General features: G+C 44.0%; 5 protein-coding genes across 14 annotated transcripts in view; all 5 read right to left on the bottom strand.

The window, feature by feature from the left end:
• LOC109892259 (intraflagellar transport protein 56) overlaps positions 1-4,367 on the bottom strand; it is a 10,963-nt gene extending 6,596 nt beyond the window's left edge. The window contains exons 1-5 of one of the 4 annotated variants that reach the window (XM_031827702.1): positions 4,104-4,367; positions 712-846; positions 483-575; positions 255-369; positions 89-138 (exon numbers count right to left, since the gene is read on the bottom strand). In XM_031827702.1, the coding sequence (XP_031683562.1) occupies positions 89-138; positions 255-369; positions 483-575; positions 712-846; positions 4,104-4,106 (396 nt within the window). In that variant the 5' untranslated portion in view covers positions 4,107-4,367. The remainder of the gene's footprint in view (positions 1-88; positions 139-254; positions 370-482; positions 576-711; positions 847-4,103) is intronic. The other 3 variants (XM_031827703.1, XM_031827704.1, XM_031827705.1) reach the window with 3 other exon arrangements.
• Positions 4,368-9,568: 5,201 nt separating this feature from the next.
• On the bottom strand, positions 9,569-14,841 carry LOC109893429 (40S ribosomal protein SA-like). The gene is made up of 8 exons (XM_020486651.2): positions 14,725-14,841; positions 14,197-14,347; positions 13,665-13,783; positions 11,077-11,322; positions 10,670-10,798; positions 10,370-10,529; positions 10,127-10,165; positions 9,569-9,979 (listed from the first exon to the last, which is right to left on the bottom strand). The coding sequence occupies exons 2-8, from the start codon at positions 14,327-14,329 to the stop codon at positions 9,885-9,887; spliced, it is 921 nt and encodes a 306-aa protein (XP_020342240.1). The 5' UTR covers positions 14,330-14,347; positions 14,725-14,841; the 3' UTR covers positions 9,569-9,884.
• A 1,828-nt stretch (positions 14,842-16,669) lies between these two features.
• LOC109893443 (mitochondrial glycine transporter B) lies at positions 16,670-23,142 on the bottom strand. 3 transcript variants are annotated; one of them, XM_031827700.1, is made up of 8 exons: positions 23,041-23,142; positions 21,365-21,521; positions 19,484-19,608; positions 19,022-19,106; positions 18,728-18,907; positions 18,421-18,589; positions 18,034-18,200; positions 16,670-17,779 (listed from the first exon to the last, which is right to left on the bottom strand). In XM_031827700.1, the coding sequence occupies exons 2-8, from the start codon at positions 21,500-21,502 to the stop codon at positions 17,657-17,659; spliced, it is 987 nt and encodes a 328-aa protein (XP_031683560.1). In that variant the 5' UTR covers positions 21,503-21,521; positions 23,041-23,142; the 3' UTR covers positions 16,670-17,656. The 3 variants fall into 3 exon arrangements, with proteins under 3 accessions (XP_031683560.1, XP_031683559.1, XP_031683561.1); XM_031827699.1 differs by lacking the exon at positions 23,041-23,142 and adding an exon at positions 21,682-21,827; XM_031827701.1 differs by lacking the exon at positions 23,041-23,142 and adding an exon at positions 21,682-21,826 and having other exon boundaries at positions 19,484-19,756.
• Positions 23,143-23,571: 429 nt separating this feature from the next.
• LOC109887921 (myosin-9) lies at positions 23,572-54,974 on the bottom strand. 3 transcript variants are annotated; one of them, XM_031827696.1, is made up of 41 exons: positions 54,723-54,974; positions 45,066-45,400; positions 43,343-43,499; positions 42,499-42,526; positions 42,256-42,349; positions 41,521-41,541; positions 39,632-39,724; positions 39,469-39,532; positions 38,799-38,897; positions 38,575-38,718; positions 38,391-38,486; positions 36,067-36,338; positions 35,620-35,793; positions 35,191-35,364; positions 34,954-35,068; positions 33,624-33,811; positions 33,336-33,457; positions 33,143-33,212; positions 32,879-33,039; positions 32,648-32,756; positions 32,395-32,526; positions 32,053-32,259; positions 31,828-31,965; positions 31,625-31,748; positions 31,382-31,553; positions 31,043-31,255; positions 30,651-30,795; positions 30,348-30,554; positions 30,136-30,240; positions 29,861-30,013; positions 29,474-29,722; positions 28,370-28,582; positions 28,040-28,252; positions 27,763-27,924; positions 27,510-27,638; positions 27,146-27,234; positions 26,904-27,027; positions 26,584-26,792; positions 26,283-26,391; positions 25,862-26,034; positions 23,572-25,624 (listed from the first exon to the last, which is right to left on the bottom strand). In XM_031827696.1, the coding sequence occupies exons 2-41, from the start codon at positions 45,393-45,395 to the stop codon at positions 25,516-25,518; spliced, it is 5,886 nt and encodes a 1,961-aa protein (XP_031683556.1). In that variant the 5' UTR covers positions 45,396-45,400; positions 54,723-54,974; the 3' UTR covers positions 23,572-25,515. The 3 variants fall into 3 exon arrangements, with proteins under 3 accessions (XP_031683556.1, XP_031683557.1, XP_031683558.1); XM_031827697.1 differs by lacking the exon at positions 54,723-54,974 and adding an exon at positions 54,561-54,581; XM_031827698.1 differs by lacking the exon at positions 41,521-41,541 and having other exon boundaries at positions 54,723-54,954.
• Positions 54,975-65,859: 10,885 nt separating this feature from the next.
• LOC109893449 (thioredoxin, mitochondrial) overlaps positions 65,860-70,226 on the bottom strand; it is a 6,362-nt gene continuing 1,995 nt past the window's right edge. For all 3 annotated transcript variants that reach the window (XM_031827694.1, XM_031827695.1, XM_031827693.1), the window contains exons 3-4: positions 67,002-67,125; positions 65,860-66,757 (exon numbers count right to left, since the gene is read on the bottom strand). In XM_031827694.1, coding sequence (XP_031683554.1) covers positions 66,641-66,757; positions 67,002-67,125 — 241 coding nt within the window. In that variant the 3' untranslated portion in view covers positions 65,860-66,640. The remainder of the gene's footprint in view (positions 66,758-67,001; positions 67,126-70,226) is intronic.

The following is a 70,226-nucleotide window of genomic DNA, read 5'->3' as shown; positions in this document are numbered from 1 at the left end:
AAGGGTATAATAGAACAAATTATGTTATATATGTTGTTTCGTACCATAGCACTGAATGAATAAGTTAGCGATAAGGGCGAAAGCTGACCTTGTGAGCCAAGTGGAACAGTAGTCGATTCTGCAGCTGGCATTTAGGGGCTGAAAGAGGTAGAGGAAGCACGTATGGTCAGGGAGAAAAGGTCTTTAATTTTCCATATCGCCTTTTGTAATAAAGCAACAAAATGTGAGAATGGGGAACAAGGTGGATGAGGTACCCTTGCGTGAAGCCTCCTCTGCTTCTTTGTAAAGCCCCAAGAAGAAGAGAGTACAGGCCAGGTAGACCCACACATCTGGGCGGCAGTCTGGTTTGTCTGTCAGGGCCTTGTATTCCTGAAGAAGGAATAGACACATAGGTATTAGTTCATGTCTCACACAATCAAAAACAGGAAAATACTTTTACACATCCAAACCAATGTTACTGAATTCAATAAAGGTTTTCAAACCTCCATGGCTCTCTTGTAGTCACCAAGGTGGAAAGCACAGTAGGCCAACCACAGGTCTGCATCCTCCCCTCGCTCGCCAACATTACGCTGAAACTGAGCAAATGAGCAAATGAAAATGAGCATCTTATTTTGCAGACAGTAATGTAAGCACTGCATTGTTCAAAGATATAACAGCGCTATAAACCTATATGTCACACTTCAGGAGCCATGCAGCCAGAGTGGCATTTACCTCCAACAATGTAATGGCCCCCAGATAGTCTCTTTGAACTAGGAAGTCCTCGACAAGTGGTGACTTTTTTTCTTTTATCTTCTTATTTACTGGGATCTCCCCACCAACAGCTGCTGGCTTTACTCTGGACAGAATCTGAGAGAATGAAAATTATAATTATAATTATATAGAACTCCACAGCCGGTGATGTCCACAACAGAGCCAGCCATAATTACTAAGGGCCCATCCAACTAGTTACTTGTCTCAAACCTGTGGCTGGGCTGCAACCTGGTCTCAAAGCATTTCGCATTATTCTCTATGTAAATCTGAGACACTCCATTTAGAATGATCTGTTATGTTTCGTATGAAATGTATTAATTTGTGGAGGTCCATCGCCCATTTCGTATGATATGTTATGAATTTGCTAAACATACACTTTGTAACCATACAACCTAAGTAACCACTGTCATGTAACCATACCAAACATACTAATTTCAGTATCCCGGATTTAAGTGTACTGTTACATATGTTACGGTCTAGTCTATGAGACCAGGCTGGCATGCTAGGTAAAGTTAGATTTCTGCAACAAAAAAATATAAAAATAATCATCCAGCACGGCAATGTTTACAAACTTCTTTGTGTGGTAGCTAACCTAACATTAATGCTAAATTGCATAGACTACTAAGCAAAGTTTCAATAGCTAGCTAGCTAACTGGGACATGCTTAACACCCTGGCCGTCCTACAATCTAAACTAGATGCCCTCAATTTCACACAAATGATCAATGAACCTACCAGGTACAACCTCCAAATACACATCTGCTGTCTTCAACCAGGATCTCAGCGATCACTGCCTCATTGCCTGCGTCCGTAATGGGTCTGCGGTCAAACGACCACCCCTCATCATTGTCAAACGCTTCCTAAAACACTTCAGCGAGCAGGCCTTTCTAATCGACCTGGCCCGGGTATTCTGGAAGGCTATTGACCTCATTCTGTCAGTAGAGGATGCCTGATTGTTCTTTAAAAGTGCTTTCCTCACCATCTTAAATAAGCATGACCCATTCAAATTTTTTTTAACCAGGAACAGATAAAGCCCTTAGTTCACCTCAGACCTGACTGCCCTTGACCAGCACAAAAACATCCTGTGGCGTACTGCAATAGCATCGAATAGCCCCCACGATATGCAACTTTCAGAAATTAGGAAACAATATACACAGGCAGTTAGGAAAGCAAAGGCTAGCTTTTTCAAACAGAAATTTGCATCCTGTATCACAAACTCCCAAAAATTCTGTGACACTAAAGTCCATGGAGAATAAGAGCACCTCCTCCTAGCTGCCCACTGCACTGAGGCTAGGAAACACTGTCACCGCCGATAAATCCACGATAATTGAGAATTTCAATAAGCATTTTTCTACGGCTGGCCATGCTTTCCACCTGGCTACCCCTACCCCGTCAATAGCCTTGCACCCCCCACAGCAACTTGCCCAAGCCTCCCCCATTTCTCCTTCACCCAAATCCAGATAGCCGATGTTCTGAAAGAACGGCAAAATCTGGACCCCTACAAATCAGCCGGGCCAGACAATCTGGACCCTCTCTTTCTAAAATTATCTGCCACAATTGCTGCAACCCCTATTACTAGCCTGTTCAACCTCTCTTTCGTATCGTCTGAGATCCCCAAAGATTGGAAAGCTTCCACAGTCATCCCCCTCTTCAAAGGGGGAAACACTCTATACCCAAACTGTTACAGACCTACATCTATCCTACCCTGACTTTCTAAGGTCTTCGAAGGTAAAGTTAACAAACAGATCACCGACCATTTCGAATCCCACCGTACCTTCTCCGCTATGCAATCTGGTTTCCGAGCTGGTCATGGGTGCACCTCAGCCACGCACAAGGTCCTAAACAATATCATAACTGCCATCGATGAGACAATATTGTGCAGCTGTATTCATCGACCTGGCCAAGGCTTTCGACTCTGTCAATCACCACATTCTTATCGGCAGACTCAACAGCCTTGGTTTCTCAAATGACTGCCTCGCCTGTTTCACCAACTACTACTCAGAGTTCAATGTGTCAAATCGGAGGGCCTGTTGTCTGGCCTTGGGCAGTCTGGTGATTCTCTTATCCACCTCTATGCAGACGACACCATTCTGTATACTTCTGGCCCTTCTTTGGACACTGTGTTAACTAAACTCCAGACGAGCTTCAATGCCATATACAACTCTCCTTCCGTGGCCTCCAACTGCTCTTAAATACAAGTACAACTAAATGCATGCTCTTCAACCGATCGCTGCCCGCACCTGCCCGCCCGTCCAGCATCACTACTCTGGACGGTTCTGACTTAGAATATGCGGAAATATCTAGGTGTCTGGTTAGATTGTAAACTCTCCTTCCAGGCTCACATTAAGGTTCTCCAATCCAAAATTAAATCTAGAATCGGCTTTCTATTTCGCAACAAAGCATCCTTCACTCATGCTGCCAAACATATCCTCGTAAAACTGACTATCCTACCGATCCTTGACTTCGGCATTTACAAAATAACCTTCAACACTCTACTCAGCAAATTGGATGCAGTCTATCACAGTGCCATCCGTTTTGTCACCAAAGACCCATATACACTACCCACCACTGCTACCTGTATGCTCTTGTTGGCTGGACCTCGCTACATATTCATCGCCAAACCCACTGGCTCCAGGTCATCTATAAGTCTTCGCTAGGTAAAGTCCCGCCTTATCTCAGCTCACTGGTCACCATAGCAGCACCCACCCGTAGCATGCGCTCCAGCAGGTATATTTCACTGGTCATCCCCAAAGCCAATTCCTCCATTGGCCACCTTTTCTTCCAGTTCTCTGCTGCCAATGACTGGAAGGAATTGCAAAAATCACTGAAGCTGGAGACTCATATCACCCTCTCCAAATTTAAGCACCAGCTGTCAGAGCAGCTCACAGATCACTGCACCTGTACATAGCCCATCTGTAAATAACCCATGCAACTACCTCATCCCCATACTGTTATTTTTTGTTGTTGCTCCTTTGCACCCCAGTATCTCTACTTGCACATTCCTCTTCTGCACATCTATCACTTTAGTGTTTAATTGCTAAATTGTCATTATTTCGCCACAATGGCCTATTTATTGCCTTTACCACCCTTATCTTACCTCATTTGCACACACTGTATATAGACTTTTCTATTGTGTTATTGACTGCATGTTTGTTTATTCCATGTGTAACTTTGTGTTGTTGTTTGAGTCGCACTGCTTTGCTTTATCTTGGCCAGGTCGCAGTTGTAAATGAGATCTTGTTCTCAACTGGCCTACCTGGTTAAATAAAGGTGAAATAAAATAAAATAAAAACAGTACATTAATGTTAGCGAAAGTTATGTTAGCGTAGCTGCATTCAGTAAAGCAAACACTTACCATGGCCAATGGAGTTAGTCGTCACGAAAGCACAGTAACAGCGCTCAGATAATCAGACAAGATAAATGTTTTTCTAATCAAGAAATATTTGCTAACCCAGCTAGCTAGTGTAACAGATAGCTGTTGACAAGCATGGAAGCTCTTGTCGCCAAGCAACGTCTACACCAGTCTTTGCCCCTCCCTAGCATACTGGTTCATCACTGTGTTAAGAGCTGGGGTTGTAGAAAGTGAATTATAGACGCATGGCGAGTATGCCAAAAAACATTAAGGTTTTATACTGCTAACACTATTACACACGCTTGTCTTATAAATGGACATAAAGTCTCACATCCATTCATCATCACAGCAGATGAAAATTGTACCACTTCTCCCAATATGATGTAACAGGGTGATTCTGCAGCAACGGGCACTATGTCCTCAAGGGCAATTTTGGGCGATTTCTTTTAATACATGTTTTTATTCTTATATGTTAAGTTCACATTACAATCACCCCTGATTTTTTAACACATCTCTATCAAGTATTTTAGCTACTTTTCAGATTCATTTTATACCTACATTTCACTGTTCTGCCTTGTCCCTGACCCATACTTTTGAGCTTCTACTATGTTTTTCTATGAGAAAACATTAATAACTACACATTATAAACTGGGTGGGTCAAGCCCTGAATGCTGATTGGCTGACAGCGGTTGAATATCAGACAGGTATGACAAAACAGTCATTTTTACTTAATTATGTTGGTAATCAGTTCATAATAGCAATAAGGCCCCTCATGGGGTTTGTGGTATATGGCCAATGTGTCCAGGCACTCCACAATGCGTTGTGCTTAAGAACAGCCCTTACTTAGCCTAGTATATTGGCCACACACCCCATAGTGGTTAGAGCGTTGGACTAGTAACCGGAAGGTTGCGAGTTCAAACCCCCGAGCTGACAAGGTACAAATCTGTCGTTCTGCCCCTGAACAGGCAGTTAACCCACTGTTCCTAGGCTGTCATTGAAAATAAGAATTTGTTCTTAACTGACTTGCCTGGTTAAATAAAGGTAAAATAAAAAATGACTTATTGCTTAATAATATAATGTTATCTAGTAGAGAAAGAGTCAATTAAATAACATCTATATCAATAAAAAGTAAAAATACTTTCAAGTACTAAAGTAATTTTGGGGGGTATCTGTACTTTCCTATTTATATTTTTGACAACTTTTAATTTTACCTCACTACATTACTAAAGAAAACAATGTAATTTTTACTCCATACATTTTCCCTGACACCCAAAAGTACTCGTTACATTTCGAATGCTTAGCAGGACATGAAAATGGTCCAATTCACACATTTATCAAGAGAACATCCCTGGTTATCCCTACTGCCTCTGATCTGGCAGACACACTTAACACACATGCTTAGTTTTTTAATTATGTCTTAGCGTTGGAGTTGTACTTTTTACTTATACTCGAGTCATTTTACTTTGAGTCATTTTTTAAAACTTTTACTCAAGTATAACAATTGCGTACTTTTCCCACCACCTCACAAAATACACCTGTCCTTTGGTAGTGGTGTCATTTCCACCACTGAGGGCAAAATAAAAAAAGTTTTGTCAAGAGAATGTTAATTTGGTTACCATGGAAACGTAGTGACGATGAAGCATATGGCGGCAGTGGACAGTTGTTCCACGTGTCATGTCCAGAAGTTGAAGAAAAATCTAGTTAAATATTGCTGGTGTAGAGATTTTTTTTTATTATCAGTCATTTCCAAACAAGCTATAATTTATTTAATTTGTGGTAGAATTTAGATTTTAAATGTAATTTGTGTTTAGTGTTAACTATATCCCTGCTGTAATACTAGCCAAAGCATGCTAAGCAGTCTGTTGTTTTTCTCCAAAAACGGTAGAAGTGTCATTTCCATCACAAACTTACAGTGGCTTGCAAAAGTATTCATCCCCTTGGCATTTTCCCAATTTTGTTGACTTACAACCAGGAATTAAAGTTTATTTTTGTGGGGTTTGTATCATTTGATTCACACAATATACCTACCACTTTGAAGATGCAAAATATTTGTGAAACAAACAAGAAATAAGACCAAAAAAAAACTGAAAACTTTAGCACGCATAACTATTCACCCCCCAAAGTCAACACTTTGTAGAGCCACCTTTTGCAGCAATTACAGCTGCAAGTCTCTTGGGGTGTGTCTCAATAAGTTTGGCACATCTAGCCACTGGGATTTTTGCCCATTCTTCAAGGCAAAACTGCTTCGGCTCCTTCAAGTTGGATGGGTTCCGCTGGTGTACAGCTATCTTTAAGTCATATCACAGATTCTCAATTGGATTGAGGTCTGGGCTTTGACTAGGCCATTCCAAGACATTTAAATGTTTCACCTTAAACCACTCGAGCGTTGCTTTAGCAGTATGCTTAGGGTCATTGTTCTGCTGGAAGGTGAACCTCCATCCCAGTGTCAAATCTCTGGAAGCCTGAAACAGGTCTCCCTCAAGAATTTCCATCGTTCCATCAATCGTTCCTTCAATTCTGACCAGTTACCCAGTCTCTGCCAATAAAAAACATCCCCACAGCATGATTCTGCCACCACCATGCTTTACTGTGGGGATGATGTTCTCGGTGTGATGAGGTGTTGGGTTTGTGCCAGACATAGCGTTTCCTTGAATGCCAAAAAGCTCAATTTTAGTATCATCTGACCAGAGTACCTTCTTCCATATGTTTGGGAAGTTTCCCACATGTCTTTTGGCAAACACCAAATGTGTTTACTTATTTTTTTCTTAAGCAATGTCTTTTCTGGCCACTCTTCCGTAAATCCCAGTTCTGTGGAGTGTACAGCTTAAAATGGTCCTTATGGACAGATACGCCACTCTCCGCTGTGGAGCTTTGCAGCTCCTTCCGGGTTATCTTAGGTCTCTTTGTTGCCTCTGATTAATGCCCTCCTTGCCTGGTCTGTGAGTTTTGGTGGGAGCCCCTCTTGGCAGGTTTGTTGTGGTGCCATATTCTATTTTTTAATAACGGATTTAACGGTGCTCCGTAGGATGTTCAAAGTTAGATTTTTTTTATAACCCAAACCTGATCAGTACTTCTCCACAACTTTGTCCCTGACCTGTTTGGAGAGCTCCTCGGTCTTCATGGTGTCATTTGTGTGGTAGTGCCCCTTGCACAGTGGTGTTGCAGACTCTGGGCCTTTCAGAACAGGTGAGATCATGTGACACTCTGTAAAATAGTCCAGCTGTGTGCAATATATGTGTGACTTCTGAAGGTAATTGGTTGCACCAGATCTTATTTAGGGGCTTCATAGGAAAGGTGAATACAGACACCACTTCTCCGTTTGGAATTCATTTTTTAAATTTCACTTCACAAATTTAGACTATTGTGTGTGTGTGTGTGTGTGTGTGTGTGTCCATTACATGAAATACAAATAAATAAAACAATTACAGTTTGTAATGCAACCATATAGGAAAACCGCCAAGGGGAATGGGTACTTTTGCAAGGCACTAACTGGTGGAAATGACAGAACGTTTTGGAATTGACAAAAAAAAATAAAACTTTAATCATATTTCAAATTAATTTAATCTAGGAAATGCTCCAATGTGTGCAAAAGTTGAATACATTTATTTGCGGTTTTATGTGGCATCTAAAAGGAGGTCACAGACATCGAAACAAAATAAAAATAAATGATCCTATACAATACCACGAACATCTGCAAAAAGACAGGGAGAGATGCTGAAAAAAGGGAAATTTGAGCTTACAAAAGCAAGAACAAAGCAGCAAGGAAAGGCCATGGAAATGCAACCAACAGAATAGCAGATGTTAAAGACAAGTTGAAATTGGAGACCTACCTATCAGGGAACACACCAGTCACCAGATGACTTGCAGCCAGAGGGCAAAATACATGCCCCTAACTTACCTGCCCCTGATGCACACCCTGATACCCCTTCCTCATTGTCTGCAACAGGGAGAAGTCGAATACTTGCTGGAAGGAAAAAGGTTGGAAGAGGTTGCTCAAAAACATTGGGATCTTTGCATGACAAATGTCAAACTTGATAAAGCTTCACTGAAAAAAACAAAAAGTATAATCAACTGATGAAAATGGAGACAATATTCCCCAAATACAAAACCGCAAATGAAGGGAACTCTGAATAACTTGAGGATTTTGTATCAAAATGCCATTATTGCAGAGTTTAAGCAAAAGTACCAAAACATGTGCAGTGCCGAGGACAAACAAGTGGCTTCAAAAATGCTTAGAAGCAACATCCTGAAAAAGCTTTTCTGTGGCCATCCTGCAAACAGTCAATTTGGATTGTCAGCAAAAGCAATGAGGGCAAATGAACAGGCCAACAAGTCTTCAATACTCCAGGAAAAAGCAATGTAACAGAATTAGAACAGCCAGAACAGAAAAATCACTAGATTCTATGAACAGTAGAAGCAACAAGGACAGAGGATACAAGGAACAAGCAGAAGCTCTTAAATGGCACAATTCAGAACCATCAGAATTTTAAGAGGGACTATTCAGAGATTAAAATGTCCTAGGAATTCTGCAAAATACTTCCTTTTTGGGTTGTCAAGCCAACAGTCCTTGATAAGGACACATCTCTGCAAAACCCACACCAACCTCTAGTTCATGGTGGAAAAACTACAATAAAGTGATCAGCTGCAGCTTGAGTCTTTGTGCTGTGAGAACCTGAAGAGTGCATGTACAGAGTGCTCCCTTTGCCAACCAAATGAAATATCTGCCTTTAATGCTGGTGAAAAGACAGTGGTTTGAGTGGAAAACAAAGATAGGGGGAAAGAAAAAAAGTCCCTGTACATTTGTCAGTAAAATAAAAGGTGGCACACTACACTACTGGATAACTTCTTCAAAGGATTGACAAAAGTTGGGGAAACAAGTGTACAACATGACACCAATACTCAAGAGATTTTAAACTGCAGAAAGAGGCGATCGTGCATATTGACATTGCAGAGAATTACCTGTGTAAATTCAATGAAATCCAGGCATTTCACTTTGGTGATGCTGCTTTACTTTGCTCACTGAGCTCTATGAGAATGACCCCTCTGCAATCTGGACCCATCTCTCAAAAACACTGGCCTACTTCGTTGAGCATGGCCCATCAGCTCCTTTGTTTAACAGTGTGATGTCATCTCCACCTCACCTATGATGTATTTGAGTAGAATTTGTTTTAGAGCGGAAAATCAATTATAATGTTGGGCAGAAATATCTTATTTCTCATCGTTTTCAGCTGTCACAAAGGCAAGTTTATACATTCAGGCATGTTGAGTTATGAAAACACTAAAAACAACTTAATACACAAGTTCATGTACAAATGTATAACTATTTTAAATTGTATTTAATTTGCAACTAAAATTGATGTTTAATGGTCATGGAAATTACATTTGTCTACAGTGGTCTGAGAAATATATTCCTGAATAGTACAATCACAGCCAGAGATATTATTTCTTGACAAATCAGACAACTGGTAAATGGTGTTTCAGTAAGTTTTAATTTCCGAACGCTTACAGGGCCAAAGTGCCCAAAGTTGCTAAATCACCCAACAGTGTAATTAAAGAGCTTTACCCCTTTTGTCAGCATTAAGAGGGCTCAACATATGGCAAGTCTAATTAAATGTTACTAAGTTCTTTCAATGTGAAGTGTAAGCATAACAGTTGTGCTAATATTCATGTAGTATTGCTGTTAAGGTCACTTTCCTACTACACTGTAGTGTTTAAATTGTCAGGGGTCAGTTTGTACACCAAAAAAGCTATTTAGTGTACTGTCAAACATTAGGCCACCATTGCTTAGGACCAAGTAGCAGTCTCCCCACCCCATTCAGAGACCTGGGCAGTAGGGGCAGCTGACCAATCCTCAGTGGCTGGCTGGGAACTCCAGTCCTCTGCAAGAGAGAAAATGTTAAAGATGTGCAAATACATGACCAACAATCACTAATTTGATATATTTGAGTAGGTTAATCAAGCAAGCCTAATGATGACAATTATGGCGAATCAATTAGAGAGGCTGATGTTAAGCTCACAACACTCACCAGTGAACCCCTCAGCAGCTGGCTTGGCAAGAGCAGCAGCTGAAAGTCAAGCGGAAACTCAATTAGGATTACAATTAAACATGAGACCTTTCAGACAAACACATTTGATAGGTCCTGACGTACCAAGAGTCATTTACATCCAACTCAATTAGACTTTGAAAATGCTGCCAAGTGCATCAATCAAGAACCTAAAACCAAGTCACAGCATAGTAGAACCAGAAACCACATCTTCACTATCCTTACCCGCAGAGAACTGCTGGATGGGGACTGAGGGTACAGCCACTCCCTCAGACCAGTCAGCCACCTCAGGCTGGGTGAACTCAGCTGCTGGAGCAGTCCACTCTCCCTGGAACTCCTCCTTTCCAATAGCTTTCTCAGCCTCAGCCTGCTCCTCCTTCTCAATCTGCCAGGGAAAACAATGAATTGTCAGGCTAACACAAACAGAACATACAAGATCCATTACTGTTGAAAAGGTAAGCTTGCCCTACTAGTAAATTTGGTGTATAATGGTTTACGTAGGTGTCTAAAAGGCCTGCTTCTTACCTCCTCAGGGTCCCTGTAGAAATAGAGATCAGGCATGACCTCCCAGGGGTGCTCCCTGGAGATGGTGCCCCGCATCCTCAGCACCTCCCTGGACAGCATCCACCACATCAGACCTACAGAGTGGTGACCCTGGAGCACAGTTCAGACCATGACCAACTGCACCAGTGAGACTAGAACACCCTAGAACACCTGTCTTTTACAGAAATATGTAGCAAGGCCTATACCAAATTCCCCTCCCTCTTACACACGGATGGAGCAAGGGGAGAAAAGAGGCACTGCGTTTCTGTAGCACACATCCTACACCCAGCACCGCACTGACAGGACTGCGCCGGGCTCTAACGGTGTGCAAGACAAACAACCAGTAAACTCACGTAGGTGTTAAGTGTATGAGGGCAAAGCAGTCTAACCTTGTTGTTGCAGGGGATGGCGATGTCGACATATCTGAGTGGGGAGTCAGTGTTGCACAGGGCAATGGTGGGGATGTTGACGTAAGAGGCTTCAGTCAGGGGCTGGTGGTCAGCACGAGGGTCCGTTACAATTAGGAGGCGGGGCTCCCTGAAGGCAGCCTGGATCTGATTGGTGAAGGTTCCGGGGGTGAAACGACCGTGGAAGGTGGTGGCACCAGTGGCCGAGGCAAACTTCAGCACAGCTCTCTACAAAAATGTATATGAAAGGTTATTAGCGACCAAGCTGCAGACAGCATGTGTAACACCCATCACTGCCCTTGGAATCTAAAGGCAAGTAGCACGAGACAGCATGCAGAATTGAAACAGCTCAGGTAACTATCAAACGAAAATCATTGTGCGGAAGCCCTACCAATGTTACATCGAGAGCATCCTGCTGACTGGTTGAGTCACTGCCTGGTACGGCAACTGCTCGGCCTCCGACCACAAGGCACTACAGAGGGAAGTGCGTACGGCCCAGTAAATCACTGGGGCCAAGCTTCCTGCCATCCAGGACCTCTATACCAGGTGGTGTCAGAGGAAGGCCCCAAAAATTGTCAAAGACCCCACCTACCCCAGTCACTGTTCACTACCACAAGCGGTACCTGAGCACCAACTATAGGAACAAAAGGCTTCAACAGCTTTTAACCCCAAAGCCATAAGACTCATGAACAGGAATAGTCTAGGTAAATGGTTACCTAGACTATTTGCAATCCTCCTGCCGAACCCCTCTTTCACACTGCTGCTACTCCGTTTATCATATATGCATAGTCACTTTAAACCATACCGACATGTACATACTACCTCAACTAACCCGACCAACCGGTGCCCCCACACATTGGCTACCCGGACTATCTGCATTTTTTCCAGCCACCCACCAACCCCGCTTACACTACTGTTTATCATAAACTCATCAAAAAAGAAACATCGCTTTTTCAATGTTTCCCATGCTTGTTCAATGAACCATAAACAATTAATGAACATGCCCCTGTAGAGCGGTCATTAAGACACTAACAGTTTACAGACATTAGGCAATTAAGGTCAGTTATGAAAACTTGGGACACTTAGAGGCCATTCTGACAACAACAAAAAAACGCCAAAAGAAAGATGCCCAGGGTCCCTGCGTGAACATGCCTTAAGCATGCTGCAAGGAGGCATGAGGACTGCAGATGTGGCCAAGGCAATAAATTGCAATGGCCGTACTGAGAGACACCCGAGACCGCACGGACAGCTGATCATCCTCGCAGTGGCAGACCATGTGTAACACCTGCACAGGATCTGTGCATCCCACCTGCGGGGCAGGTACAGGATAGCAACAACTGCCCGAGTTAAACCAAGAACACACAATCCCTCCATCAGTGCTCAGACTGTCCACAATAGGCTGAGAGAGGCTGGACTGAGGGCTTGTAGGCCTGTTGTAAGGCAGGGCCTCACCAGACATCAACGGCAACGACGTCGCCTATGGGCACAAACCCACCGTCGCTGGACCAGACAGGACTGGCAAAGAGTGCGGGATCGATTTGGAGGTGGAGGGTCCGTCATTGTCTGGGGCAGTGTGTCACAGCATCATCGGACTGAGCTTGTCATCATTGCAGACAATCTCAATGCTGTGCGTTACAGGGAAGACATCCTCCTCCCTCATGTGGTACCCTTCCTGCAGGCTCATCCTGACATGACCCTCCAGCATGACAATGCCACCAGCCATCCTGTCTTGCAGGAAATCACGCACAGAACGAGCAGTAATGTCAGTGTTCTGCCATGGCCAGCAAAGAGCCTGGATCTCAACCCCATTGAGCACATCTGGAACCTGTTGGATTGGAAGTTGGGGGCTAAGGTCATTCCCCCCAGAAATGTCCAGGATCTTGCAGAGGCCTTGGTGGAAGAGTGGGGTAGCATCTCACAGCAAGAACTGGAAAATCTGGTGTAGTCCATGAGGAGATGCACTGCGGTACTTAATGCAGCTGGTGGCCACACCAGATACTGACTGTTACTTTAGACCCCCCACCCCTTTGTTCAGGGACACATTATTCCATTTGTTAGTCACATGTCTGTGGAACCTGTTCAGTTTAGGTCTCAGTTGTTGAATCTAATGTTCATACAAACATTGTACGCATGTTAAGTTTATATGCATCTTCACTTTAACCATACCTACTACCTCAATTAGCACGACTAACCAGTGCCTGTATATAGCCTCGCTACTGTTATTATTCACTGTCTTTTTAGTTCCTTACCTTATTTATTGTGCACCTATTTTTTACTTAAATTGCACTGTTGGTTAGGGCCTCTAAGCAAGCATTTCACTGTAAGGCCTAATGAACCGGTTGTATTCGGCTCACATGACAGATAACCTTATTTGATTTGTTGACGTACACCGGGCCCAATCATCTAGCAAACTTCCGACACCTGCACACAGACATCGGTGCAAGGCTTCGTGTGCACGCATGCAGCCACATCTACAGAAACATGTCTAATTGATGGGTAAACACATATGGCAAGTATTCAGTTCCATTAATTATTCACCATGTCCACTACGCTGCTAGTTGGAGCTGTACCTGTCCAGTGTTCCTGGAAGAGATGACGCAGACGTCAGCTGGGTTCTCAATGGCAACAATGGCACGGGCTGCCAGCAGTAGCTTCTCCCAGGTCTTCCTCAGGTTGATGATGTACACACCTGAGGACAAGGGGCAGTCAGTACACCCAGATCTGTGTCCAGTTTACCCTGCCCAAATGTGCTCCATCTAGTGAGAGAAAGAATCAGTGATCAACTCTAGTTCTGTGAGCTGAAGGGGACAGAAGCATTTGTTGTTACAGCCCAGCATTGAAACAGACATCCATTTAAACTATTCATCAAGACCTTGAATATCAATCAAATGTATTTATAAAGCCCTTCAGACATAAGCCGACATCAAAGTGCTATACAGAAATCCCACCCAAAAATCCAAATCAGGCATGCTTGTGCTAGAACAGCAGCCTGCATAGACAGTATCCCTCCACAACCAGGGTGGGTTGACCACTGGCTTATACAACTACAAGTAGTTTTGTTCCAAAGAGTGTTTTTGGTGTTCAGGACCACCAACCACTCACCATCACTCCTTCTCTTGTAGGTGTAGTGCTCCATCTGAAAGTCTGTGTTAGTTCCTCCCAGATGGGTTCCTGCAGCCAAGAACTTAAGCACATCCTCCTCCTTCATTTGAAGGACATCTAGATTTCCGGACATCTTGACCACTTTCCCTGCCTTGAGTGCCGGAAAAAAAGAGGAACCAGGAGTCAAGAGAGAGATATAGATATATATATATAGTATTCAACAATTATTCCAGTCCCAGACATTGTAGTTGATAGGTCCATCTACGCGTTGAGCTTATGCGCCAGTGGCCCATTGCTAGAATTAAATGGCCTGGATAGTGTACTTGGCAGGACACAGTGCGCTAAACAGCATGTCAGGCACGTGTCTACTCGACATGTTAGTGTTAGCTTTCAAGTCATATAAAGCCTTCAAATTCAAACATCTAGATAGACTAATGTGAGACATTCTGGACATGGTCACTGATTACTTCGTCTATTTAAGTCATGTTTGACATCTAAAAAAAGCGTGAAATGTAACCTAAAACTCACCACGAAAAAACTCAAAACATGTACCACGCGCGCCAAAGAGGAAGACTAAAGGAAATTACGCCAAATATATACTCAAATTTCAAAGCACACGATTGGTTGTTTCGCTGACTGGAACTATAACTGTCTAATTGGATATTTCATTCACTAGATGGCGCAAACACTCCAGCGCACTAGCAGCACAGAGTAGCAGCGTATGGGTTGGGTGAAACCGGTAACTGGAGGTCGGACAATGAGCCCATATTAAGACAATGCGATGGAAAGACCATATTAAGACAATGGGGAGACGTTGACTTCCCGGTTAGAGTGGCCTGTGTTGCAACTTTATTTGCTAGAGATACGGAGTTCCAGGTGAAGGTATCACAATATGTACATAGTGATTTTGCAATATGTTTTCAAATTCATTTTTTTGTATAAGAATAGATCAATTTCAAAAATGCCAACTTGCCTCAGGACCTCTTGGGATGGGTGCTGGAAAAGATAATTTCAATGTTTTGACCAATGTCAAGGTCATGGGGTAATTACAGGTGTATGGGGTATGGGTATGACATGTACAGGGTATGACATGTTATTGCGGGAAGTGGGGTTATGTGACTGAGTGAATAACAAATAAGCTTTTAAGACTGATTGAATAGGCCACTTAAAAAGGATAATTAAATTAATGGGGTGTTCTCAAAGTCCTTTCAGTGACTCAATCTTAATTGTATTTGCAGTGCATCTATTTTTTTAATTTGATTTAACCTTTATTTAACCAGGAAAAGCCCACTGAGACCCAGAGTCTCTTTTTCAATGGAAACCTGGCCAAGAAGGCAGCAAAACAATCAATACATTACATAATTAAAACATACAGCAATACAATACAACATGATCCAGCCTTAAAAAAAGCATTTACACTCCTCTGTAACAAGTCTCCCATATTTTAAATTCATTCAGTGGCACTAACATATCTAGATGAAGCATGGATTTTAGATTATTCCATGCATCTGGTGCACAAGAAAAGGCAGTCTTGCCTAATACTGTGAATGTCCTGGGGACTTTAAGTAGCAACCACCTAGGTATTCTCCACAGCAAGTTTACACACATATGTCATCTACGACCTCAATAAACTCCTAATCTGTGTCAAACTCACTTCATATGTCAGTGTACCCTATCTAACTTTGAAAGCAAAGGCCACTGTGACACATGCACACTGCAGTCCTTGATATAAGGTTTCTGATGAGAATAGCTGATTGCTTTGGAACTGGGTGTCATGTCATTAAGCTAAAAAAATAACCACAAAGTTGCACAAGTTTCCAATAGGTTAACAGTGTTTGTTTTACGTAATAAGTTAGACATGTAATGCACAAACAATTAAATATGACTCATACTTAGCTAATAACAAAATATGGCATACTTAGCTAATAACATGGTTTTAATGTACAAAGTGTCTAGATGAAAAAAGAATCAAATAGAGACATTGTCAAGAAGAAAACTGGTTTAGATCAGTATAGCCTAATGCCTTACTTTTGCTTGGCTCTTGCCTTTCACTCTCCTTATCATTAACTATCCCTTTGATGTCACAACCCTGCCCCCTTCACCCAGTCTTATGTCTGACAGCTCTGTGATAAGCATATTATCATCATGCACTGCTATTACTGTTGGTAGGTATAATGGCTGTGTATAAGGTGAAATGAAAATAAAAGCAACCTCCAGTAATGCCGTACTAATGTTGATACTGAGAATGACCCATGTACTAGAAACATTCGCTGCTCTCAAGTACTGTGTGGGCTTTTTATATGACCTCGTTGAATAACGAGGGCAATGTTGGGTTGTAGGTGTACTTATTAACGCTCAGAGACCAACTGTCAGAGACCAACTGGAGACCAACTGGAGAAAAAGAGGTGTAAAGGGATACATGACAGACACAAAGCAAATGCCTTATATAATGAATATTAGCAGACTCATGTTGTATTCTTATATAATTGTATGTTTTTTTTAATACATTTTTTACATGTAAAAAAAAAAAAAAAAACACACCTGCATAATTATTCACCATTACAATAAACAGTAATAAATTATATCAAATATGAAAACATGAACAATTATAATATCCTTCTAAGGCAAATCAAATGTACAGCTCAAATGGACAGCAAGCAAAGCTTATGATGTTACAACATCTCTACCAGAATAATAACTTAGAATAGTGGCATTAGTTTGGCACAAAGGGAGGCAGGCAGACTCACTGCGGCATGAGACACTCCAGGGTTTTAGATTACGGAAGTGGTTAAAGTGCATTTCCAGCTAAGGATCAGTATGTTAAGCAATTAGTGTTCTTTACCTTCAATTTAAAGACAAGCAGATACAAGTTGTGCTAAAGTCTAGAGAAAACAGGTACCTAACATTGTAGAATTCTACAGTGGGATATATATCTAAAGCCTAGAGTAGCTTAAACAGTCAGTGTGGCTGGGAGTACAGTGGCTAGTTAGGGACCAACAATATCTTACGACTTATAGTGCAATATGGAATTTTGAAAGCAGCCCAGTAGAATAATAAATGAAAGTCTTGTTTGGTGTAGCCTCACATACAATGACGACAGACAATATTGTGCAATGCAAAACTATTGCAATCCATTAAAATATACAGACATTTTAATAAAACTACTAGTCCTCATCTTTCTGTCAAAGTATGGATACCAGTCCTTGAGGTATCATATCTTTGCAATGTGTTAATAATGTTATGGCAGAATACTGTATGTCAGTGAAGAAGTCCATTGGCACACTCACAACTAGGCAGTCTTAAGACACAAACACAGCAGTGCCTTCCAGGGCACTCCTCACTGTACTGGTTTGTCCTCGGTGACTTGACTTTCACTTTCTTCCTCGGTCCACATTTCATTCTCTCTCTTCAGGACTTGTCATCCCTTGTTCTTGTCATCCCTCTTTTTTGTCATCCCTCCTCAGGACTTGAGCCCCATGCGGGCCATCATCTGTTCATACACCGTCCATGCCATGGCAGCAATCATGGTCCTCCTCAGAGAACGTGGCACCCCACCCCGGAAGAACCCTTGAAACCCGTGCTCCTGAGAGACGGAGAGAAAGAATGGCACATGTCATCTACTATAAATCAACCCTGATGTTTTATTACATAGTGTGACACTGTTTGCAGGCTAGAGGTCAGCATATAAGGTCAGCATATAAGGTCAGCATATAAACACATACAGACAACAGTTTAGCCTGACCCATATAAGAACAACATCAGTATATTATAACAGTGCTATTGCCCTAAGCATAGTAACAACACTGTATTCAATAAAACACCCAGAGAGATAGTTACATTGTAAATGTATCGCACAGCGTCTGCAGTCCTCCTGTACAGATGTGGGCTGACTTGGACATGGGTTTTGACCACGTCAGCTGGCTGGGTGACCAGGGAAGCCAGGACCCCGGCCAGAATCCCACAGCTGAAGTTAGCCAGGGCCGCGTAGGGAGACGTGCTTATCTCTGGGAGGAAGAAACAGAGAGACACTATAAATTCCACTCCACACCAAACAATTCACATTGAGACAGATACGTCAAAGTTATCAAATGTGGCTTCTAGTGTAACCAATACTATTGCTCCATGTTTATGTCATCGGCGTCCCCATACTGACACTTCAAAGTGATCGCACACTAGTGAAACAAATACTAGTGTTGAGCATTAGTGTGGTGTTCTGATACTGACCCTGTGGCAGAGTGTTCTTGCCCTGGCTGTAGAACATGACATAGAGGCCTGAGAAGGGAGCATCTCTGAGGAGGGTGGCGGTCAGCCCTGAGAACAGAGCTCTGGGTCCCTCTGTTTGACACACACTGCGCAAAGCCCCCGCCACGCTCACGTAGTTATACCTGCCACTCTGAAACAACAACAGACACTACAGTAAACACCCACACATTAAACAGTACTCATGTAGTCACTGTAATCATACAGTATATAGAAAAGTATTTATCTTTTCCTTCCTGCCCCTCCCCTCCATCTCTCTACCTGAACATACCTCAAAGCGAGTCTTAAGGACAGTGACAGGTAGCATGCAGACCCCTGCCACAGTCCTGGCCCCAGCTCCCAGCAGCACAGACTCCATGGCCCCGGGGCCCTGCTCCAGGAAGTAGTGCTGCTTCAGAGAGTAGTAGGTGCTGAAGTAGATCCCTACGCCGGGGATGGTCCTCACAAACGACTGGAGGAGGAAGCAGAGCAGACATACTGTCAGAGTCATATACTCAACCCACAGATTCAACACAATATATGTGTTTCTATTTATATTACTGATCATAAAGAGAGGCCAACTTACTGGTGAGACCCCTTTCCAAAGTCCTATGAGCTTCTCTGTCCGTACAACACTTAAGAACACAGTCACCATCCCCACTCTTGCTGAACTGAAAGAGCGTAAGAGAGAGAGAAAGCCATATTAACACGTCCTATGAAATGACCTAAAAGTTATTTTTATGTGTCTTGCAACTACGCTTCATTTCAAAATAGCTGACGTGACATTGAGTTGGTACTAGCATACAGGCCATGTGGAACCAGCATGAGTTTTATGACTCTTTGGACTCTCAATGTTCAGATCTACAATATTGCTTAGTCAATGAGGCAAGTCAATAGAGTAATGCAATGCTAGTTGGTCTCATAGTCTAGGACAAGACTGTAATCTAGAGCCAGAAATCTTACTACAAACGTAACCTCACCTGATTACTATGTGGAAGTGTGGACTATGCTGTAGAGGTGTTGACTGAGCCAGCTGAAGGCTACTCACCCAGGCTGCATGTTGCTGTGAAGGGTCTGCAGGCGGGTCTTGACCAGGTCCAGAGGCTGGAAGAGCAGGGTGGAGCATGTTCCACTGAGAGAGCCACACATAAAGGCTTTGAGAGCCGGGTGACCCTGAAGGGAGAGACGAGCAGAAAGGGGAGGAAGGGAGAGTGATAACACCGATCACACACCAGTCATGGTAGAGTGCTCTTCAGCGAGAGCCCAAAGCATGATGGGACTTATGATTGTTTAAGATGGAAAGCACCAGGCAGAGTGGGTCCTGGGAAATAGGACAAATGCACATACACCCGCTACAGTAATGCACATCACATAAATACCCACACAAGTAGTAAATACAAACATTCAGACTCCAGAATATGAGTGATTACAACACAAAGCAATGATTGAAAAATTGTGTGTAAATTAACATGGGACCACAAAGAGAACAGGCAAAAGGGCAAGGCCTCTCCATTGAAAAACTAAGATGCACCAACCCATGAACACGCACACTATTCCCCTCCCTGCAAGTGTCACCCTACATCAAGTATGTGTTATAATGCTTTATCATAATTGGCATGCTTAGTTCTTTAAACAATTTGCCAACACAAATATCAACAAAGAACTGGATGGCTGCAGAAAAAGCATCATATACACCATACCCAGTCACTCCAATTTTCACATGCTGTCATTACAGACAAAAAAAATAAGACGCCACACACAGAATATACAAAACAACACACACATCCCTCCTACAGCCCACATCCCTACCTTCCCCGGGCTACTTTTCAGTGGCTGATCCTGTTTTTCCTGCATTTGTCCGTTTTCTTCCCCTCTCTGGCTAAGCTGTTATGAACTGTGGTGGGTTGTCAGGGCAAAAGCCTCCATCCCTCTCTTCACTTCTCTATAAGCTTTCCTCAGTTTCCCTTCACAAAGCAGCTTAATCCACTGGCGTATGTTTCCACTCTCTCACACACAACCTCTCAATGCTGCTTCTCCTACTCTACCCCTCATCTTTCTGCTTCCAGCTAATGCACATATCTGCAAAATGCCATGCGTCATACATTGTAAATGTCAGTGTGTGTGTGTATGAGTGCATGCATGTTTTTGTATGTTCTGGCTTCCATAAAACTTATCACGGTTTACATTCTAGAGAGTATGTTCTTAGGGTATGTGCTGCTCTAGAACTAGTGTAAAAGTGCTTTTATTTCCTTATCACTGGGCATGAATTCTAGTACATTTCAATGTCCTCAGCTCTGGTAAATGAATGGTAGTTCCTGTACTGTGATGTAACATTGACAACCTGTACTCTTTCACTGGGACTTGAAACCCACACTTTCTCAACATGTCCTTGCCCCTCCCTTAATGAGGGTGCTATGGCAACAGCCCACCTACAGTGCTTGCTGACCAATGGCAGTGTTGGCACAGGGGAGGCTTGGCAATGCCTTGCTCACTTGTTTGGCATGTCTATGAAGATTTAAGGTGGCACACCGGAATTTGACCTACTTCAGGGCAGAGGACAATAGTGAACTTGAAAACATTGAATATTATAGAACAGCCTGAGAAAGTGCATAGTATGAAAGTGTACTGAAACTCCCATCAGGTTAGAGGAGGGGTAAGGACAACTGGGTCAATCAACTATGTCACAGAATGGCAATGTGATTAACATAGGGGCTGGATTGAGAAAGTAGTCCTGGGTGACCCTGATCCAAAATCACAGCCTGACATAAAATGCATGTGAAATCTTAACTGAGATATTAAATATTATAACCCAATTAAATATTATAACCACATCAAGAAAACATACTCAGCTATTCACAGTACAGTACATGTACAACCAGACTTTCATTATGGATCAAATACTAAATTATCTATAAAAAATCCCACTCACCAGAGACAGTTCCATGGTTATTTTGAAAGTTGAGAATAAATTCCAATCCAATAATGTTGTCCTTGTATGATCAAAATCCTCTTTTGTCTTTTCCTCTTTTTTAATCACTTTCTCAGTCCTTACTCTGCCCCTGTCCATTCAACTTTTCCAAACGCTCCTGCACAAGAGATTACAAGTGAAGATTTCAAGAATGGGCATTTCAGCTGCACAATCCATTACATAACAGACATAATAACCTTTCAAAACTGATATAGAATGTTACAGGCTGTAACTTAAAGCACGGGTATTTTGCAATGTTGATACAGTGTGTCCCTTACAGCAGATACTGGAGAGCTGCACTGCCTCTGACTGATCCACCGAGGGGTTGGGGCACTCACCACAGCACAGACCCAATGTAGGAATCACCTGACACACACTATGGTTCCCATTTAAGACACACAGTTACTTATTAACTAATCAAAAGATCACCACCCAGCACATTAGCATTACATACACCCTGATCACGCTGCACATGTTTCTCATGAGTGTGTGCACATCTGTGTGATTATGTGTATATGTCTCTGTGTGTGGTGTGAACATGTGTGTAATATGTGGAGGGGGGCCCTGAAGCCTCATGCTCTCAATACTTTTTGAGGAGGCACAGGAGGACAAATTAAGTTTGAAAGTGCTTTTTAGTCCAGGACTGTTTTTAATGTGTCCAGACCCTTAAATCTTGATATTCATTTTTTATGGAATATGTTGTCATTTCAAGACATTACTTTAAATGGGTAGACAGACATCTCAATCGGCATACATCTATGTGACTGATTTTGTGATCGAGTCAAGTGACTCAGCACACATTACATACATTGAAACAGATTAGTACAATGAATGACTATTGTTAATGTAACACAGACATCGCCAAATGACTAGGTGCAAACTCATTCAGCCAAAACTCGAATAGGAGTGATGATGATCCGGGGTTATAGAACTGTTGCAGAATCAGGACAGTACAGGAAAGACGGACAGGAATGAATTTGCACTCCCATGTAAACCTCTAATGTACATGTCGACTAACATTCAAGGTAATTAAAAAAATATTGATATTAATTTTAACAAATATGAGCAACATTTATCACAGGTCTCACACTAGATAATTTTCAATAATGTTAGAGGCCTACAGTGATCTTCTTTGGAACTATATGCATCTCAGGATTCCCACGCAGTTATATAGGCGTTTATGCCTCGTTCTCGTGCTAGTCGGCACTAGGAAACTGACTTGGAAACATGAGCTCCGAGTTCCCAATTTTAAATGACCAGAATCAACTAATTGTAAGCTCTAATACAAAACCCTAACAATCATGAACAGGATAGTTGTCAGAAGCGTTTCCCAGTCCAACAAAACATTTATACCGAAAATCGTACGTCTAATACTATTTCAATTAATTAGAATGAGAACAAAACCCGAAAACAAGTTTGTTACAAAACGTGCATAATGAGAATAGAAACTCACATGTATAAATGTATAGAGCAAAGCATTGAACTGGAGAATGGACAAAAGATGTAATCAACAGAAACAGGTATCTGTAATTATTTGATTAAACAATGATTAACACGTAAGGGCCATTCGCTGAAATAGTGTAGTTTACAATAGGCCGTTGAATTAACACAATATACCAACGACACTCAGTTCTCACCCAAATCTGTCCATCCGTGTGCAATATTCTGTTTAAACCGGTTGAGACTTGCTTCGTTATGCAGTTTGTCCTGGGGAACCATTGCAACTGGGATTTTTTTCAGAGTCAAGACTGTCCTCTTGTGGTCATGTCTGAGATCACGTTACTAAAAAATAGACTACAGGACAATATTAGATCAGATAGTCTAGTGTATTGCCAGTTTAATGCGGCAATCAGCAGTAGACACATTTTAACTCGAAATCCCAGCCCGTTTCAGTAAACAGATGAGGGATGGGGCTGGAGTAATGTACCACTCAAATTCATAGACAAAGCTAGGAATGCTAAGGACTAACCATCCATGATAACATTTTTAACCATGTTTCGAGGCCATTTGTTGACATTTACTTTGAACTAAGCTCATAAGGAATTTGTAAGTGGTTTTCTTTAATTAAGAAGCAATATGTAAAATAAATGCAGCAAGGTACATTTTTGGGGGGGGGTAGTAACTGCTGATTTCCCCTTTATGGACAAAAATTCTCAGGAGTCAATGGCTGCAGTTTAGAAAGCCATCTTTATTGCAATAATACCAACAATACACAACAAGATTTCATTTCAGAGCTGCAGAGAAAATGACGGTACAAAATTGAGATTTATTTTCTCTTTTCTTTTTTGCTTCCAAGTGCGAGAGAAAAGTGATCCTTTGTCTGTTATCCATCATTAATAACAAATTCCTCTCACTTCCCAGCAGTGTGAGCAAAAAAGGCAACCCTGAGCACAGCCTGCAGGGGTCAGTTCACCCAGACCTAAAGCACATTCACTCATCTACGTCACCCCATCCCTTAAATACATGGGATAAACACCTGGCCAGGCATTTCAACAGGGAGTCATCTTCCCAATCTTTCTGTCAGAGTAAAGATCAGGATATCATGTGATGTGTTAAGACTACAGCGCTGCAGAATGTAACAACGTCCCACTCATCCCAACATGCTTTATTCTGTTCAACCACCCCTATACCCTGCAAAGCAGTGCTCTGAGAATACAGCGTTCGTAATAAAGTACCCCACCACCCCTATACCCTGCAAAGCAGTGCTCTGAGAATACAGCGTTTGTCAGTAATAAAGTACCCCACCACCCCTATACCCTGCAAAGCAGTGCTCTGAGAATACAGCGTTTGTCAGTAATAAAGTACCCCACCACCCCTATACCCTGCAAAGCAGTGCTCTGAGAATACAGCGTTTGTCAGTAATAAAGTACCCCACCACCCCTATACCCTGCAAAGCAGTGCTCTGAGAATACAGCGTTCGTAATAAAGTACCCCACCACCCCTATACCCTGCAAAGCAGTGCTCTGAGAATACAGCGTTTGTCAGTAATAAAGTACCCCACCACCCCTATAGCCTGCAAAGCAGTGCTCTGAGAATACAGCGTTTGTCAGTAATAAAGTACCCCACCACCCCTATACCCTGCAAAGCAGTGCTCTGAGAATACAGCGTTTGTCAGTAATAAAGTACCCCACCACCCCGTAACCGTCACCCTGCGCATCAATAAAAACATTGATAGTAAAGAAATGCAAATAAAAAAAATCAATACCTGGATCCAGGAAAAAACAACCTTGAACAGTAGAATTTGACAGAGGCTTTAGTGTGTTGGCATGAATACAGAGCCTGCAGGGGCCTGCAGTTTCTCTGAATTAGTCTTTTCTTGTTTGAGGTGCATCTGCTGTCTATCAATGTCTTCATTTAATGCACAAATGCAGTTGACTATCATTTCTAATCCAGAGTCCTAAATCTCAGTGCAAAAATAAGACAATTTGGCACAAATCAAATTCTCCAATTCTGTGTGTGCTTCATGTGTGTAAAGTTGTATCGTTTTCTTAAGCCCAAAAGCATATTCATGTTTTAAGTACTATACGCAGCTAAATTAATACGATACAATTGAGCACATAAACCTCCATTATAAACTGAGGTGAGAGCGAGCGCCATAGACGTGTAGTACTTTCATACTTAACCATTATAAAAACTATAGCATCAAATACAAATCTATAGATTGCGATATTACTTTGGTCCCCTCGAGTAATCCTTCTTCATTTATATTTATTTCGTTCATTCTTGCTTCAGTTAGAAAAAGATCCCCAAAACAGGATTATTTCTAATGGAATGTTTCCTTACAAAAATATCATTCATTTAATTTTTTTTCCCAGAGAATGAAGCAAGAGAAAATAAATTTGGCCCACAAGTTCATAGGAGTTATGTCAGTATGGCAATAGTCTGAAGTACTGTTGTATTGGCTTATATGGAATACAAGTGTACAGAGATTGTCAAGTCTCTTATTAAAGAGACTGAGGTCTGGCTGCGAAGTATATTTACTGCCTCTAAATCATACAGTATCATGATGTTTGTGTCCCTCTAAGTGTACTTTATGTGGTATGTGTGGGTTTGTGTGTGTTGTGTATGACTGTTGCAGTTCCATCCTATGGACAGCAGGGAACACTGGCTGTTCATTCAGTCTTGGGCTCGGGTGTCTCGCTCTTGGGCTCGCTCTCCTCGTCGCTCTCAATGCCTGCGCGGCTGACGATGCGGCGCATGGTGAAGGGGAGGTCCCCACGCCTGGAACAGAGACGGTAGAGATCAGTGATTAGGGCAGAGAGATCGTGACAGAGGCACAGCACATACCATGGAGGCCCTCTGAGGATACATGATCAGTAATGTAGCAGAGGGAATGAGTTTGATACATACATTGTAAATGCAAGTATGCTGCATAGGGTGCTAGTACAGACGGCTTCATTTACAACAGAGTTCAGTGCGTCAGCATTCAGTCCGGTTGGGTGATGGCGGTGTACGTACCTGAGCTTGCTCTTGAGGGTGCTGACCTCACGGTTCATGGCGTCGGCTGACTCAGTGGCGTCCTCCAGCTCCCTTTGCAGTTTCCTGCGGTTGGCGTTGGCTCTCTGGGCCTCCTCCTCAGACTCCTCAAGCTGCCTCTTCAACTGCTTCATACGAGAGTTCAGCTTGTCCGACTGTGTACACACACACACACAAGCATTAGCATCAAGTACCAAGGTGGATGCTACATAAAGGTGGTGGATAGGGTGAGATCCAAGACAATGTAAAGTACAAAGAGATCTAGTGTGAAAGCTTTATATAAATGTACTCCATTAAATCATTCACATACTTTCAAAATAGAGTCACACAGGGGAAAATAGAGACTAAGTTTACTGGTGTGTAACGCTGTTGGGCTTGTGTTGAAACTTGTTTGAGTCCTGACCTGGTCTTTGTACTGCTCTGTGTTGCGTCTTTCGTCGTCAACCGCGAGGACGACCTCCTTTAGCTTCTTCTCTGTGCGGCGCACCAGCTTGGACGCCTGCTGCCTCTCCCTGTGGAAACATATTTGGGTCACATGGACAGGCTGAAACGTCTACTTAACTTCTCCATGGCTTGTGGGATTTTCACCATCTGATCTCACCCATGCTGCAATTTCGGTAATTTTATGAATCATGGAGAGGACATGAGATGTGGGTTCTGAATGAGGATGCAGGTGGTCTAAGGTCAGGCTCAGACCCACTCACCTGGTCTCGATGTCCACCTGCTCCTCCAGCTGGGCGATCTTGGCCTCCAGGGCAGCAATAGTGGCCTTGTACTTAGACTTCACGGTTCCCTCCAGCTCCTGCAGCTTCAGCTTCAGCTCCTTGTTCTGGCGCTCCAGCTGGGAGCGGGCCCCCTCCAGGCGCTGGGAGGTACTGCGCTCTGCCGTCAGCTCCACAGTCATCTGGTCAGTCTGACAGAGACAGGGGGTTAAACTGCCTGACTCACCTTATCATTAGAAGTACACTATCCCAGTCTGTACACATGGGGCATTAAAGTCATTTGCTGTCCTTGGCTGTCCTACCTGCAGCAGAGCTCTCTTCAGCCTATCGTTGACCAGCTCAGTGTTACACTGCTCCTCCTCCAGCTCCTCCTCTAGCTGTGCAATACGAGCCTCAAGTCTCCTTTTCTCCTCCGCAATCAGAGCACTGAGGGGAAGAGGAAAGGTGGGAAAGAAAGATGGGAGAGAAGAACAAGGGATAGACATTTGGGTCATTAGAAGCAGAGAAACAGTAGGTTATGAAAGCGTTTGAAAATGGTTCTTACTTCTTGGCGGCCTGGTTGTTGATCTCATCCTGCAGCTCGTCTCGCTCTTGCTGGGCCTGCCTCTTCACACGCTCTGCAGAAGCCAGCTCCTGGGGGGATGGAGTGTGGCAGAACCAAAGTGTGTGCGTGGGAGTGGGACAAATCCTAACTTGAGATAAGTTCTCATAACTTTCCACATTAATCATGATTTCAGTGGAGGATTTGTGCAAAGAAGTTTGAGTTAAGTGCAAATACAGTTTCACAGTAAAATGTATAAAGATCTAGTAGTAGGTTTTGTATTGTTTGGGAGGACGAGGTGTTAGTTGAGAATAAAACGAGAGACTAGTGTGAGATGCTTAGGTGAGGGGCAGCAGCGCAGACTGACCTCGGTCATCTGGATCATGTCGGCCTCCATGCTCTTGAGCTTCTTCTCATTCTCTTTGGCCTGGGCCATGATCTCATCTCTGGACATACGAGTGTCCTCCAGCTCCCTCAGCAGCTCCTTCATCTGGGCCTGGTGGAGAGGGAGAGGTTCAAAGCAAACTATTCACCATCTGCATGCATCTTGATTAGAGTAGAATGTGGTCATGGTATAAAAACTTTAGTCAGAAGCTGGTGATAATTTAATTGGTTGTTACCTGGAGCTTCTTAAGCTGTTTGAGGGCCTCATCACGGTTCTTGTTGGCCATGTCGATGGCTGCCTCCAGCTCCTTCAGGTCCAGCTCCAGCTTCTTACGGGCTGCCACGGCAACAGAACGCTGCTTCCTCTCATCCTCCAACTCCAACTCCATCTCCCGCACCTGAGGACCAGAGCGATTCAAGCTTTCAATCACTGGACTACATGTCCCATCATGCAATGGACATAACACAGTAAGAAACCACTACCTACAAAGTTACCTGTAGCTACTAGTGTACCTGTTTGATCAGCTGTCTCTTCTTCTCCTCGCCCATCTCATCTCGTCCTGCCAGGTCTCTCTCGTACTGGGCCTTCATGGCCTGCATGTTGACCTCCAGACGCAGCTTGGCGTCCTCCGTGGCCTGGAGCTCGTCCTCCAGCTCCTCCAGCTGAGTTCTCATCTCCTCCAGCTGCTGCTCCATGCCACGCTTGGACTTCTCCAGCTCATGTACCTGAAGGCAAACAGTGGAGATTGTGATGAGAAATATGACTTTGGGACCAGTATGAAAACAGAGGATTTGAATTGATTTCTACCTAGAACAAGTCAACCACCCCCTAGGCTGTCTTACACTCTTGCCAACGTCGTCCTTGGAGGAGACCAGGTCCTCCATCTCAGCACGGAGCAGCTTGTTGGCACGGTCCATCTCGTCCTTCATGTCAATGAGGGATTCCAGCTCACGGGTCAGAGCCAGGGCCCGGGTCTCCTTTTCCCTGGCCTCAGCCTCAGCCTTGTCCCTCTCCTCAGCATAGCGGCATGAGATGGTCTTCTCCTCAGCCAGCATCTAGAAGTAAAATTGAGGAATGTCAAACTACACTTCCAAGACCAAGATTTTTTCCCTAATAGTTATGGATCTTCAGAATCAACCCTTCCAAGTAGTTTACCCCCCAGTTTGAGTGAATTGTGGACAGTAACCAGGTTTCCTAGCACCTTTAAGCGAGTAAAGTACATGTCTGGTATAAGGAAAATAAAAAACATTTAAAGGGAAAAAAGTGACAGGCCTGATGGAAACAGCAAATCTGTCGACAACTCAAAATACACTAGACAAGAGGTGATCTTTGTGTCTAAAATTAAATTATGCGATAAATGGTGAAATGCCTTTATGCACAAATATTGATATAGTAACCATCATATCAAAGTACCCTTGGAGTAACGCGATGACGTGTGGTCCTCCCACTACGACTCGGGAAAGCAGTTTACTAGGTTAGATGAAGTTGGGATGAATTTCACAGGGTGGTGAAAGTACATAGTAATGAGCTTGATGCTCCTTTCCAATAATATTGAGGGCCTGGCTGCCATTTAACAAATAAAAATCTTAACTCTGTCAATAACCTTTTGAAGGTAGCTTACCCGCACTGCATCGGCGAGCTGTTGGCTAAAGAGCCCGTATCAAGGCTAGAACGGGCACATTCATTGTAGAACACCCCCCCCCCCCCAAAAAAAATTAGGAAAACCCATTTAACATCTTTCTTTTTTCCCCTTGGTACATGGGAATTTACCCACAAGTTATTATGTGCACTACATCGTCGCGTACAGCCTTTGATTCACAACAAGTCAATTTGATGGAAACATCTCTGCTGGTGAAATGCATATATTGTTTTTATGCAGAGTTTTGAATATTTGCATGAAAATCTGTCACAAATTGAATGGAAACCTAGCTAGTGTTACAACTAACCTGGTCGAACTTCTTCTGCTTCTTCTCCAGATTGGTTACGATCTGTCTGAGGTGGTCCTGGTCCACCACCATGTCGTCCAGCTCCTGCTGCAGACGAGTCTTGGTCTTGTCCAGTTTCTCAAAGGCACTGCACTTCTCCTCCATCCGCTGGCCAAGCCCCTCCAGGTCCCTCTGCAGCCTCTTCTTCCCCTCCTCCGCGCTCTCCAGACAGCCCGCCTCCTGCTCAGACTTCTTCTTAATCTCTGCCAGCTATAGGGGGACACCGCTTGTCACTCAAACATTCTGTGGTGCAGTTTATGGTTCTAGTGATGTGTTGAACAAAAACGTTCTAATAGCACATTTGCATCAATCCAATTTTAAGGTGTATGTTGCTGTAAGTGTGTATACCTGAGCCTGCACGGTGAGCAGCTGCTTCTCCACGTTCCTCTTGCCCTCCTCCTCCTCCTCCAGCTGTTCTCTCAGAGTGTTCTGTTCATCCTCCAGCTGACGCAGACGAGTGCCCATGGACAGCTTCTGACGAGTCTCCTCCTGGAGCAGCTCCTGTAGGTAGAAGAGAAAGACCGGCACAGTTATAGCAGCTTAATGACTGAGCTTTTACAACCATGACAAAACTAGTGCAATATTGAATACTTGGATCTGTTGTCGTCTATAGAGTACTATACCTGCACATCCTGCAGCTGAGACTCCACAGAAGAGCAGTCCTTGGACGCTTTGATGGACTTTCCCTCCACCTCACTGAGCAAGCCATTGACAGTCTCCAACTCAGCCTGGGGAGGAACACAAGAACCAAAATGGTCATCAACATTGGCCTTCCAGCTAGTGTACAGGCCATATGCTCCAAATCATACCTGAAAGGAGATTAATAGTACTGTACCTGCATCTTGGCCACTCTCTCTGCCAGCTCAATCCTCTGGCGCTCACTCTCTCCGTGTTTGACCTGTAGCTCTTGGACCTGGCCCTCAGCCTTCTTCCTGCGGTGCTCAGAGTCTCCCTTCCCCTGCATCAGGGTCTGCAGCTCAATGGCCAGCTCGTTACGCTCACTCTCCAGGGCCTGCTTAGTCTTGTCCACCGACACCTTGTTCTGTTAGAGGAGGGCAGAACACCAGGGGTCAGTGCATGTACAGATGCTGTAATACACAGGAATTCTTGAGGGTGTGTGTATGTATAAATAACTCACTCGCTTGGCCTGCTCCAGTTGCTCGTTGAGCTCGTCAAAGGCCTGGCTATGTTTCAGTCTCATCTCCACCACCTGCTGCTCGTGGACCTTGGCTTCATCCTCTAGAACCTTCTTCAGCTGGTTCACCTCAGTCTCACGCTTTGTCCTGACAGACAGAAGTAGAGAAATGAAAGAGGGAATTGGAAATTGTCAGATTGTGCGCTAAGCTAAATACTGGGAAACAAGGAAAATAAAGCAATTTGAGAGTCTATGAGAACTGTCATCAACTCATGAAATCATTTTTCTAGAAGGTCAACATGAAGGCATCTAAATAGCATCTTATTTCACAATAAACCAGTTTCATTGAAACACAGTAGCCGACTATGTAACTGATCTCCTCCGGGTGTCAGTACCTGAGCTCTTGCTGGGCAGCGGTGGAGTCCAGTGTGTCCTCCAGCTCAGTTTTGAGGGCCTCCAGCTCCTCTCCCAGGTCCCTGCGGTTCTTCTCAGCCTTGGTGCGTGCGGCCCTCTCTAGCTCCAGGTCCTCCTGCAGCTCAGAGAGCTGGGCTTCCATCTCCCGGATCTTCTTTTGGGCCAAGTTCTTCTGGGCTGCCTCCTCCTCAATCCTGAGGGGAGGAGAGGGAAAATGGAGGGAGTTATAACATTCATTATGCCACAAATACAATTTACAGAGTGATCACACTAAAGCCACTATGTATGCATGTGATTGCAGAGATCTTGTAGAGATCCACCTGGCCAGGGCTGCCTGCAGCTCCTCCTCTTTCTTGGCCAGCTGGGCGCGGAGCTCAGCGATCTGGGCCTGCAGCTCAGCTATCTGGTCAAGGAGATCAGTAGAGTCTCCCTCCAGCTTACGCCGGTTCTTCTCCAGCTCCTGACGCCCCTTCTCCTCCCTGCGCAGGCGGTCTAATAGAGAAGGAGAACGTGTTGAGGAAATAAGAGCAACTTGGTCAACATGGTGTGTGTGCTCCACCTACCCTCTAGGTCAGTGATCATGGCCTCGTGTTTGTTCTTGAGTTTCTGAAGGCTCTTGGACTTCTCCTCCTCCTCAGTCAGGTTAGAGGTGAACTCAGAGATACGATCCTCCATTAGTTTTTTCTCCTGTGGGACACACAACCAGGAGTTCACAACATAATTGTATCCATCCACACACCTGTCTGCCCATTGGTTGTATACGGACCTTCATGAGTTTGTTGTTCTGGTCTTCAAGAACCATGACGTCCTCCTCAATCTTCTTCAGCTTGGAGTCTGTGGTCACCTTCTCCAGCTGCAGCCTCTGCCTGGCAGCCTCCTCCTCATCCAACTGCTGCTCCAGGTCCTACACAAACACGAGGGGAAAGAGTTAGTACAGTGTGTACCTGCCATGCTGCACACAAAGTGTGTGTTGGTTTGTGTGTGTCCTCACCGTGATGTTCTGCTGCATCTTCTTCTTCTCTGTCTGCAGATGTGTGGCTCTCTCCTCCTCCTCCTCCACTCTGGCCTCCAGGTCATGAAGGATTTCCTCCAGCTCCTGCTTCTTAGCGGCCAGACGGGCTCTCATCTCCTCAGCCTCGGCACACAACTCTGTCTCAGCCTGCAGCTGCTCCTGCAGGGCCTGCTTCTCGGCACTCAACTGGGGGAGACAGAAACAATATGGTGTTACGGGTTCATGAATGCATTTTCAAGGTAGCTTGAGCAATTGTTTCATTATAAAATCAACATGTCACTTCAGGGCTGTTTCAGTGATGGAGGGTGATGGAGATCTTACCTGGTGCTGTTTGACCTCCATCTCCTGCAGCTGTATCTCAGCATACTCCTGCCTCTCCTTCACCTTGCTCAACTCATCATCCTTGGCCTGCATCTCCTCCTCCTGCCTGCTCACCTGCAGCAGGGGCTTCACCTGGGGAGGGGGACAGTTCAGAGGAGAAGAGAAAGGCAGTTATACGCCAGTATTCCCCGGGGGTTTGGCTGAGTCGAGTAGCATTGTATAGGAACAACATTAGCATAAGTATAACGTGTACCTTGGTGAAGAGTCTCCACCACTGCCAGTTCCTGAGTTTGAGGTAGGCAGAACAGTTCCTCTGGATCACCTTCATGGCGGTCAGCTGCTGCTGTCTCCTGACAAAGGCCCTGCAGAGCAAACAGAGAGAGAGCGAGAAACACTTTGGTATCGTCCAAATACAGTTATAAGACATCAGAACATTTCCACTGCAGCCATATGATAGACAGTTAAAGTCAGGGGGTCTCCTTACTTGCGGGCCACGTAGCCTCTGCACCAGGCCTGGAAGCTGATGATGACGTCAGTGATCTTCATGTCTCTCTCCTCCTCCAGGTGGGCCAGCACTCCAGCCCTGAAGAACACCTTACTCTGACCAATCCTGAACAGGTTGGGATCTAGCTCCAGGCTTTTGATCTGACAGGAGGGTGAGGTACACTCAGCTAAACTGACAACATTCGTCTCTTCATTCTAAATGAGTGACAATGTTCTAGAACAAGATATAATGCCCTTCTCTTACCATGAGCACACAGGCCTGTTTGCCATCCATGAAGCCCTTGGGGATGGAGTTGGGAGTGAGGATCTCATACCTTATAGAGAGAGAAAAGGTATATGCATGGGATCAGTTGGACTCAACAACAATATGAGGTTAAGTTGGGGAACTGGTGAAAATAGACATTTGTATACAGCCACAATGGGAGTGTTCACGGTACCTCTGTCTGAACTCCTGGAAGACGATACGGTTGGGGAAGCCCTGTCTGCAGATACGGATCCCCTCCAGAACACCATTACACCTCAGCTGGTCCAGAACCAGGTGGGGGTCTAGCTTACCAGCCTGTAGGGGAGGGAAGAAAGGGAACATGTTTAGATGTGTAAATAAAAAAAGCTGCCAACACCACTAACATAAGCTGCGGGTGTCTATGTTGCGTACTGTGTTCGATGGCATCTTGAGAGAAACTATTGTTTGAATGTTCTCACTGGTGGAGTTGATCTACTGGTACCTTCTTCTCGTGGTTGGGGATGATGCAGCGGACGAAGTTGGGATTGGTGTTCCTCAGAGTGGCCATGAGCTTGGACAGCTGCTCCTTGTAAAGCTGGCCCACCGTGCGGAACATGCCCTTACGGGTCTTAAAGGCACCAGGCATCTCAGACATCCCTGCAACCTTATCCAGGCCCACGATACGATCCACTGAGAGGGGGAAGACAGAATAAAAAGAGGAGAAAGGGTGACGTGAGATAGGAGGCTTTCACATTTGAGGATATCTAACCAGGCAAACTCCACACAGTGAAAACAAACCACAACATAAAACACATGAAGCAGAGTATAATGGCGATGGGGGTGATCCCATCTCTCCATGGGGGATGGTGAGAGAGATGACTGACGGGTTCAAAACCAGTGACAACACAACACTGGGTGAATGCAGAGAGGATAACTACAGTAGGAAGGGGGATTTGGGGAATAAGAGGGGTCACAAAATGCCAGTGAAGCGTGGGGGGGGGGGGGGGGGGGAAATCACACTAGAACGAAACGCAACTCGATGCAGTGAGTGAAGTGTGTGTAGGTAACTGCTTACACTATGCGACCAGCTTAATGTGTCAAATGTGTGGTGCGAACCAACATACTATGTGGAAATCAATGTTTGTGACAAACTGTGCATTTGTGGGCATGTTTTTATTGGTGACGACGGAACCAAACCCATGCAGTATATACCCATTGCTGCAGTACCCATGAGCAACACCAGGGGTCCCAAACCACACTATTACACAGAGGGAGAGAGGAGAGTCCAATGAAAGAGCAACAAGTAGTAGATCTCACTGCACAGAGCTGGGAGGGGGGGGGAGATCTAAAAAAATTTGATCTGATAAACCAACATTGAGCCACAGGGAAAACAGGGTATGAGCACAGGATAAAAACATAGGCAGTTGATGCTGAGAAGAGGGAAAGGTTCATGTTAGTGTGAACAGAAGGATGAGCAGAATTCGAGTAAATAAAGGACTGAAAATATATGGAAAAAAACAGTCACCTGAATCTGAGTGGAGAAAAGGAAAACGCTGATAAAAATAAGCTCTCTGAGACCTCTGTACCTCTGAGATCCAGTAAGAGGGAGAACAGACGAAAATGGGTCGTACAGAGGAGCAGATGGATAGAAACCAAAACAGAGTGATCGGTAAGAACAAAGGTCCAGACACCAGACGCGAGACGAGAGAGAAAAGTGGATATGAGACAGGAAGAGACCCTTCACTGAAAACATAGCAATTCCCAGCATAAAGGTTAATCCACTTAAGTCGGTTCTTCTTACTGGTTGCTAACTCAACATTGGCTGCACTCACCATCCTTCCACAGTTCAGACACAAACTTGTCAGTAGACTGGTTGAGCAGCGTGGCCACGTTGTCGTTCAGAGGGTCCATGTTCTTCATCAGCCACTCGTCAGCCTTGTAGTCCACCTGAGGAGACGGCACAACATATATAGACAATAGTATTACACAAGGTTTGCCTGGGACATGATGTCCAAGTGCACACAGTTTAAGCAGAGTCTAAAAGTCGCCTTCATTACTGGTCAGTTTACCTTCCCGGCGTAGTGAATGATGCAGAAGTCAGCCTCATCTTTCAGTTTCTTGGGTTTGTGGAACTTGGAGTGGGTGCCCTGCTCCTGCAGGACCTTCTCCACAAAGCTCTTGTCAGTGGCTTTGGGGAACCAGCACTCCTCATCCAAAAGGGCCAGGATACCAGGGGGGCTAGCCTGAGGGAGAGCAGAGAACAAGGCTCACAGAGAGACCAGGGAGCCTGGAGGTGCAGCATAGCATGGGACTGAACTGAAAGAGATGGAGGGAGGAGGAGAGAGAAAGGGAGGTAGCAGGTAGAGAGATATGGGAGAAAGGGATGAGACTGTAGGGAGTGAGGTTAACCAGGAGTTACATACAGGGATAAGAGTGAGTGAGAAAGGGAGTATACAGTACATGATTAAAGGTAGGGAGATACAAAGGGTCAGACTCACAGGCTTCTCAATCAGGTCGATGCAGGGCTGCAGGTCCAGGCCAAAGTCGATGAAGCTCCACTCGATGCCCTCCCTCTGGTACTCCTCCTGCTCCAGGATGAACATGGTGTGGTTGAACAGCTGCTGCAGCTTCTCGTTGGTGTAGTTGATGCACAGCTGCTCAAATGAGTTCAGCTAGAGGAGAAAGAGAAATTGTCAGAAAGTGCATTCACCATCATGAACAAAAACTAGGAGGCTCAAGTGTCTATTTGTCCCCTTTTCCTAATCTGCAGTGATGTGAAATAACTAGACAGGTGAAAACAGATTCCCTGTAGGCATCCACCCCCATTCTGTCTTTGTAGATAAGTGGAAATGGCGAGAGAAGAGGAAATCACTTTAAACAAATATACCCTCTGGGTCTTACTCAGACATTGTAATCTTGTTGGTCTTTCCCCCACCCCAGTTTACCTCAAAGATCTCAAAGCCAGCGATGTCCAGGATGCCGATGAAGGAGGCCCCCTGTCTCTTGGTCTTGTCCAGGGCCTTGTTGATCCTCATCACCAGCCAGCGGAACATCCTCTCGTAGGTGGCCTTGGCCAGGGCCTCCACTGCAAACTCAGCCTGTTCCTGGGTCTGGGCCTTCTGCACGTAGTCCCTGCCCACCTTGATACGAGGGGACAGGATGGCACGGGTGAAGTCTGTCACGCTCATGCCCATCAGGTGGCACACCTTCTGAGCAGCTGTGATAGGGAGGGACGGGGGACAGAAAGACGAGACATAGGGTTGAGAGGGAGGGATCCCCCAGGGAATAACAGTTTGATGCCTACAGCAGTGCATGGAACTAGACTTTGAAACCAGAAATAAATCACTAAGCTCGCTTCGAGGAAAGCAACACTGAGGTATGCAACACTGAGGCATGCATGAGAGCATCAGCTGTTCCGGACGACTGTGTGATCACGCTCTCTGTAGCCGACATGAGTAAGACCTTTAAACAGGTCAGCATTCACAAGGCTACGGGCCCAGACGGATTACCAGGACGTGTGCTCCGGGCATGTGCTGACCAACTGGCAGGTGTCTTCACTGAAACTATCATGTCCCTAATGGAGTCTGTAATACCAAAATGTTTCAAGCAGACCAGCATAGTCCCTGTGCCCAAGAACATGAAGGCAACCTGCCTAAATGACTACAGACCCGTAGCACTCACGTCCGTAGCCATGAAATGCTTTGAAAGGCTGGTCATGGCTTACATCAACACCATCATCCCAGAAACCCTAGACCCACTCCAATTTGCATACCACCAAAAACAAATCCACAGCTGATGCAATCTCAGTTGCACTCCACACTGCCCTTCCCCACCTGGACAAAAGGAACACCTATGTGAGAAAGCTATTCATTGACTACAGCTCAGCGTTTAACACCATAGTCCCCTCAAAACTCATCACTAAGCTAAGGATCCTGGGACTAAACACCTCCCTCTGCAACTGGATCCTGGACTTCCTGAAGGGCCGTCCCCAGGTGATCAGGGTAGGTAACACATCTTCCACACTGATCCGCAACACTGGAGCCCCCCAGGGGTGCGTGCTCAGTCCCCTCCTGTACTCCCTGTTCACCCACAACTGCATGGCCAGGCACAACTCCAACACCATCATTAAGTTTGCAGACGACACAACAGTGGTAAGCCTGATCACCGATGAGACAGCCTATAGGGAGGTCAGAGACCTGGACGGGTGGTGCCAGAATAACCTATCCCTCAACGTAACCAAGACTAAGGAGATGATTGTGGACCACAGGAAAAGGAGGACCGAGCACGCCCCCATTCTCATCGACGGGGCTGTAGTGGAGCAGGTTGAGAGCTTCAAGTTCCTTGGTGTCCACAACAAACTACAATGGTCCAAACACACCAAGACAGTCGTGAAGAGGGCACGACAAAGCCTATTCCCCCTCAGGAACCTAAAAAGACTTGGCATGGGTCCTGAGATCCTCAAAAGTTTCTACAGCTGCAACATTGAGACTGGTTGACTGGTTGCATCACTGCTTGGTACGGCAATTGCTCAGCCTCCGACCGCAAGGCACTACAGATGGTAGTGCATACGGCCCAGTACATCACTGGGGCTAAGCTGCCTGCCATCCAGGACCTCTACACCAGGCTGTGTCAGAGGGAGGCCCTAAAAATTGTCAAAGACCCCAGCCATAGACTTCTCTCTACTACTGCATGGCAAGCAGTACGGGAGAGCCAAGTCTGGGACAAAAAGGAGTCAGTTTTTGCTGCTACTCTGTTTATCATATATGCAGTCACTAACTATACATTCATGTACATACTACCTCAATTAGCCCGGTTAACCAATGTGCGGGGAGCAGTGGTTGGTTAGGCTATCTGCATTGTGTCCCCCCACCTGCCAACCACTCTTTTACACTACTGTTACTCTGTTCATCATATATGCATAGTCACTTTCAACATAACTACATTTACATACTACCTCAATCAGATCGACTAACTGGTGTCTGTATGTAGCCTCCCTACTGTTATTTTTCACTGTTGCTTTTATTTCTTTACTTACCCATTGTTCACCTCATACCTTTTTTGCACTATTGGTTAGAGCCTGTAAGTAAGCATTTCACTGTAAGGTCTACACCTGTCGTATTCGGCTCACATGACAAATAAACTGATTTGATTACCGGTAGTTAATTCTGGTGGACTGAAGTGTATAATCTGCTGGTCAGTAGAGTGTAATTGACAGATACTAGGACCTCCTTTTTAGGATCAAACCAGCCCACATAAAGGTTTGCTGTACCTGTGTCATCAGGCATGGAGGCCTGGTCTGAATGGCGCTCCTTCTTAAAGCTCATGTTGCCCAGCTGGAGCACTGAAGACACCACCTTCAGGAGACCTGCATGAGACCAGAGGTTAGAGTCACACCTGCCAAAATAAACCAGTGAGAGGGTAGTGTGTCCCGTGTGTCCCGTCCTCCCCCTCACCAATCTGCTCGTCCTCTGGAATGCCCATGATCCTAAAGGCCTCCAGGGTCTCGGTGAACAGGTCCTTATCCTGCTGGCCAGGGATGGTCACGTTTCCATTGACCAGGAAGCGGTAGTTGTTGTAGCCCTCCAGACACAGCTCGGCTGAGGGGAGGCACAGAGTTATTACATCTGATATGCACAGTTAGCTGTACTTGATAAAGGTGATAACGAAGGAGGCTTACAGCGCAGTTTGTCTCCAGCACCAGTGAGCATGTAATAGAAGACATGGAAGGTCCTCTCGTCTTTGGCCTGGCGGATGGCACGGGACTTCTCCAGCAGGTCTGGTGGTTAGACCGTCAAGGAGCCACTCATTCAGACTGGATTGTGAGCTTCTACTGGCCGGGGCAAGTGCGTGTGACTTACTTGTTTAGTTTACTGTAAAGACTAACCGAGAGGTGTCTGGAGTTAAAAATTCTGTAGGCTATAGATTGAAGTGTAGTTTATTTAACTAGGCAAGTCAGTTAAGAGCGGCAGGGTAGCCTAGTGGTTAGAGCGTTGGACTAGTAACCGGGAAGGTTGCAAGTTCAAACCCCCGAGCTGACATGGTACAAATCTGTCGTTCTGCCCCTGAACAGGCAGTTACCCCACTGTTCCTAGGCCGTCATTGAAAATAAGAATTTGTTCTTAACTGACTTGCCTAGTTAAAAAAAATAATAATTGTGCACCGCCCTATGGGACTTCCAATCACTGCCAGTTATGATACAGCCTGGATTCAAACTAGGGTGTCTGTAGTGACGCCTCTAGGACTGAGATGCAGTGCCTTAGACCGCTGCGCCACTCTGGACCCCAAACTATTGTATATTTCAAATGAGGGAGTGAATTTCATTGTGGTTAACATAGTATGAAGGATACAGGTTTCAATGTTGGCCCCCACGATGTATCCGTTGACGTCGAAGTTAATCCTGATGAATTTTCCCTGGAGAGAGAGAGAACATAGTGAATGACTAACGAAGCAGGAAATACTTGTCCAACAGAAAAAGAAAAAACATCACTAAGAGATTTTTTAATTTCTTACGAATCGGGAGGAGTTGTCGTTCTTCACAGTCTTGCCGTTTCCAAAGGCCTCCAGGATGGGGTTAGCTTGCAGCAGCTGCTTCTCCAGCTCACCCTAGAGGACAAACACAGAACCGCTCTATCAACCAATGACTTTATCCCATTGGATTCTTTAAACCACCACCTCCTTATAAGGACACATCTAGATTAGTACAAATTCTTTAGTGACACTAACAGGACATGCCATTTGTCATTTCTCAGCAGTGGGATCAAACTGTGAATACCTTTGGTGATTCCAATGGATGATTCATCGTCACGCATTGAGAACTACAGTCGTCATCTGCTTTTAATTTACTCTAGTTTCACTTCATTGTGAGGATTTCAGTTGATTAAACATTTGATTTGTGTCTGGATGTTCCCTTTTTACAAACTCCATAATTTAAGTTAATTCACACAACTGCATTACCTTACTTATGGAGAAAATAAAACAAACTGCATGCAGACCATTGAATTTCACAACACATACACAAGTACACAAAATCCCCACACAGCGCAGTGTTAGTGCCCACACCTTGACACCCAATGGACGACCCTGCGGCCCTCATCAGTAACCCTTCACCCAGATTAACCCCCAGACCCCATGCAGAGAACTGAATGTCAATATTCACTAGACTGACATTAAGTATACACAACCCCTACAGCCAGAAATCTGTACATAGTTCACACTGAGCTCTACTGCAGACTGTTGTTGTACAGGTGGATCCATGCACATGACTCCATCTAAAATGCCACTAGTAATACTACAGTGAATTTCAATTTTAAAAGGATATATACATGGACAGGAAAGCCTACTGATAACCTTCAAGAGTCTGCTACAGCTGAGGCTGTGTCAACATGTGAGGAGCTTGACGCATATTGGGTGGAAATCACTTCAATCCACCCAATAAAAATAGACCTCACACTAATATTCTTACATAGCAGTTAAGAGGTTGGCCAGTAACCGAAAGGTTGCTGGTTCGAATCCCCAAGCAACTAGGTGTAACATCTGTCAATGTGCCCTTGAGCAAGGCACTAACTAATTGCTCCTGTAACTCTTCCTGGATAAGAATGTCTGCTAAAAAGACAACTATAGTAGTGGCTTTGTCAATGTTATCAATCTGAGCTCACTGAACCTTTTTCCTGAATCTTCAAGGATAATGTTAGTTTAAAACCAATCCTATACATTACACCACTATGAGGCTTTAAACGGTAGTAAGGAGCAGGGAATAATAGATATGATGACTGGTATGAAGCATCCCCAGTGAACGAACACACGTATACAATTAGTCCACTGGCATCACAATGCACACAGCAACTCAGTGAGTTTGTCCAGAGATCTTTAAAATGGTGTAGACAAAGAGTGAGAAATGGAGGGGGAGCTGTGAGAGAACGTTGACCAGATCTCTGAACAGACACACTGGAACACACACAGCAAGCAGACATGGAGTCGTAAACACATCAATCACACTTCTGGAACCACCAGGGGGAAAACAAAGGATCAACAGCGTTATGCAAAATCCAGCCAGACTTGTCAAACTGCAGAGCCGTTTACTCATTAAATATCTTTAAACCTAGTATTTAAAAGAAGATCAAATCAACAATACAAAAAGGGATGCGCTCTCAGTTTTGTCTGGCTGAATTCTAATGGCAATTTCCCCTTTAATAAAGAACATTCCTTCCTCTGGACTGACACTGGTCATGTGTACACTTCCAAGTGACCCACTAGCCCACCACAGAGCACGCTCCAGCAGCACGGGGGAGGAGGGAGAGACAGCGCAAGAGCCAGGAAGAGGGAGGAAGGGTGTGGAGGAGGAGATCCAGAGATGTGTGATGGGAGAGGAAGGAAGGGGGTGAAGGGACAGGGTAACTCACATGTGACAGGAACGAGCTGGTCTGTTGATGGGAAAAGAGAAACACACAACCTCAAAGGAATGATAGATACAGATACTGGTCCGCTTTCAGAAAAGACTGAGCCTCTCTTGAACCCTGTAGTCACAGCTGCATCTATCACAGGGGTGGCCAACTACAGCACTGCAGGGTTACATTTTGTCTCATTGCTTTATAGAGTTGACCGGAGGTCACTTCGATTCAGCTCAGCCGCTGGAGGAGTAATGTCAACAAAAGGAATAATAGTCAGTCCACTGTGGTTTAGATATGACACTGTGAACCAGCTACCAAGGGAGTTTAATCTACCTCCTGCTGTGCTACGGTCAGTCTTAAAGAACCAAGACTGGCCAACCCTTATTTAGAGGTCCTCTATGGCACCATAGAGCGGTGTGACTGATAGAAGCAGCACCTATCCAAGACCTGGAACAATATGGCGATGGCTTGACAATGATTTAATGTACCACTGGCAACACTATTTCTCAAACGCACATACAATAACAGTACAAGTAGTTGAGCATTGAGGACTCAGAAAAGCCTGGTTCTGAGCTGATAAAGGACCATAGGAAACCAGGCCCACGTCAGAGAGTGAGGGAGAGTTCGAGAGCATGGTGGAGAACAACAAAAGGAATAGGAAAGAAATTAGAGGGAGAAACAGAGGAGAGGGTAAAGATCAGAGGGAATTCTGACAGAGAATAGTAGAGTAGATGAGGACTGACTGACCTGGTCTTTCTTGGTCTTGTGGGAAGAGGCCACATGGGCCAGATACTGAATGACCTTCTTGGTGTTCTCCGTCTTCCCAGCACCAGACTCTCCTCTGTGGAAGAGAAGAGGAAGGGGGGACAGAAGCAAAAAAAGTAAGAAAGTCAATCAGTTGTCAGCAATATCACAACTAATGCTGTAATATTTCAAGGTTATGTTGAGACCAAGATTTGCTATTCATAGGGTTTTGTGCTCAAGACTCACGTGCAAAGAATGGACTGGTCTTCACGGTCTGTGAAAAGAGGTGGGGCCAAGATTATTTATTTAAAAAAAGGGTACATATTTCATGGTTTAAGTTTGGATTGAATAACATCAGGGGACAGTTGAATTCAATAGTGACAATAGTTTCTGCTACTATTTGTAGCCCATCATGGGTGCTTGTTGTGCAGAGGAACATCAGTTCCATTGTCAGAACTGAAGTATGTTGTTGCCAGCTGGCTTTAAATAAAATATGAATTCTTCAGTGTGTATTTGTTATCTCAGGAGCACATGCACCACATTTGTCTCTGAAACAGGAAGTGCATTGGTCACACAGGAAATCAATATCCAGCTTCCTGTGAATGGAAAGGGTGATGCCTTTTAACCAACAAGTCAATGAACCATCCCCATGCAAATACTGCATGGTAACTCCCTCTTCTAGTTAAATGATTCCCTTTACTTCAATGGGGGCCAACAATGGACTAACAAGACAAGAGAGAGTGAATGGACAGCCTGATAAAGCCAAACAGTACATCAAGATAATGGGTCTGGGAAAAGTACTGAGAATGTCCTGTATGTAACCTACATTGCCTTACAGACTGACTAATGGCCTTTCCTTGGTTATGGAAGGCAGGAGCCCTCAGAAATCAAGGCTAATGCTTCACTACTTAAATGCAGACTTTCAGAGCCAAGTCTGCCTGGAGGAGTCTAAACCGATTCACATCTTATAGGCAAATTATCTTACTAAACATGGATGGTAAAATACTACCAATAGCCCTTGTATTCAGCTGAATGAGTAAATTTGCTAGGTTACTTACTACGATGTGGTAAAAAAAGGACCTTGGCTTACCCTGCATCATGCTCCTGTAGGCCGTGTCAGTGATGGCATAAATATGGGGGGGCATTTCATGCCTCTTCTTGCCCTTGTACATATCCACAATCTCTTCTGAGTAGATGGGCAGATTCTTATAGGGGTTTATAACCACACAGAAGAGCCCAGAGTATGTCTATGATAAAGAGAAACACTTATTAATATTAGTTACTGAACATACATGCTCTCCTCTATCCATGTCCTGAACCAAGAACACTAGGGATTATACAGTCGGACTTGACTGGTCTTCTTACAATGGATTTTGGCTAGAGACGTCATTTCAATTAAAATTCCACTGTTGATGTTAGTGAGAGATTGCAGTAGAATCACTCTGACCTGCCAATGTAATAGTTTAAACTGACTGCATACTATATCACTGATGGTCTACAGCCAAAAACAAGACTGGACAGATGTGAATGGGGAAATCATAGTGAACATTATCTTCTGAATCTAACCCTCGTCAACACCAGCTCCATACTTTATTTCCCAATCTCCCTCCCTGACTACAGCCAGAGGCTGGGCTAGATCAGGCATGTTTCACAATCACAAAGCGCTTCTACCAAACAGTGACATCATCCGAGGTGATTTCACCCCAGCCCCTCTGTCCCTTTCCATATACCCCTCTAATCCCTCATCTTGGTATGGGCATCTGGAGAGTCTCTCCTCCCCACTTCATTTATGTTCATCCGCCCTCCATATTTCTGTTTCCTTCCCTCTCAGCTACATTCCTGTCCTCCCCATTGCGCCTTGCTTCTGGTCTGGTAGTTGTCTCTGCCTCTCCCAAGAGGGGGGTTTTCAGAAGGGTAGCCGGTCCAGTGGCGCACAACACGGCAATACCCAAACCCCAAGAGGGCCAGGGTGTGTTGACTTGACCGGGTCAAAGCCCAATGTAGCAGGCACCAAATTACTCCCAGTCGTGGACAGAGGGATAAATGGCATTATGGGGGAACAATAATTAGAGCAAGATTTACATTCCATATCCATTTAATTTCCAGCTCTGCCTGAAACTCAACTCTGAACAGCTTTACCCCTCCCCCCCCCAGAGAGTATTGTTCCCTGCAGATTCCTGTTTACAGCAGTACTCCAGACACAGAAGGAGAGTGTAAGAGAGGGGAGCCAGAAAGAGAGGACTTAACATACTCATATGTAAACAGATTACAGCCTTTCGTTTGGGGTGGCAACCTGCACACAATGAGTCATCTGACACAATGGGCTTAATTGTGGTAATGATGCTAGGAAGGAGGTCTACCTGGTTTGGAACCAGGCCAAGTTGTGACATGCGCAAACAGTGCTTTCATAACCAGCATTAAGCAAAACCTTGGGTAACATCTAAATCTTTTTTTAAAGAGTCAAATATTATCAGCTCTCGTATTTTTTTTAATATATTTTTTTAACACCTTTATTTTACAAGGCAAGTCAGTTAAGAACGCATTCTTATTTTCAATGATGGCCTAGGAACAGTGGGTTAACTGCCTTGTTCATGGGCAGAGCGACAGATTTGTACCTTGTCAGCTCGGGGATTCGATCTTGCAACCTTTCGGTTACTAGACCAACGCTCTAACCACTAGGCTACGCTGCCGCCCCGGTGAGGGCAAGAGTGAGTCAGAAGTGTTCACATGAACACAGAGTACTGATTGACACTTGTATCATACAATGAGGCGAGGTCCTTCAGTTCAGTGTGTGCCTGGTGTGTAATACTCACGTAGATGAGGCCAGAGTAATATCTCTCCTTGAGGTTGTGCAGCACAGAGGCCTCATTCAGGCAGGTGAGCTCGGCCATGTCTTCCACCTTGCTGAACTTGGGCGGGTTCATCTTCTGGATGTCGTCCTTGTTGACTTTCACCTTCTTGCCAGAGTCTGCCAGCTCCACCAGGCACTCTTCACCTCGCTCCTCCTTCACAGATCCCGCCTCGAAGCCCAGCCGCTCCGACGGCACCCACACCAGCTTCTTGGTGGCCCAGTCTGCCTGGGCCAGAGGGTTGTTGACCATGTTGCGGTCCACGTAGAGGAACTTGTCTGCGTCCGTCGCCATGGTTGCTGTGGAAAGAGACCCAGAAGTTGGTTAGGGCTAGGAAATAGAGCATTTAGTTGTAGTAACAATTCAATTTAGTTAGACCTCAACCAACAAACAAACCTGATGTAAATGAGCAACAGTCCTGACAAACTGAGCCAAGTTAACAAAGACTTCTCTTAAGCTACAAAGCATTATCTTGCATCAATCCCCAAAACAATGTGGGCATGAACTGTCATTTCCCCATTGCATCAATCTCTATCCACAATACCCATGGGATTGTTCGGAGGTAAAGATAGCCACTGCCCAGAAAGTTTGTTGGGTTGTGAGTTGATGTCTGTCAGAGGTCTGGTCCTTGGCCGTTTGTCTTGATGTAATGTCTGAGGAATGCCGAGGTCACCAATGTTTCCTCTACAACTTGGAGTGCTCAGGTTAGGTCAGTTCAACATAAAACAAACTAATCTCAACAAGGCCCCACGTTTCTGGCAACCACTACGGATGCTAATCAAATTACGGGGCGCACTCCCTCTCCAGCCAAGGCGGCCTCTAACAAAATGTAACTTAGTGCTGTAAAACTTATTTGTGGTAATGTGCAACATGTGCTGACCATCTCATCCAAATACGTGGTTTTGGGAAAGACTTCATTGATTACATGCTTGGAGGAAAATCTTCAAAACAATTTGCGATTCGCAACGTTCGGTTTCTAGGGATGAGGAGTGGGAGGTGAATTGACTGTTGTACATAATGAGGCCTGAGGAACCTCCCATATTCAAAAACAAAAGTTAGAGAACATTCAAGGACTTAAAGTCTAAATATTCCCCCCCCACAAAAATGTCGTTAAAGGCCTAAACACAATGTTCAGTCTTGAATCTTGTTTACAAAGCTTGTGTAAAACAACCACAATGCCAGAGGTGAGCGACATGGCTTGCAGGCCCAAACAGGACCGGTTCACAGCTCATGAACAACATCTAAGTCATTGAAGTCAGTTCCATGGTGTAACCCACATGGAGACACTAGACAAGTATTACCAGAATCCAGTGGGGGTGAGGGACGGGTGTTTCATAACGTTTAGCTATACACAGAGGTAGAGAAAAGGGAAGGCCATTATCTGAACATTCCAACAACGGGAGCGTTGTACTTTCCCACCACCGCCAGGGTTGTTAGCCTAAAACTTTCCTTCACTCCCTAGGGTAGAAATAAAAAAGTTGAAATTTTACAACAACTGGCTCCGTTATGTTTACATATTCAATGTTGCAAAACAGCAAACACTCAAAAAGGTTACAAGTTCAAGATATTTTTCCACTACCATACTTATGAGCTTTGTTTGTTGGCAGTGTTTGTTTGGATAATTTGGAAATGCAATTGGTGGAAAAAAAACATTTGGGTGGGGGGGGGGGGGGTTACAGGTGGCAAGTTCTCCTACATTGCCTGTGATCATAAAGATATTCTTACGAAATAGCACATCATTGAATGTGAGATTTACCTGCTGTAGAATGGGAAAAATGTATTTTATAGGCATGTTAACCTACACTGGGGGAAATGGAGTCTACTGCACACAAAGGCTAGGGCAAGTAGATGTTTGAGAACGTACCGAGAAGGGCTGTACTGCATTGGATATGGGCATTGCTGACAGAGAAAGGGTTATGAGAAACACTAAATGGCACATTAACGCTGATGTACGTCAGGCAACCAGGAAGGCAACCAGGAAGGGAACCAAGACTGTAGCACCATTCCTCTCCCTCAGAGCTCCACAGCTGACTTCCATCACAACACCCTCCCCTTTTCCAACTCTGTTTCTCAACCCTTACTTCCCAGTTTCCTGCTTTAGAGTGAGGTACCCCACAAATGAGTCCCTCCAGACCCCTCTCAGTCAGCTCCAGTCTCCCTCTCCCCACCCCCCCTCTGTTTATCCAGTCTTCCAGGGTCACATTCCTCCCATTCTGACCCTTTATCAGAGACAGAGAGCAAAGGAACGCTGCACATTTCTTTCCTCTTACCACCATCCGTCTCTCCTGGTCTTTCCTTCCAGTCCTTCTGCCCCTTTTTCCCCATCACAGGGTCAGTCAAGCCCGGGGGGTTTAAGGGTCGCACTCGTCGCAACGAATGAGGATCTCCCGTTGGTCTACTGATCGTTCAGCACGCTGTTGTCTGACGGATCACATTTTTGTGCGATTCTACATGTAAAGTATTTTTTAGCAAAGTACTCTCAGCAGGCTATTGGTGTGTTCGAGCCCTTAAACACTCAAAATACATCACCGATCCCTGGCAATGCACCCACAGGCTGTACAGTAGAACAGTTACACTGTGTGTAGTGGTGAAGCCAGTGGCCTTCAGACAGTCCCTTGACTGTGGCAGGGCCTAACTATCTGCAACGTTAAGCAAACAATCAGCAACCACACCAAGGGGCAGTCTAGTCAGTTCCATGCAGTCCTAACACAGCTAATGCCTGACTGCAATAGTTAACTGTATTGTTTTCCTGCTTGGCAAAAACAAGCAGTGGGGAGTACAGCCTCAACACACCAACGCTCTGGGATTGATTCTTATCAGCGTCAGCTAGGCTAACGTGGGCGTGCAGCATGAAAAGAAAAAAAACGTGTAGCCTACATAAAAACAAACTCAAACATGCAGCTCAAACATATACATGCCATCTGTTGAGTGGAGGCAGGATGGGGGCCAGAGAGTTCAGCTTGCATGGTCTACCAGCAAGACATGGATAAGCCAGCAGGATAGGAATATAACCCAATGATATTGAACAGAAATAATGATAAAATGATACTTCAAAAAGGAGAGCATGCAGCCGTTTTGGACGGCCCTGGGGAGGGAGGGAGCAGAGAGGCCTGCGCCGTGTCCTATACACGTCGTCTTGACACAGATTAGTCAGTGACGCATCTCCTCCATCCATCTCCTGAGAGCAGCACAGGGCTACATTTATAACCACATTTATTCTTTTCATAGTCATTCTATGGAAGGTGCTCTACATTGAAAGGTGAAGACGACCTAAAGTGTGATGGTCAGCCGTTGCCATTGATGTACAGGCTAGGCAGTGTCTATGGCATTAAGAGAACACTGGGTAGACCCACGTCTTTAATTATGACTCAGAGTCCCCACCAAAGTCCACAGCTTTCTGTCTGGCCACCAAAGTCCACAGCTTTCTGTCTGGCAAAGTCTTCACTCAACCTGGGACGCCACTAAGCCTGAAGCCCAGTACCGCGCAGCTGCAAGGCCTCCCCATGTCTTGTCACGTTAAATACTGTTCAGCTGTACAAACAGACTCATCTATTGAAGGTTGGCTACATTGAGATTAGCCATTCTGGTAGTTACTCAAGCAAAGTTACACATTAATGAAGGCGACACGTGGAATACAAGGAAACCAATCCCTCCAACAGTCCCTAAATGTTAATCGGACCTATCACAATCAATGACTAGCCAACATGTCACTGAAGGCTAAGAAAACCACCAACATCTAGGAAGAGTGGTGCTTAGTCAGTGAAGTGGTCCCATATAGAAACGGAACCCTGTGCCGAACAACAAGAGGGAGGAGAGAGGGTGGTTTTAGAACCGACGTCACAGAGACAAGGATGAAGGCACAAAGGGAGGAAGTAAAGAGTGTCCTTGTCAACGCCTGGACGTCTCGTTAAAAGGGACACCAAAGGCTGCTTGCTCTTCAGAGCCATCCCTCCCTCCCTCCCCTGCTCCTCTCGCATTCCATTCCAGCTCAGTGCCTTCCCACCCAGAGTTATGCTGAGTAGCTGGAAAAGCCAAGGTCTTGACCCTCCATCTCGTCAGTTGGCGACCAAAGGCAACATTTAAAGCCTGACTACATACAATAAGCCTTGTATCCCACCAGCCACATTATAAAGTGGTTAAACAGACGTGGCCAAATGGCCATGGTATTTCTCCATTGACTGGAATATTAATAAAACCGTTAATACATCCTCCTCTCATATCACATCCAGTCTGTCCTGCCTGTCCCTACTCTAGTTCATCAGATGGTCTCTTGTTGGGTCCAGTCTAGCATGGTCAGTCTTGAATGCATGTTAAGCTTCAACGGCCTATCCCTCCATCCCTTGCCCTCTGACCTTACCTCTGGCTTTCCTAGTCCTCTCCACTGTGACGCCCTGAGGGAGAGAGTGTGACCGCCAGATGAGGCCAAAGGGCAGAAGAGGTGGAGTGTGTCTAAGTTCATTATGGACTCAGACACCATCACTCTGCCTAAAACAGGGGAGGGAGGGGGAGCCGAGGAGAGAGAGAGGGAAGAGGAAATGACAGAGGGAAAACTGTTTTGCCATTTGTGGAACGTGGTTGTGTGAATTCTTGCAGAGTGCGCCAGGGGACACCGTTGAAACGAGAAGTTCTCAGCAGACTGTGCAGTAAATTAAGTCCTGGAAACGAACCACACTCCATGACAAACCCTTATCCACTATTTTTCCACATTCCTCACTAGAGATGCACGTAAAACTGGAACTCTAAGCAACCTGTTAGTATAGCAGCATCATAAAGTGAATAACCGATTTGAACTGTGCAGTTTAGATCTAACAGACATTTCCTTTAGAATTGTTCTATTAACTGTACTGGTTGACAGCCAGTAGGTGTCAGACTGACAAACGCCTAAAAACTGATAATGATTTGGGGTCAAAGGGATGATGAAATGGCTCATATTTCTGTTGTCTTTTTGACAGCCATATTGGACACGGTTGGCTTTTTAAATTTGCACCCACTTGCTGAACAAGCGAAAGCACATTGGATATTAGATCATGGTTACATAAGCCTTAAAACTGTTGTGAAAGAATGCTGGAGGGAGTCATACATAACCGCTTCCTCGGTCACTTAAATAAACATGTCTTTCTAAACCCTACTCAGGACACAAAGCATCTTTCACCTGACCGTGAACACTGAACAGGTCTTCTCATCATTTTTCTCACTTAGGGGTTAGCAGACCAAAGGGAGGGGATGGTTTAGTCTCTCCTTATCTCTGACTAGAAGTCTTATCTACAGTACAAGAGCACTCCCTTTGAATCACTATAGTCTAGGCTACATGAAGACAAATAGTGTGCAGCGTTTATGGAGGCTATTCACATGTCAAAAAGCACTCACGGCCAGTTGAACATGTGCTGTATTCAAACTAGTGGGGTATATGGAACCTGACCTGGATTTGTGTTGACGGAGAAATAAAATATGGAGTGGCAGTCAGAGGGACGTCCCTGTGCAGAGAGCATTTCAGTGTGAAACTGTGTTCGAGTGCTCAAGTTGACTGCGTTGGGCAATGGCCAGTCTGACAAATACATGTATACATGCCTACAAAACCAAACATCAAGTGCGCAGATCACACAACAAGGTCTATTTTCTGACATGCAAGGTAGCTTTTCACCACCCACATGGTGGAAAAGACCTCTACCCATCTAATAATCTGCTTCTCTCCATTAGTTACATAGAATTAAAAAAATAACCACAATATATATAGTTTTGGTTTTCTGTTTCATGAGCTGAAATAAGTTTGCAGAAATGTTCCATATGCACAAAAAGCTTCTCAAATGTGGCTACATCACTCTTCGTGAGCCTTTCTCCTTTGGCAAGATAATCCAGCTGACTGGTGTGGCATATCAAGAAGTTAGTTAAACAGCATGATCATTACAGGAGCAACTTGTGTTGGGGACAACAAAAACACACTATAAATGTTCAATTGTCACACGACACAATGTCACAGATGTCTCAAGTTGAGGGAGTGTGCAATTGGCATGCTGACTGCAGGAATGCCCACCAGAAATGTTGCCAGAGAATTAAACGTTCATTTCTCTACCATAAGCTGCCGCCAACATCATTTTAGAGAATTTTTGCAGTACGTCCAAATGGCATCCCAACCGCAGACCATGTATGGCATAGTGTGGGTGAGCGGTTTGCTGATGTTAACATTGTGAACACCCCATGGTGGTGGTGGGGTTATGGTATGGGCAGGCAGGCATAAGCTATGGACAACGAACACAATTGCATTTTATTAATGGCAATTTGAATGCACAGTCGCACTGTGACGAGATCCTGAGGCCCATTGTTGTGACATTCAGCTGCCTCCGTCATCTAATGTTTCAGCACGATAATGCACAGACCCATGTCGCAAGGATCTGTATACAATTCCTGGAAGCTGAAGGCCCATTTCTTCCATGGCCTACATACTCAGACATAGCACCCACTGAGCATGTTTGGGATGCTCAGGATTGATGGGTACGACAGCATGTTCCAGTTCCACTAATATCCAACAACTTCACACAGCCATTGAAGAGGAGCGGGACGACATTCCACAATCAACAGCCTGATCAATCCTAAGGAGATGTGTCACGCTGCATGAGGCAAATTGTGGTCACACCAGATACTGACTGGTCCTCTGATCCACCCCCCTACCCATTTGTTTTAAGGCATCTGTGACCAACCGATGCATATCTTCCCAGTCATATGAAATCCATAGATTAGGGCCTAATTCATTTATTTCAGTTGACTGATTTCCTTATATGAACTGTTACTCAGTAAAATCTTGGAAATGTTTCCATGTTGCTTTATTTTTGTTCACTATAAATTAAAAAGGACAACTATCCCCCCACCCAGCACAGGCCTAGCATGCATCCTAAACAAAACAGCAATCAGTGTTGCCACAGTTAATTCCAGAGAAGTGAGAACAAGCCTTGTTTGTTTGAAACCCCAGTCATAGATTAGTCAGTTCCTGCCATTGTTGCATTCAGTGGAACCCTACAGGTGTGCACTGTGAGGGGGAGGATGGGAAGGGGGCCCAAAATAGGAGGTATGGAGAGTAGGGAGAAATTGACAGAATGGAGTAGGAAGAAGGAAAGAAACAAGCAAGCAAACAGTAGAATACACCTAGTAGTGGGATTTGCACTAGGCCTGTTTAGCTGATACATTGGGTGTCCCTGCCAAGTCGACCAAGCCGTTTGACCCAATTGAAATCATATTTTTCAAACCAGACTGAACTAAGGAACGAGTGTATTACATATAAAGAGAGAAGTTAATAGCGAGAGTAATGACACAAAAATAAGTTCGAAAGCGGTTGACTGGCAAGCCAGCCGCAGTAAAATATGACTCAAACCTGAATCAGAGAGCAGAGATGTATGCACGCACGTAATATCCTGTGTTTGATGTCTGCATTACTAAGAACCCATGATATCAACCTTGTTTTATTAAAAGTAGTGATGGGAAAAATGTACTTGAACTTGATTTGAAAACTACAGTATCTTTCCTTCATAGCTTGTTCTCCATCTTATTAAATAGGGAGCCAATTTGTTTACAGGACTTTTATTTCCATGATCTATTTCTCATGCTCTCACTTGTATCTCAGCAGCATACATATGGTGAGCAATATGTTTGGACCGTCAAAACCCAATAATTATTATTAATTTTTTTAAATCACAGACCAAATCGTAATACATATTCAATTGTGAGAAACGCAATACATATCATATCCGCACCCGAGTATCATGAACATATTGTGAGGTCCCTGGCAATTCCCAGCCCTAGTTTAAAGATGGAATCCGTATTAGGGGAAACCGCTCCACTGTCCTCCCCAGCACCGTCGTTATCGTTTTGTGAATGTAACAGAGGTGAGGTGCATCGAGCAGTGTAGTTGAAAAAGGTTGCAGTACATATTCTGCTGTTGTATCACACAATGACGTCTGATGAAGACACTTGTCTACAGTAACTTTGTTGTAATATCCCAACCTGACATGAGTGTCACCATTAAGGATTCCAGCTTTAAGAGAATGTGCCCCATGTTTATATGCTGATCTGTGGCTATGAGCAGGTCTGTATACATTACTCAAATGATATCGACTCGCATGTGGATGATTGACCTTTGCCTTCTACTTGCCTCTGACTGGAGATGTACTGTACATTATGTGAGAAGGCTCATAAATATCAATGTAGCATAAACTGCAGTCCTGTCCAGATGATGACCTTTGATCAAATACATCTGATCTGCTGTAGCTAGTTGAATTATCAGGCCTAAAACGAATATAAAATGAGTGTTGTTTACTTAGTGAAGTTAACCAATTGTAATGGTATGGTCAAATGTAGGGCTCATTTTTTCTGGATTATCAGCAAGCATTTGCCCATGTAACTGCCCCTCATCACTGAAAGAACAACTATTGTCCTGTAAATCTACAGTTAGTTTAGAGAATGTCACCCGACAGAAACACCTTGGGACTGACTGATGGCATCAACTCAAGAATCACAGCTACCACTGAACCTTGGGTAACCGTGGGCCACTTCTGACTTGCCTGGTTAAATAAAGGTAAAAATAAAAAATAAAAAATAAAAAAATGTTTTTAAAAAGTCAATGGGCGTGGCGTAGTGTTTACCCGGAGCAACGAGTTTGGGTAGCCAGGCAAAGTCCTTGAGGTCGAAATAATCGGAATCAAAGTGCTGCAGTAATCTATAATTTCACAACACAAAACACTGACTAACCAAACACAAATTACTGACAAAGCACTTAAATAGACTGGGGTCAATGCATATATAAATGTCTGGTCGTGTAACAAGGTTCACTAGGCCTACCGAGTAAAGTGAATCTAGTCCAATTTAGTTCAATTACTTAAGCCAAGATAGATGCATTATCCTAACTCTCAGAAGAAAAAAATACATTAACTGCACACGACTGGCTATATTGCCATTTCACGCATAATGAGTTCATTGGAGTGTAGGATGAAATGCATGAGAATGCAAACAAATTCAATGACGTAGACCTAAAGCGTCAATCGAACAGGAAGCGTGGACGTACACAGCGAATCAATTAGTGACGTAATGGTGCGCAACAACACTCCCGGGGTACGTTAGCCTACAAACTTGTTTGCTTGCCCCGCGACTGATCACACAGCGAGACTTAAACAATAAAACATGTTAATCCGCGATAAAATAGACACGCCAAAAGGATTATAACAGGACCTTGCTTATAGTTGATGCGTTCCATTATTTAGCGTTACTTTTCATTCCCTCCCTTTCTACATCTCATTCATGCGAATCACTTCCTGTAAGTTAGCAAATTAGCTTACGTTACTTGCAACATTATCTCGCCATTGCGTCTTTAGTCGCTGATATAATCTTGCTTTGACACCGCGCCTGGTAAAATGAAACTTTCCACCTTAAATTGTATTAACTATGTACACAAAAAAAGTTAACAATAATTCATACATCTGGGTTATGAGGTCCCACCCAGTGAGGTGATGAAGTTGCTGTTCTCGTCCTTCCTGGTTAGGTACACTTGCTCACCGCTAGACACAAGCATGTGAAGAGCCAAGGCTGAAGGAAATGAGAATGTAGCTAGAATAGATATCTAGCTAGCGGGACTATTACCTGCTGTTGAGATGCAGAGGCTTTTGGAGTTGGCTAGCTACAACCGGTGGCTGAGTCTGTCGCCGCGAAACAAACTTATTTTCAGTCGACAGCAGCCTCGCAAAGAACTCGGATCAAACTATAGTGTTCTCTTCTTCCCTCTCTTGCTCTCCCTCACCCTCTTTTTTTCTCTTTCCTTTTCCTTCTCTCTTCCACTAGCTAGTTAAATTCGCTCTTTGCGTTGTCAGTCGGGGTGCGGTCCAGAGGAGGCGGGGCCTATATGTTATGTCTCCGCCCTCCCAGCTTCTCCCAGCCAATGTTATAGTAATCCTTACCGTCTGGGCCAATAATGTTATTGAAGGGGCGTTTCCCAGTGACGAAACTAGGTGCCACTGGGCAAAAAAATCATGTATATGAAATAGTTAAGGGGAGGAGAAGGGGGGCACAGATAAGGTGGTGTTTAATGAAGGAGGTATGTGCACTGTAAGGATTTTTATGACCATATAAGTACCAGTCCATTCAGGATGGGCTACATCATCCAGGTTATCCCCTTGTGTCATTCGAATGGGGCTAGACTGGGGCTGCTTTGAAGCTCACAGACACTGCTTAGAGAGAACCTACCAAGGTTCATGTCAAGGAATCTACCACTACACAAACTGGGCTACAACTGTAGCCTACTGTTTTACTCTTTATCCATTTACCTTTATTTTGACAGGTAAGTTAACTGAGAACACATTTTCAGTTAGTGATAGTATTACCATCACCACACTAATAATAGTGATATTTAGGGACACAGAAACACTATTGTCCGGAGAAACATACTGAAACTGAAACCACACTGAGGCATAATAAATGTAGGTGTATGTGCATATAAAAATACACACCAAATAGACAAAACAACAATTCAGAGGATTTTTCCACCCTAAGAAAAAAAAGGTAAATTGCATTAAATTGGTCAATAGCATTCCACGTGACAGAAACTTGACCTGTGCAAAGCACTTATTGTGTGATTGTGTGAATTGATATGTTTCAGATTATTGACAGGTATTTTTTGATTTTTTATTTCACCTTTATTTAACCAGGTAGGCTAGTTGAGAACAAGATCTCATTTGCAACTGCGACCTGGCCAAGATAAAGCATAGCCGTGTGAACAGACAACACAGAGTTACACATGGAGTAAACAATTAACAAGTCAATAACACAGTAGAAAAAAAAGAGAGTCTATATACATTATGTGCAAAAGGCATGAGGAGGTAGGCGAATAATTACAATTTTGCAGATTAACACTGGAGTGATAAATGATCAGATGGTCATGTACAGGTAGAAATATTGGTGTGCAAAAGAGCATAAAATAAAATAAATAAAAACAGTATGGGGATGAGATAAAAATGGGTGGGCTATTTACCGATAGACTATGTACAGCTGCAGCGATCGGTTAGCTGCTCAGATAGCAGATGTTTGAAGTTGGTGAGGGAGATAAAAGTCTCCAACTTCAGCGATTTTTGCAATTCGTTCCAGTCACAGGCAGCAGAGAACTGGAACGAAAGGCGGCCAAATGAGGTGTTGGCTTTAGGGATGATCAGTGAGATACACCTGCTGGAGCGCGTGCTACGGGTGGGTGTTGCCATCGTGACCAGTGAACTGAGATAAGGTGGAGCTTTACCTAGCATGGACTTGTAGATGACCTGGAGCCAGTGGGTCTGGCGACGAATATGTAGCGAGGGCCAGCCAACTAGAGCATACAGGTCGCAGTGGTGGGTGGTATAAGGTGCTTTAGTGACAAAACGTATGGCACTGTGATAAACTGCATCCAGTTTGCTGAGTAGAGTGTTGGAAGCTATTTTGTAGATGACATCGCCGAAGTCGAAGATCGGTAGGATAGTCCGTTTTACTAGGGTAAGTTTGGCGGCGTGAGTGAAGGAGGCTTTGTTGCGGAATAGAAAGCCGACTCTAGATTTGATTTTCGATTGGAGATGTTTGATATGAGTCTGGAAGGAGAGTTTACAGTCTAGCCAGACACCTAGGTACTTATAGATGTCCACATATTCAAGGTCGGAACCATCCAGGGTGGTGATGCTAGTCGGGCGTGCGGGTGCAGGCAGCGAGCGGTTGAAAAGCATGCATTTGGTTTTACTAGCGTTTAAGAGCAGTTGGAGGCCACAGAAGGAGTGTTGTATGGCATTGAAGCTCGTTTGGAGGTTAGATAGCACAGTGTCCAAGGACGGGCCGGAAGTATATAGAATGGTGTCGTCTGCGTAGAGGTAGACCTGGTCCACAGGGAAGTGTCTATTGTCAAACAAAAAACAATGTACAATGCTGATAACATAGAAAGCTGTCAACAGTGTCTTACTGAATGATCAAGAATCTTCCAGGAAATATAAAAATGGACAAAAACAATAACAACTGAAAGAAGGAAGGTAGATTCAACAAACACAGGTGCTTTCCTGTTGAGGTGCAAAAGCCCACTCAGCTTTTACCGTCAGGGGCCGTCTTCTGGACAACCTTTTCTGTCCGGACAGGACCGAAAAAGATGTCCAGAAGACGGCCCCTGACTGTTGAATCTACCTTCCTTCTTTCAGTTGTTATTGTTTTTAGGTCTTTTTTTGGTGCGGTCCAGAATGGCCTTGATTTCAACGTCTACGGACATTGATTTTTGACAATAGACACTTCCCTGTGTATCAAGTCTATCTGACCCAATCATAGACGTCTACACTGAGTGTATAAAACATTAGGAACACCTTCCTAATATTTAGTTGCACCCCCTTTTGCCCTCAGAACAGCCTAAATTATTCAGGGCATGGACTCTACAAGGTGTCAAAATGGTTCCACAGGGATGCTGGCCCATGTTGACTCCAATGCTTCCCACAGTTGTGTCAAGTTGGCTAGACATCCTTTGGGTGGTGGACCATTCTTGATAAATACAGGAAACTTTTGCGTGTAAAAAAAACCCAGCAGCATTGCAGTACTTGACACAAAAAGTTGCACCTGTCACCTACTACCATACACCGTTCAAAGGCACTTAAATAGTTTGTCTTACCCATTCACCCTCTGAATGGCACACATACACACTCCATGTCTCAATTGTCTCAAGGCTTAAAAAGTATTCTTTAACCTGTCTCCTCCCCTTCATCTACACTGATTGAAGTGGATTTAACAAGTGACATCAATAAAGGATCATAGCTTTCACCTGGATTCACCTGATCAGTCTGTGTCATATACACTCAGTGTATATTTGGTTCATGGTCCTTGATTTCAACGTCCACAGATGTCCGGACCGGCCTATACTTGGGCCAAACATAGAAGTGTATAATTGGTTAAGATTTGGTTTCGTCCGAACAGGCCATGATTTGGGCCAAACATAGATGTTCAGATTTTGTCCGGTCCAGCCTTGATTTAGCCCAAACAGAGACGTCTATAATTGGTCCAGATTTGGTCCGTCCCATACCAGATCGAATCTGAACCAATCATCGGCATCTATGTTTCACAAGTTTGATCAGCACATTACATTACAGTAGATCACATCAGTGTAAGGTATATTACAGTACACAATACAGTAAAGACAAGTAAAGTATAGTGCACTGTATTTTACCCTTCTTTACTCTAATGTACTCTACTCTACTGAACGAAACTGTACTGTACTCTACTGAATTAAACTATATTGTACTCTACTGCACTGTACTCTACTGAATTAAACTCTATTGTATAGTACTGTACTCTACTGAATTAAACTATACTGTACTGTAGTTTATGCTACTGTACTAAACTCTACTGTACTAAATTAAACTCTACTGTACTGTACTGTACTCTACTGAATTAAACAATACTGTACTCTACTCTAATGAATTCAACTCTACTGTACTGTACTCTACTGAATAAAACTCTACTCTCCTGTACCATACAGTACTGTATTGTACTGTACTGTATTCTTCTGTGTTCTACTGTACTAAACTGCCATACAGTACTGTGATGTTCAAACCTGTGAAACATAACCTAGACGTCTGTGATCGTCGTTCAGATTTGAATCTGGTCCACAAAACCACATTTGTACTTGTTTGTGGGCGGGGCTCATTATAATAATACCCAGCATGCTTTGCACACGTGTTGTTACATTTACATTTTAGTCATTCAGTAGACGTTGTTATCCACAGTAACTTAAAGTCAGTGCATTCAACTAAGGTAGATAAACAATTACATATCACAGTCATGGCAATAAAACAAATCTGTAACCATTACACAGAATATTATTGTTGTTAAATTGGTCTGTTGGTTTACTCTGTATGCCAGTTTAGAATAAACTGCTTGCATGTGGATTTTGTTCACTTCACACCTGAAGCGATCAGGATTTCCTGGTTGAAATATCAAAATAAACTCTGAACCAATTATATTAATTTGCGGACAGGTCAAAAAGCATTAGGTTTTGTTGTGGAATTGTTAGATATTACCTGTTAGATAATGCTCCACTGTCGGATCTAGAAGCGTAAGCATTTTGCTACACATTTATGGCAGTTTAGCTAGCCAGCTTGCTGTTGTTAGTTGCTGTTGTTAGCTAATTTGTCCTGGGATATAAACATTGGCTTGTTATTTTACCTGAAATGCACAAGATCCACTACTCTGACAATTAATCCACAGATAAAACGGTAAACCAAATTAGTTTCTCATCATCTCTCCTCCTTCCTTCAGGCTTAGTTTTTCTTCTTTGGACTTTATATGACAGTTGGCAAACACATTTCCAGTGCATTACTACAACTGACTGGACTGCAGACCTCAGTTAATCTTTCAATCACCCACGTGGGTATATGCTCCTAAAAACCAATGTGGAGATGGGAGAGGCCGGACTTGCAGGCATTGAGCGTCACAAATAGAACCAATTTCTATTTTAGCACCTGGCTACACAGACGCTCCGTGAGCAGTGTGGGTGCAATGATTGAATAACATATATGTGTACATTTATTTTGCAATGCTCGCGCACGTGACGTGAGCGGTGTAGTCAGCATGTCATGGTGTCAGTTTTAAAGCTTTTGAAAACGCTAACATAAGTGCATGTGATAGATGGGAGCAATAAAACAAATATTTCGTTGCAATCTTCACTTTGCTCCTCTTTCCCATATAGAGGTGTGAAAAATGAATGTGTTTTATTGCTTTCTTAATTGAGAATCTATAGCAGTTGAAATCTGGCCATGGAATCAATGATCGAAAATAAGTATTTTCAATGTCTGTAAATTACATATCTTCACATTTTGGAAAACATGTACTGGAAATATCACGTTTTTTACCTTTTCAACACCTAAGATGCACCTGATTTCAACATCTGGAAAATGTTTATTTTTGACATCTGGAATATACGTCTTATAACCTTCCATTCAGCACCTGAAATGCATGTGATGTCAACGTCTGGGAAATACTTATTTAATTGTAATTTTGCTTACTGAGAGTAGTCTAGATACAGTAGCTGAGATTGCTAAAACTATGGCTGTAGTGAGAAGGGCAAGTTTTGCCCCCACTGGAAGCCAAGAGATGTACTATGGACAGCAGGCTGAAAAAGTGGAGAGAACCAGATTCACTCCCAAGTAGAGCACTGCTGTGTGTATGTGTGTGTATGTGTGTGTGTGTGTGGGTGTACCAAGGCTGCACAGCCTAGGCATATCCAGATCTCTGGACAAGTTTGCCTGGAAAGGAACCTTAAAATAACAATACTGGAAAACATAAGACAACAATTTCAACTTTATGGTTAAGTGATGGGGGAAGGGCTGGAATTGGGGGTAGAGTAGCAGAAGCAGAAGTGAAGAATGAGACTATGAAAGGATGAAAAAGAAAGAGGGGATGATATGAGCTGATGGATTCTAAGAGGGTAGAGAGCGTAAGTACATAGAGAGTGGTTCAGTACCACTTCTACCTAGTCATTCCATTGTGTTCCCCTGAGATCTGGAGAAGGTGAGACAGTCTGCCGGAACAAAGGCATTGGACCAGTATACAGGCCACTAACAGCAGGGAGACAATACCCTTTGCAAAGAAAAAGGAAACGTGGCAAAGGAACTACATTGAAGAAATGCCCAGGTGAAAATGAGTATGGTGGAACAAGGAGAAAAGGGATAGAATAAAGATGAAAGAGGAAGAATAAGGTAATTTAATACTTTGCACTTCTGACCTCACTCGTTCTCATCTTCCCTCTCTCCTAGGGGTGACGCCGGCTCTGTACGAGTTCCAAATGACCTGAATGTGAAACAGATGATGTTGTGACCTCATTGGATAAACAAGTGTTAACACAACCAACATTGGCAAAAACATCCTCGACACAGGTGACATCAACATATTGACATACACAACCTATATCTCATGTGCACTTAACAGAAGCAGTCTGGGTAAACAGCTTTATTATAACCATAGGATGACATAACGATTATTAGAGAAAGGAGTTTTTCCAGACCACACAATATGATCAGCAAAAACTCAGGACCCTAGATATAGCCTAGAACTAACTAAAAGTATGAGCCAATAAAGGTAGAATATCTGTTAATAACAAGAAGAGAAATATGTTCAATGTTCAATATTACATTGTTCAATGTGTCAGCAGGTGTGGAATATGTCTGTGTTCAGGGGGAAATAATAAAGAAGGAAAATATATTTGAAAATATATATATTTAAAATAACATAAACTCAGCAAGAAAAGAAACGTCCCTTTTTCAGGACCCTGTCTTTCAAAGATAATTCGTAAAAATAAAAATAAAAATAACTTCACAGATCTTCATTGTAAAGGGTTGTAAACACTGTTTCCCATGCTTGTTCAATGAACCATAAACAATTAATGAACATGCACCTGTGGTCACAGTTATGAAAACCTAGGACACTAAAGAGGCCTTTCTACTGACTCTGAAAAACACCAAAAGAAAGATGCCCAGGGCCCCTCCCTGCTCATCTGCGTGAACGTGCCATAGGCATGCTGCAAGGAGGCGTGAGGACTGCAGATATGGCCAGGGCAATAAATTGCAATGTCTGTACTGTGAGACGCCTAAGAAAGCGCGACAGGGAGACAGGATGGGCAGCTGATCGTCCTCGCAGTGGCAGACCACGTGTAACAACACCTGCACAGAATCGGTACATCCGAACATCACACCTGCGGGACAGGTACACGATGGAAACAACAACTGCCCGAGTTACACCAGGACCGCACAATCCCTCCATCAGTGCTCAGACTGTCTGCAATAGGCTGAGAGAGGCTGGACTGAGGGCTTGTAGGCCTGTTGTAAGACAGGTCCTGACCAGACATCACCGACAACAATGTCGCCTATGGGCACAAACCCACCGTCGCTGGACCAAATAGGACTGGCAAAAAGTGCTCTTCACTGATGAGTCGTGGTTTTGTCTGACCAGGGGCAACTTGCAGGTGCCTTGGTGGAGGAATGGGGTGACATTTCACAGCAAGAACTGGCAAATCTGGTGCAGTCCATGAGGAAGAGATGCACTGCAGTACTTAATGCAGCTGGTGGCCACACCAGATATTGACTGTTACTTTTGATTTTGACCCCCCCTTTGTTCAGGGACACATTATTCAATTACTGTTAGTCACATGTCTGTGGAACTTGTTCATTTTATGTCTCAGTTGTTGAATCTTGTTATGTTCATTCAAATATTTACACGTTACGTGTAAAAAAAAATTAAGCAGAAAAACATGATTAATGTTCGACTTGTTCAACGTTATACTGTTCTGTGTGGAATGTGTCTGTGTTTGTTCCTGCATATTTTGCAACTGTGCATCACATATAGCACAGGACGACCCTGACAAACATGCCATGTAGTTGGAAAAATCAATACATCGCTCAGTTGGGAAATACAAGGAATTTATCCCGGGGGTCAAGGGTCTCCTCTGAGCAGAAAGGAAGGGATTTGGGAAAGATATGTGCAGCCGCCCATCCAGAACTAATCTTAGTTCTACATCATACTCTGCTCAATCATAGTCACAACAGGAGTGACAGGACACAACAAAGTGATTTGGGCCCAGACGGCAGCAACGAGGGATTAAAACAGAAGACAAGCAGCCTATAACTAAGAGTAGATAACCAAATATGGAGACACACTCCTGACCTCACTCTGTCCCTTCTCCCTTGCTATGACAGTCTCTCTCTCTTTCACCTGCAGTTGTAATAGCAACTGGGTGTGTCTGTAATTCTGGGTGTGTAAAGTCACATCATCTGCTCTGAAAGAAAGGGACCCATTGACTCGCACAATGTGAACAGGCTGGTATGAGTTCATTGAGCTCTTTTACACACCAATAGCTTCTGTGAATTCATGTATGTGTATTCATATGTGAGAGTAATATGCATGGGCCAGCCTACATGTGTGTCAGATTTGTAAGTGATTGGAGTGCTGTATCCTGTTCATTCCAGATAAAAACCATATCTAAACATGGTGTGACACATATTAAGCATACAACACATTTGAATATGAGCAGCTATCTGTAGAAACACATTGTTTTGATTGTCAGCATCCAGCAACTTGCTGTTGTTTTACACCATTCACCAATAATGTCAAACCCCCTGCCAAAACTATTTACGCAGCTCACTTAAATTTAGCCAGCTTGTCTTGACATGACAGAGTTTGGCTGTGTGAAAGTATTTTTGTGTGTCCTTAAATGGCATAAAGCATCCCTGAGGGGCAATGTCCAAACACAACCGCAAAGTAATTAAAAACAGCTCCAGCATGCCAAATATGCTGTCATGAAATTATAGTAGTAGAACGCATGGCAATTTATTCCTTCATTTGTCCTTTTCAGCATCCCTCGCGTCTTCCCTACCCCAGTAATCAGTGCACAGGAAAGTGTGATAAGACAGACCCATGTTGACTCACAAAATTCTGGAATGTAGAGGAAAGGGAAGGGGGGGGGGTCGCCTTTTCTTTCATATTCTCTTTCCCACTCAGCAGTAATCAACTCTCATAGCCAAAATATAAGTTCAGATCATGTATCCAGTATGTATACAAAGTATACATTGCTCATTGAGGGAGCAGGTAGCCTAGTGGTTAGAGCGTTGGGTCAGTAACCGAGAAGTTGCTAAATCGAATCCCCAGCAGACAAGGTAAAAATCTGTAGTTCTGCCCCTGAATAAGGCAGTTAACCCACTGTTCCTAGGCCCTCATTGTAAATAAGAATGTGTTCTTAACTGACTTGCCTAGTTAAATAAAGGTTAAATATAAAATAAATGTACATGATGAGAAAAAGGTGGGGGCGATAAAGAGAAACGGTGTCTGCTTTGTGTATGGTACATTTACATTTGTCTGGAACAGAATGGACATTCAACAAGCTGGAGGGTATGTGTTTGAAATAGAAATAGAGTTAAGTATTTACTATAAATACAGAATACTCTTGGGCTGTGCCAGGTATGGCCGTTGTTACAGCATCACACACATTCCAAAGGCATTTTGACTATGTGGCACAGGCAGGGCCAGTCAAATTATCCCACAACAAACATTACAAGTTTTAGAGTATGAGAAAAGCAGAGAGAGATGGCAGAGGAATTCTGCAACTCTCGCTTCTCAGCCCGTTTGTTCAGCAGTCACTGGCTTCCCCAGTCTTTTTTTTTTGCCTTATATGGTAACAGAGTGGTTGAGAGAGAGAGAGAGACAGCAGGGAGCGAGGATGGAGGTGTGGTCTATTGTTTTTGGCGGAAGAGGTGTAGGGTTACACTACTCATAAACCTTTCCAGCATTCCGTCATCTCTTCACCTCATTCCTATGACTAATGTCACGTTCATAAACAAGTGGGAGGTGGGAATTTACCAGTTGTGAAGTCGTAAATACAAGGTGGATGCATTCATGCGCTTTGAACTTGTTGAGAAACGCTGATTGGCTAATGACCAACAAGCTGCATAAACCAAAAACTAAAACTAGAGCTATAATGCTTGTAAAGAAATTATAGTGTTCAAAAACCCTATTGATAGATTGCTTTTTATAAATCATGTTTTGTTATTGCATTTATCTGCTGAAAATGCTGTTAACGAGGTAATTTCTTTAGTAGTTGATGTCAGCATGTGGGAAAAGTGGGAGCTCAGGATGATGAGTTTCCCACTAGTGATTACCAGTTGAAGGGGTGTGAAAGTGGATTTTTCCCAGACATATGTGGTAAATTCTAATTTCCCACTTGGTTACAAACACAGCATAAGTCAGACAAAGAGTAGTTAAAGGCCCAATGCAGCCTTTTTATATCAATAGCAAATAATTTCAGGGTAACAATTAAGTACCTTACTGTAATAGATTTTCATTGGAACTCTCTTTGGAACTCTTTGTTATTAGTCTATTAACTAATTTACTGCAGTGTGGGAATGACCCTGTGTGTTGTCATGTGAGACGGAATGACAACTGGAGAGGGGGAGTCAGAGCCAGGTGCCTACCTAGAGACAGCTTGGTGGTGGTGGTGTTGGGGGGGTGGGGTAGAGAGAGGGGTAATTTAGAGGAGTTAAGTGGAGGCTGGGGTGGGGCATGCTTCAGCCTTCCACACCATTACACTGATGAGAGGGGGGTGAAACAAGTAAAGATAGAGAGAAACAGAGACAGACTGATTAAATAGAAACTGAAGTAAAGGATAAAACTGAAAATACAGGAGGATGGAGAGAGACGTGAAATGGAAAAGAGGAGAAACTGAATGGGGGATAAATAGGCCATCATTGTAAATAAGAATTTGTTCTTAACTGACTTGCCGCGTTAAATAAAATTAATTAAATGAGAAGGAAAAGAATGTGGCAAGGTAGCTATAGACAAAAGACTATTCCAGCTCATTAGGGTCATACAGAAGTTTGTCAGTAATGGTGAGAACATCACACCCATTCTACTAGAAAGAAATATGTAAATTAATCTGCGTGACAGAAAACATCCCTGCCTCCCATACAAACAAACATCACACCATCATCCTTAGTCAACATTCCATCACCACTCCCCTAACTAGACTGCCCACATAGTTAACAAGGGAATCACATAGCTGAAATATTACCACAACTGATTTAGATGTAAACTTCATAGTTGGCATACCCCTGAAAATAAAATTATAAAGAATATTATTTTACAGCTAAAGAAGTCATATATAGGTCTAAAGTCCTCCAATATTACTATGAAAACACTTCCTCATGATTCTTAGTCCTCTAATAGTAGACCACAAACCAATTCACACTCCAAATATAGAACACCTTTAATATCTTTTATTTATTCTCTTGGTCATATTACATAGTTTGAAATAAAATCTCAATCGAACCCATATAACCATATTTGTGTTTCCCGATTATCTCAAATTTCTCAGTCAAAACCAAGAGACAGACTGAGAAACTCATAGAGATACATCCATCCAACTCACATTAGGCATAATGGTGTAAAATGACGGTGCAGCCAACAATGCTTGGGGAAGGCCACACTCGAGTGGACTAAGCAGGAACTGCAAGGAGAGCGTCATCACAGCTCATTCACCAATATCACATTTCCTGTTAACGTCCCTCCCCACTTAATACTAAACGACTTGTACCCGTACAATGCAGTAAAGTACAGCTGTGTAGTTGCCCACCCTAAACAATCTATTGTAGTAAACTGGTATACACTGGCTCAGGCTGCTCTACCAGTTTCCACAGGGTGGGGCCATTACATTACAGGTTGATGGAGGGAGGAAACCGCTGCAAGATGGGAGCATTATATGAGTAAAGAGGGGAATTGAAGTTCACACAAGCACACGCCCATCACTAGACAATAGACAGACAGAATAATACAAAGCAGAGAGGTTAGGGATGGGTGTGAGCGTGTGCCTGTTTTTCAGGTGGGGTTGTGGTCAAGTGGGGTTGTGGTCAAGTGGTGGGTGGGTTGTTAGTTGTTTTAAACAGGTTCAACATGGCCATGAAGCACTGAGGACCAGGCCAGGCTCAGACAACAATGGGGTCATAAGGGGTTGGATCACAGGGATGTGATTGACATGTTCATTGTCCAACGAGCTTGCTGACAAACGAGTCTAGCGCCTCATCATCTTTGATTCCCACAAACTGGTCGATGACATCACCTCCTCGCATGGCTATTACCGTGGGGACCGCCGATACCTGTAGAGAGAAGTAGAGGTCAGTAACCACAATGACATCAGTCAAAGGCACTGTTCCAGAACAAAATTCATCCTTCCTTCCTTCCTTCTAGTAATCCCTGATCTGATCTGACTGGGTTGCTGTAAGCTATTTAATGGAATCCCTGCTTTCACAAATCCCACCATTTTAGATCAGGAATTACTTCAAGAGAGGAAAGAACTAACATTTACAATATCAATCAATAATGTCAACAGCTTCCACTTACCCCATATTCAATGGCCAAGTCTGTGTGATCGTCTATGTCGACCTTTGCCATGGCAACTTTGCCTTTCTGTTTGGCGACAGCTTTCTCTAATCTTGGCCCCAGTATCTTGCAGGGACCACACCACCTTCATAGAACAAACATGGGATTTCTGGTTAGAACTAATAATAGTGAATGTATTTGTGAAATTTCAATCAAAAGTCTCCACAAAATAATATATATATATATATATATATACACAGCTCAAAAGAATAAAGGGAACACTTAAACAACACAATGTAACTCCAAGTCAATCACACTTCTGTGAAATCAAACTGTCCACTTAGGAAGCAACACTGATTGACAATAAAATTCACATGCTGTTGTGCAAATGGAATAGACAACAGGTGGAAATTATAATCAATTAGCAAGACACCCCCAATAAAGGAGTGGTTCTGCAGGTGGGGACCAGACCACTTCTCAGTTCCTATGCTTCCTGGCTGATGTTTTGGTCACTTTTGAATGCTGGCGGTGCTTTCACTCTAGTGGTAGCATGAGACGGAGTCTACAACCCACACAAGTGGCTCAGGTAGTGAAGCTCATCCAGGATGGCACATCAATGCGAGCTGTGGCAAGAAGGTTTGCTGCGTCTGTCAGCGTAGTGTCCAGAGCATGGAGGCGCTACCAGGAGACAGGCCAGTACATCAGGAGACGTGGAGGAGGCCGTAGGAGGGCAACAAACCAGCAGCAGGACCGCTACCTCCGCCTTTGTGCAAGGAGGAGCAGGAGGAGCACTGCCAGAGCCCTGCAAAATGACCTCCAGCAGGCCACAAATGTGCATGTGTCTGCTCAAACGGTCAGAAACAGACTCCATGAGGGTGGTATGAGGGCCCGACGTCCACAGGTGGGGGTTGTGCTTACAGCCCAACACCGTGCAGGACGTTTGGCATTTGCCAGAGAACACAAAGATTGGCGAATTCGCCACTGGCGCCCTGTGCTCTTCACAGATGAAAGCAGGTTCACACTGAGCACGTGACAGACGTGACAGTCTGGAGACGGCGTGGAGAACGTTCTGCTGCCTGCAACATCCTCCAGCATGACCGGTTTGGCGGTGGGTCAGTCATGGTGTGGGGTGGCATTTCTTTGGGGGGCCGCACAGCCCTCCATGTGCTCGCCAGAGGTAGCCTGACTGCCATTAGGTACCGAGATGAGATCCTCAGACCCCTTGTGAGACCATATGCTGGTGCGGTTGGCCCTGGGTTCCTCCTAATGCAAGACAATGCTAGACCTCATGTGGCTGGAGTGTGTCAGCAGTTCCTGCAAGAGGAAGGCATTGATGCTATGGACCGCCCGTTCCCCAGACCTGAATCCAATTGAGCACATCTGAGACATCATGTCTCGCTCCATCCACCAACGCCACGTTGCACCACAGACTGTCCAGGAGTTGGCGGATGCTTTAGTCCAGGTCTGGGAGGAGATCCCTCAGGAGACCAGCCGCCACCTCATCAGGAGCATGCCCAGGCATTGTAGGGAGGTCATACAGGCACGTGGAGGCCACACACACTACTGAGCCTCATTTGGACTTGTTTTAAGGATATTACATCAAAGTTGGATCAGCCTGTAGTGTGGTTTTCCACTTTCATTTTGAGTGTGACTCCAAATCCAGACCTCCATGGGTTGATAAATTTGTGTGTGATTTTGTTGTCAGCACATTCAACTATGTAAAGAAAAGTATTTAATAAGAATATTTCATTCTAGGATGTGTTATTTTAGTGTTCCCTTTATTTTTTTGAGCAGTGTATATATGAGTACAGAATAGAACCTGACAATAACATTAAATTGTTGCCGAGCAAGACAATGTCAACAGGTTGGCAAAAACATAAACCAGGGCAACACTGACCTCCATGCATATCAAGGTCATGTGTCTCATGTTTACACATACAGTGCCTTGCAAAAGTATTCACCCCCCTTGGCATTTTTCCATTTTTTTTTGCATTACAACCTGTAATTTAATTACCTTCAGAAGTCACATAATTAGTTAAATAAAGTCCACCTGTGTGCAATCTAAGTGTCACATGATCTCACCTGTTCTGAAAGGCCCCAGAGTCTGCAACACCACTAAGCAGGGGGCACAATAAAGAACAAGGAGCTCTCCAAACAGGTCAGGGACAAAGTTGTGGAAGTACAGATCAGTGTTGGGTTATAAAAAAAATATCAGAAGCTTTGAACATCTGACAGAGCACCATTAAATACATTATTTTAAAAATTTATAGAATATGGCACCACAACAAACCTGCCAAGAGAGGGCCACCCACAAACTCACGGACCATTATGTATGTACATATTCTTATTCATTCCTTCACACTTGTGTGTATAAGGTAATTGTGAAATTATTGTGAGATTACTCGTTGGATATTACTGCATTGTCGGAACTAGAAGCACAAGCATTTCGCTACACATCTGCTAACAATGTGGATGTGACAAATAAAATTTGATTTTGATTTGACCAGGCAAGGAGGGCATTAATCAGAGAGGCAACAAAGAGACTAAAGATAACCCTGAAGGAGGAGTATCTGTCCATAGGACCACTTTAAGCCATACACTCCACAGAGCTGGGCTTTACGGAAGAGTGGCCAGAAAACAGCCATTGCTTAAAGAACAAAAAATAAGCAAACACGTTTGGTGTTTGCCAAAAGGCATGTGGGAGACTCCCCAAACATATAGAAGAAGGTACTCTGGTTAGATGAGACTAAAATGTAGCTTTTTGACCATCAAGGAAAACACTATGTCTGGCGCAAACCCAACACCTCATCACCCCGAGAATACCATCCCCACAGTGATGCGTGGTGGCAGCACCATGCTGTGGGGATGTTTTTCCCCATCCGCAGGGACTGGGAAACTGGTCAGAATTGAAGGAATGATGGATGCCGCTAAATATAGGGACATTCTTGAGGGAAACCTGTTTCAGTCTTCCAGAGATTTGAGACTGGGACAGAGGTTCGCCTTCCAGCAGGACAATGACCTTATACTGTTAAAGCATCCCTCGAGTGGTTTAAGGGGAAACATTTAAATGTCTTGGAATGGCCTAGTCAAAGCCCAGACCTCAATACAATTGAGAATCTGTGGTATGACTTAAAGATAGCTGTACACCAGAGGAACCCATCCAACTTGAAGGAGCCAGAGCAGTTTTGCCTTGAAGAATGGGCAAAAATCCCAGCTAGATGTGCCAAGCTTATAGAAACATACCCC

This window comes from Oncorhynchus kisutch, linkage group LG6, assembly GCF_002021735.2.
Source record: "Oncorhynchus kisutch isolate 150728-3 linkage group LG6, Okis_V2, whole genome shotgun sequence".
Classification (NCBI taxonomy): Eukaryota; Metazoa; Chordata; class Actinopteri; order Salmoniformes; family Salmonidae; genus Oncorhynchus; species Oncorhynchus kisutch.
Note: the sequence above shows the minus strand (reverse complement) of the source record. Positions and strands in the feature narration are given on the sequence as shown.

What these genes read in the sequence shown, in the direction of transcription:
- LOC109893429 (XM_020486651.2), bottom strand. Translation starts at nt 14,329, where the DNA reads ATGTCCGGAAATCTAGATGTCCTTCAAATGAAGGAGGAGGATGTGCTT. An exon ending in CTACAAGAGAAGGAGTGATG is followed by an intron (nt 13,784 to 14,196) that starts GTGAGTGGTTGG and finishes CCTTGTCCTCAG; the next exon opens with GTGTGTACATCATCAACCTG. An exon ending in CATCCAGCAGTTCTCTGCGG is followed by an intron (nt 10,166 to 10,369) that starts GTAAGGATAGTG and finishes CTTGACTTTCAG; the next exon opens with CTGCTGCTCTTGCCAAGCCA.
- LOC109893443 (XM_031827700.1), bottom strand. Translation starts at nt 21,502, where the DNA reads ATGGACAGGGGCAGAGTAAGGACTGAGAAAGTGATTAAAAAAGAGGAA. An exon ending in CAAGAACACTCTGCCACAGG is followed by an intron (nt 18,201 to 18,420) that starts GTCAGTATCAGA and finishes TCTTCCTCCCAG; the next exon opens with AGATAAGCACGTCTCCCTAC. An exon ending in CTGTGCGATACATTTACAAT is followed by an intron (nt 17,780 to 18,033) that starts GTAACTATCTCT and finishes TCCGTCTCTCAG; the next exon opens with GAGCACGGGTTTCAAGGGTT.
- LOC109887921 (XM_031827696.1), bottom strand. Translation starts at nt 45,395, where the DNA reads ATGGCGACGGACGCAGACAAGTTCCTCTACGTGGACCGCAACATGGTC. An exon ending in TGGAGGTCAAACAGCACCAG is followed by an intron (nt 32,260 to 32,394) that starts GTAAGATCTCCA and finishes TGTCTCCCCCAG; the next exon opens with TTGAGTGCCGAGAAGCAGGC. An exon ending in ACATGATCCAGATGACCGAG is followed by an intron (nt 27,235 to 27,509) that starts GTCAGTCTGCGC and finishes CCATCCCCCCAG; the next exon opens with GAGCTGGCTTCTGCAGAGCG.